Source organism: Azolla caroliniana, unplaced genomic scaffold (assembly GCF_043228905.1).
Source record: "Azolla caroliniana isolate FFs.n. ecotype wild unplaced genomic scaffold, voAzoCaro1.0.p SCAF_9, whole genome shotgun sequence".
Classification (NCBI taxonomy): domain Eukaryota; kingdom Viridiplantae; phylum Streptophyta; class Polypodiopsida; order Salviniales; family Salviniaceae; genus Azolla; species Azolla caroliniana.
The window spans coordinates 832143-892978 of record NW_028230444.1 but is presented as its reverse complement, the minus strand read 5'-3'; the positions used below and the strand labels follow the sequence as shown (position 1 = coordinate 892978).

At 36.9% G+C, this 60836-nt stretch overlaps 8 protein-coding genes across 12 annotated transcripts in view; 5 read left to right on the top strand and 3 right to left on the bottom strand.

Moving 5' to 3' along the window:
* The first annotated feature begins 14393 nt into the window (after positions 1-14393).
* LOC147859721 (elongation factor P (EF-P) family protein) lies at positions 14394-18138 on the top strand. Its single transcript, XM_087324067.1, has 7 exons — positions 14394-14613; positions 15404-15481; positions 15593-15699; positions 16039-16116; positions 17436-17537; positions 17685-17766; positions 17864-18138. The coding sequence occupies exons 1-7, from the start codon at positions 14400-14402 to the stop codon at positions 17983-17985; spliced, it is 783 nt and encodes a 260-aa protein (XP_087180193.1). The 5' UTR covers positions 14394-14399; the 3' UTR covers positions 17986-18138.
* Positions 18139-19718: 1580 nt separating this feature from the next.
* LOC147859720 (SKP1-like protein 20) lies at positions 19719-25482 on the bottom strand. Of its 2 annotated transcripts, none has more exons than XM_087324425.1 (10): positions 25109-25482; positions 23448-23726; positions 23170-23361; positions 22987-23097; positions 22828-22903; positions 21627-21739; positions 21443-21537; positions 21119-21305; positions 20898-21002; positions 19719-20107 (listed from the first exon to the last, which is right to left on the bottom strand). In XM_087324425.1, exons 1-8 carry the CDS (start codon positions 25127-25129, stop codon positions 21119-21121), a joined length of 1074 nt encoding a protein of 357 aa, XP_087180551.1. In that variant the 5' UTR covers positions 25130-25482; the 3' UTR covers positions 19719-20107; positions 20898-21002. The 2 variants fall into 2 exon arrangements, with proteins under 2 accessions (XP_087180551.1, XP_087180552.1); XM_087324426.1 differs by having other exon boundaries at positions 21443-21525.
* Positions 25483-28741: 3259 nt separating this feature from the next.
* LOC147859719 (DEAD-box ATP-dependent RNA helicase 8-like) lies at positions 28742-36834 on the top strand. Its single transcript, XM_087324414.1, has 11 exons — positions 28742-28883; positions 30072-30173; positions 32590-32692; positions 32778-33012; positions 33132-33370; positions 33467-33718; positions 33799-33979; positions 34093-34181; positions 34265-34338; positions 36067-36368; positions 36448-36834. Exons 2-10 carry the CDS (start codon positions 30094-30096, stop codon positions 36143-36145), a joined length of 1332 nt encoding a protein of 443 aa, XP_087180540.1. The 5' UTR covers positions 28742-28883; positions 30072-30093; the 3' UTR covers positions 36146-36368; positions 36448-36834.
* Positions 36835-38698: 1864 nt separating this feature from the next.
* On the bottom strand, positions 38699-40428 carry LOC147859718 (hypersensitive-induced reaction 1 protein-like). Of its 2 annotated transcripts, XM_087324949.1 has the most exons (6): positions 40338-40428; positions 40217-40272; positions 39975-40095; positions 39507-39598; positions 39288-39384; positions 38699-39078 (listed from the first exon to the last, which is right to left on the bottom strand). In XM_087324949.1, the coding sequence occupies exons 2-6, from the start codon at positions 40244-40246 to the stop codon at positions 38714-38716; spliced, it is 705 nt and encodes a 234-aa protein (XP_087181075.1). In that variant the 5' UTR covers positions 40247-40272; positions 40338-40428; the 3' UTR covers positions 38699-38713. The 2 variants fall into 2 exon arrangements, with proteins under 2 accessions (XP_087181075.1, XP_087181074.1); XM_087324948.1 differs by having other exon boundaries at positions 40217-40427.
* A 3830-nt stretch (positions 40429-44258) lies between these two features.
* LOC147859717 (hypersensitive-induced reaction 1 protein-like) lies at positions 44259-47495 on the top strand. Of its 2 annotated transcripts, none has more exons than XM_087324629.1 (6): positions 44259-44318; positions 45001-45221; positions 45787-45907; positions 46191-46282; positions 46412-46508; positions 46998-47495. In XM_087324629.1, exons 2-6 carry the CDS (start codon positions 45033-45035, stop codon positions 47369-47371), a joined length of 873 nt encoding a protein of 290 aa, XP_087180755.1. In that variant the 5' UTR covers positions 44259-44318; positions 45001-45032; the 3' UTR covers positions 47372-47495. The 2 variants fall into 2 exon arrangements, with proteins under 2 accessions (XP_087180755.1, XP_087180754.1); XM_087324628.1 differs by lacking the exon at positions 44259-44318 and adding an exon at positions 44363-44735.
* A 3142-nt stretch (positions 47496-50637) lies between these two features.
* HGO (homogentisate 1,2-dioxygenase) lies at positions 50638-55808 on the top strand. Its single transcript, XM_087324458.1, has 9 exons — positions 50638-50946; positions 51689-51922; positions 52041-52120; positions 52212-52379; positions 54206-54381; positions 54483-54552; positions 54653-54807; positions 54898-54981; positions 55491-55808. The coding sequence occupies exons 1-9, from the start codon at positions 50723-50725 to the stop codon at positions 55668-55670; spliced, it is 1371 nt and encodes a 456-aa protein (XP_087180584.1). The 5' UTR covers positions 50638-50722; the 3' UTR covers positions 55671-55808.
* A 1078-nt stretch (positions 55809-56886) lies between these two features.
* LOC147859715 (reticulon-like protein B23) lies at positions 56887-59379 on the bottom strand. Of its 2 annotated transcripts, none has more exons than XM_087325181.1 (4): positions 59080-59379; positions 58830-58971; positions 57344-57413; positions 56887-57273 (listed from the first exon to the last, which is right to left on the bottom strand). In XM_087325181.1, the coding sequence occupies exons 1-4, from the start codon at positions 59268-59270 to the stop codon at positions 57173-57175; spliced, it is 504 nt and encodes a 167-aa protein (XP_087181307.1). In that variant the 5' UTR covers positions 59271-59379; the 3' UTR covers positions 56887-57172. The 2 variants fall into 2 exon arrangements, with proteins under 2 accessions (XP_087181307.1, XP_087181308.1); XM_087325182.1 differs by having other exon boundaries at positions 56887-57258; positions 59080-59373.
* A 1097-nt stretch (positions 59380-60476) lies between these two features.
* LOC147859714 (pentatricopeptide repeat-containing protein At1g15510, chloroplastic-like) overlaps positions 60477-60836 on the top strand; it is a 1944-nt gene continuing 1584 nt past the window's right edge. Inside the window, exon 1 of the mRNA XM_087324568.1 lies at positions 60477-60836. This exon is cut by the window's right edge and continues 1584 nt beyond it. Within this exon, the coding sequence (XP_087180694.1) occupies positions 60477-60836 (360 nt within the window).

Sequence of the window (60836 nt, the reverse complement as noted above, 5' to 3'; positions counted from 1 at the left end):
TTTTTCCATCTCCTGTTTTAATGATATTTTACATGCAAACTTTTGAGCAAATTATAGGCACCTCACTACTTGAAGCCAACAGCAACCAAACCACATTTGTCACCTCAATAATATAGTTTAGCACATTGTAGTTTGTACTATTCCCATCAAATCATTTTAGGATCACAACTAAGAATTTTAGGTATGTCCAAAGGGAAACATCATTTTGTTTTTAGATAATTGGGTTTATCCTTTTTAAACCTTGGGCTTGTGGTTAGTATATAAATGTTGATGTTCTAGAGATAACCTAACATTAGAAAGTATAATCTTTACCACTACAAAGTCACACATATGCATTCAATTTTTGTGATCTCTAGTATGTAACATCTTGTTTGGAAAGTAAAGAAATACATGTATTAATCCATGTTTATTTGACCATTTACGATACAATCTGCATTTTCTCCATCAAGAGACATGCATATGGGTTTTAACCACATAGTTTTCCATAATTATATATTTCCATGCAATAAACCACATGTTTACACTACTTCTTTCCACCTCCATTGGTGTGAGAATTAAGTTATGACTCTAGTGTGTTGTGTAAATCTATCAAACTACTCATTCATTGTTCATTTGTATCACCACCATAGTCTATCTTATAAATAATACAATTGAGAAACTAAGCATCTGCACAAGAGTAACATCTTGACCATAAAGATGCCAAATAAAATTAGTTAATGAGCATATGAAGATGAATGAGCTATGGATATGTAAGAAAACTTATTACTATGGCATATACCCTTGAATCTTTTCTCTAGATAGACACACAGAGTTCTCGTTGGCAATGCACATTTGTTTGTTGTGTTGTTGAAGACTGTGTTTAAGCAAACTTTCTAGAGTTCAATGTTTGCCATGATATAGTCACTTTTTGATAACATGTTATTGTGTCACATGTCATCTTCACAAAACAATTTGTCCTTAATTTGTTAAATGTGGTCCAAGTTGGTATCATAACTAGAAGCTTACATTGTAGTTTTGCCATGTATGTCAAACACTTATGTTACCTTTGTCAATTGAAATGCATGTGCAAGCTATGGGCCTTTGAAATTTGTAGTGATTACATAGGCTCTAACTTGTCGATTCCAAATGATTAATAAAACGATATATTTTGGCAATAAAATATGGTTGGTTTTTTAGTTCTCAAATAGAAATCGTGATCCTAAAATGGAACAACTATTCACATTGCATATGATTAAAGATGAAGTGAACATGACAAACAAAAACTTGATTATGACTTTGATCATGTGATCCTTTAAAAAGAATGGAAAGAGTACATTATTCTCATGTCAACCAAAAATTATTTTGAGCCTCATGGTGTCATGCATGTTACTTGTCTAGACGAATCATAATAGAATATAAGCACACAAGTATGTGCCTTTGTATGGATATCTTGAAAAGGTTAACATGTTTGTAAATTATATGGCCACTAATGAATTATGTTTCAAAACGAATAACAACTCTACCTTTCCACTATTCTAGAGTAAGACATTTCCAACATAAGCAAAAACAAAAAGAAGGGATGTATCCTAAAGTTCATGGTACATGTTTGATCATTAATGTAATGCGATGGAGAGAACTAGGAGGGAGTGGCATGCTAGATTAAGAGGGATTGGAAATTTATGTTTTTCACATAAAAAATGATGGAGGTAAATGTTACACATGATTGAAAAATAATACCACCAAATGACATTCCTACTTGTATAGTTGGATGCAATGTTTTTTTTTGTTAAAATAAAGATGCACCTTAGTATAGTTGGATGCAATGTTGCCAATTGTGCTGATCTTTAGTTGTGTATGACACATTCATCAATTATACAATTTAATGATATTGTCGAAAACCTAATTTCGACCATATTGCCTCTTCTCGGCTTGCATCTTCTGCCCAACTCCTACATCTTGCTCTCGGCTTGCAAACTCAAGAAATAATGAAATATTAACGTCTTCTAGGACCAAAATTGGTCCATGAGACAATTGGTTTACAATAAAAATGGGGTATTTACCCATTCATCGAAAATAAGAAAAAAGAATGTAAGCTAAAGAGTTCTAGCAAAAAACACATGCTCTACAAGGAAATGACTTTATACTAGGCCTAGTTTCATTTCCATCCAAGTCTCTCGAAAAGAAGCGGGAGGTCAAAGGGTTTCGATGTGGAGGTGGCCCGTGGTCCCAATGTAAATGATATTGCATCCATAGCTGCTAGGCGATGCAACTCACATTCCCTTATCTTCTTAAATGCTTCTACTCCACGTCGAGTTGCTTTGAAGCCCGACATCCGGGGGCATTTGGTTTTTCTTTGCATTTCCGCTTCCTCAAGAGAGAGGCCGAGTGGTGTAGGCGTGTCCACATTCATTGTCTCCCCTTGTTCCTGAAAAATTGTATTAGTTACATGTTGGTGAATATTAAAATGATTATGGTTAACATTTTGTAGTTTTCCACCCTATGTTGTTTTAGCTCTAAGATATACCTACCTAGTCTCTTTATATCCGGGGTATCTAATAGTTTGGAGAGGGTGGGAGAGGGTCCTAGTATGTCTTGATATTTCACCTTTATCTCAGCATAAGTTGGACACTGGCATGTAAAGTGGTACTCATCCTCTATCTCTATGTGACATAACGTACATAGCCTTTCCTCTCTAGGGACTCCATTAGTATGACCATTCTCAATCTCAAGTTGGTGAGATGATATCCTAAGTTGTCCAATGGCTACCCTTAGTGCATTTGTCAAGAATGTATCTAGATATTTTGGTCATGTAATAAAACCTAGCTTAGAGAAGTGCATGAAGTGTTCCTTATAGTACAACATTTTAGATGGGAGTGGCTCTCGTGGGGTGATCTATTTATATCGTGTATAAATTTGCCATATTTCTTGGCGTATTACTTTATTGCGGTCCTCATGAGAGATTAAAGTTTAATCAGTCTTATGGTTGTACTTAAGGGGAGGTAAGTTATTAATGTCTATGTTATTTGCAAGTAACCAACTCACTACAATGTTATACCAAGAGCTACTATCTCCGGACTCATATAGGGATCGTGATGCCTCAAAACCTTGACGGGGTATCCTATCTTATGGTTGGCTATGTATCCTATGAATAAAAACTACCAATTGGAAGAGTGCTTCTACTAACATTGGGGGCTAACTGAACTCTGCTCTAATAATGTCATGTGGTACTGTCGATTTGCTTCGGAGTTGATGTGATAACATCATCACTAAAGGTCTCTCTAATTGTGTTCACATGAAGGACGGTAGACTTGGAGCCCATACTACTGATGCATACATGAGTGACGGGGTCACTAATGAATCAAATTAAATAATTAACTGAATTAATTAATTATTAGTGAATTAATTATTTTTTTTAGTGAATATAATACTTTTAAGGGAAAAGTACCAAGATACCGTTGGAAGTTCCTCTATTTGAAGTTCCAAATTTACCAAACTACCCCTATGTCCAAAGAAATACATTTTATAAAGTAATTATACACTCAAATCTACAAGCCATATATATTGTGTGTGTGTGTATGTTATAAACTTATATATATATATATATATATACATACACTCTGCTCCCCTATCCCTGCTTTTTAATCTTCGCTTTTTCCCCCTTGCTCTGTCCTGGTGAGAAGGAGACATGGTATTTTTTTATCTTTCATGTAGACAAGAAAGAATAGAGCTAACTGAAGATTTCTTGATTTATGCACATTCACATACATATATTTCCTTTCAAGCAAAAACAATTCAGTAGGAGGAATAGCTTTTACTTGAAGGCCAAAGCTTCAATGGGCCTCTCTCTATCAACAAGCCTTCTTATCATAAAAGGATTCTCGCTTCTTTGCTATTAGCCAAGAAAAAACTACCTTTTTGGGTATGCTTAACTATGTTGATACCAATCTCAGCAACCCATGGCTTCTCGAATGATGATCTTGAAGAAGAAGCAAGCAATTGGATTAGAAGAAGAAGGGAAAGCAGAAGAAGAGTTTAAGATCATGCAAAGATATTGTGGATTAAGTAATCTTCTAAGCTCTTTAATGGAAGGTCCAACCCCACAGAGATTTGAGAATGTGGGTGTTATGAGAAGAGGTCAAGGGTGGGGATGGCTGAGATTGGGGCAATTGCTTGGACCTACTAATCAACTTCTCTGAGAGGCTTATCAATAAGCTCGAGAGGGATATTATCGATCCAAGGCACAACTCCCGACCGATCTGATCTATGCCTTCCATGGTAAGGAACCCATTATCTTCATTTACATACATTCAATGGACTCAATTATCAATTATAACCATGATATCATGTATGCATGTTTAATGGACTTCCCTCATGCATTTTAAATTGACATTAATTTCATTTCAATTGGCACCCATTTCATGCTTATTAAGATCCTTTTGTACACTTAGATTGGTTGGATTACCAAGAAAAGCCCCACACATTGATTTGGTGTTACGGATCCCCCTCCCCTTAGGCGCCCTCATCGGCACAATACATTATCCAACAATACATTTGTGCAATAGGTGTTTCAAAGCTCGGTAATGTGAAAAATTTGTATGCCATGGGAAGAGTGAAGATGTTGGCATCAGAGTTCGAGGTTGCGGCAACAACAACCATACACATGACCAAAACCATACACAACAGTAGCTACCCTATTTCGGTTTGACGAGGTTGCGATGAGTCATACCAAGACACGGCTTGAGCAGGAGTGGGTCATCGATGAGGTGGCTATTGGTGTGCCTAGCTTGTCGTCCAACCTTTTCATCCCACCTGTTGATATCGTTCACATTGATCCACGTGGTGACACCAGGTCCGATGCAACAAGCAATGGTAGACGGGCTCGTGGTGACAACAGGCCCGATTGTCCATCTCGTGTTTCGGCTTTCTAGATTTCTCGGCTCTATGGCCAGATGGTCGGTCGACTTCGATTGATTCGACTCCTTGTTCGATTTGTGTAGCTTGTCTTCGACTCCCCTTGGTCGGCTTGTGTCCATTGATCAACTGATCAGCTGCTGCGTTGTACTCCCCCTGATGCTTAACAATGTAAATATCGTTAGACCTATGTCTGATGTAAATTTCCTAAGCTTGTCGACTCCTAAGGCTTTCGTGAAGATGTTGGCATTGAAGATTCGTGCTAATGTGTTGCAGGTTGACATCTCTAACCCGCACACACTCTCGAATTAAGTGATAGTGCACGTCTTCGATATGCTTTGTGCGCGTGTGGAACACCGTATTCCAAGCCAGATGAATATCGCTCATTTTGTTGTAGTAAAGGAGAATCAGATCCTTGATGGGAATGCCCAGATCCTTGAATATCCTTTTTAGCGAAACGGCTTCACATGTAGTGATAGCAACGCCCCTGTATTCGGCCTCTATGCTCGACAATGCGATTGTCGGATGCTTTTTGCTATTGCAGGAGATTGCTCGGTTGCCAATGGAGAAGAAGAACCCTCAGGTCTATCGTCTTTCGGCCTTATAGCTGGCCTAGTTTGCATTTGTGTACTCGAGTCGAACGAGTGTGTCCGACTTATAGAGAATGTCGTAATCCATCATGCCACTGATGTACCTAAGTACTCTCTTAGTGCAATCGAGATGAACATTTCGAGGGTTCTGCATGAATTGGCTAAGTAGGCCGACTGAATAATTGAGGTCGGCTCGTGTGATGGTTAGATAGATTAAGCTACTGATTAACTGACGATACTGAGTCGGCTCACACTCTTCTATTCCTGAGTCAACATCGAGCTTGAGGTTTGAATCGAGAGGGGTTGCCACAGTTTTGCACTCAGTCATCCCAAACTTGTAGAGCAAGTTGAGGACGTAGTGTCGCCGAGAGATTAGAATCTTGACTGGTGTCGTAATTACTTATATACCGAGGAAGTAATGGAGCTCGTGCATATCTTTCATTTTGAATCAGCCGGATAGGACTGATTTGACCTTACTAATGTCTGGTAGATTCTTTCTTCCAATGACAATATCATCCACATACATGATGATGACTATTGGGTTGTCCGACTCGCTTCTAAGTTCTAATGTAGAGGGAGTTATCCAATTTCGACATTTGGAAGCCAATTTGGTGAAGATACTGAGTGATCTTCGAGTGCCAAGCATTGGTGCTTGCTTGAGTCAATACAATGGCTTCTTTAGTTGGCAAACTGCGGTCGGATGCTTGGTCGATTCGAAACCAGGTGGTTGAATCATGAAGACCTCCTCTTCTAATTCGCAATGTAGGAAGGCGTTCTTTACATCCATTTGATGGAGTTGCCACCCTTTAGCAGCTGCGACCGCAATGATTGTCCGAACAGTCATCATCTTTGCCACTGGGGCAAAGGTCTCCTCATAGTCGACTCTGTGCATTTGAGTATATCCCTTAGCTACGAGTCCTGCCTCAAAGCGATTCACTGAGCTTCTGACATTATATTTTATTTTACATATCCACCTACAATCGATCGCTTTCTTGTGTGGTGAATGGGGGACAACATCCCATGTCTCGTTCTTCCATGGCGCCTACATCTCCTCGTTCATGGCATCGATCCATCGTGGATCCTTGGTTGCCTCAGAAAAGGTTTCCAGTTCTCAAACTATCGCCACCTTGATCATGAAGGCATAGTGATATGCCATATAATCGTCGTAGCCGAATCAGTTGACCAGGTTTCTGTCTTGGGTGGAGCGACGGATTTTCTCGTTTGTAGCAATAATAGCTTTGCTTGTTCCATTAGTCGAGATCATGGGAGTATCGAGGCCTAAGAGCTCACTATAGAGTGAGTGTGTCGATTAAGCTCGATTAGAAAACCACACGCTCTTATACCATGTAAAGAATCGTCAGGGTAGGTGATGTTGTGTAGCGGAAGTGAGTTGTGTCACGTGTGTACACGTAAGACACTCAGAGAGAGAGAGAAAGCTTAGAACAAGAAGTTATATTAGTGAAAAGAAATAAATTACATACAACAGTAACTAAGTTACAGAAGGTTGGTTTAAATACTAACTAGTCTAAGGCAATTGCCCTTTCTACTATTTACAAAACTAACCTAGTATGTCCATTGGCTAGTATGAAGGTTATTTTGAGGAAATTGAGTTCGATTCTCAAAGTGAGTACCCTACGAGGATACATTTCTCAGACTTCGGATCAAGCTTTTGTCACTTCTCGTCAGGAATGTGTACATATGCGATCGAACCGAATATTCGTATATGTGATAGATCTGTCTTCTTTCCGAAAAACTTCTCGTGAGTGTTTACATTGTGTACCCCAGAGGTTGTAAATTTGTTCATGAGATAGACGATTGTGTTAGCCGCTTCTACCCAGTACGAATTCAGCAAGTTTTTCTCGTTCATCATGGCCCTTGCCAGCTCTACTATGTGCCGATTCTTTCGTTCGGCTACTCCGTTTTGCTGAGGTGTGTGTCAGCACGAGAATTCCTGTCAAAATCCTTCCTTTCGGAGATAAGCTGTAAATTCATCCAAGAAATATTCCTTGCCTCCATCCGATCGAAGGCATCGGACATGCCAACTTGTGGCTTTTTCGATGTTGTTTTGAAACCTTTGGAAGTGTCTGAACACTTCACTCTTCTGCCGCATAGGATAGATCCAGGTATGCCTCGAGAAGTGGTCGATGAACGTGACATAATATTGGCAATCACCGAATGTTGTCGTCTGGGCTGGTCCCCACACATATGAGTGTACTACATTCAATATTCCTTTGCTCACGTTCCTCTCTTTTGGGAATGGTTGTTGGTGTTGTTTGTCGAATTGATTGGCTTCACACACACCTACTATCTCCTTTTCACTAAATGTTGGGAGTCCGATTACGACTCCTTTTAACTACATTCCTTTAAGCTTTTGGAAATTGATTTGGTCAATTCGCTTGTGCCACAGATTCAAGTCAGTTTTGACTTTGAGGCCTTTTGCAAACATGGCCGATTTCACCTCGTTTGATTCAAGGATAAACATTCAGCCTTCTCTTCGACCGCAAACTATGAGACGATCATCTTTTTCAATGAAGCACCTATCATTATTGAATCATATTTGCATACCTTGTTCGACAATCTGCCCGACCGAGACCAGGTTTTTCATGATGGCCGACGTTCTTGAGGTAGGTTTGTTTGTCGTCATTCCTGAATGGGACATTTCCAATATGCCGAATCGAGTGAGTTGTGTCATCTCCGGTTTCGACATAACCGGGTCGATTGGGTTTTCTCAACCCTCGGAACCAATCTTCATGAGATGTCATGTGATTGGAAGCTTCTGAGTTGACAAACCATACATCGTTTGAGGAAGAGGTGCTTGTCGGACCCTATGCCGACATTGAATGTGCTTTATGCCTCATTACGAACTCTATCCCTCCATGATCATCATGGTCGGAATTCGTGGCATAATTCGTGAGTTGTCGACTGATCGAAGCCGACTCTCGTTGCTTCTTTCGGCACTCCACTTCATGGTGGCCAAGTTTCCCATAGTATCCACATTCGATCAGGTTGTTGCAATGGCTCGGTTTGGTAGGATGGGTCCCCCTTTATGCCGAACTCCCTAGTATTGTTCCTATCGTCTTGCCATTGGTTGGAGTGACGTTCTCAGGTTGGCCAACCCTGTCGCCCTCAGCTGAATTGGCCTCTGTTCCTCGACCAAATCCTCTTCCATCATCGGACTGGGAGTAGAGCATCTGACCATCGAATGCATTGCTCCTTTGTTGGGCATGATTTTCTTCAACCAATAGTATTGATTGAAGGTCGAAAAAGGAAGGAGGGTTCTCCCTTCCGAGAATGGCCGATATAATCGTGCCGAATCGAGGTGTTAAGCCACCGAGGCATATTTGCACCATTTCATCATCGTTGATAATGACATTGATCGAGATGAGGGCATCACACAGTTCCTTGATCTTCAAGGCATAGCTAATGATCGGCATGTGTTGGGTTGGGTTGCATTTCATGAGCTCCCTCAATATAGCTCTAATAACCTTGTCTGACAAGGTATTGATGCATCTTGTATTCCCAAGATGCAAAGTTTGTCATATGGAGCTTCTCCATAGGAAGAGCGCTTCCCATCTGAGTATTCATGATGTCGATTTCTTCTCTGTTGTTGAACCGGTTCTGTTGATCGTCGGTGTGTATCACAGCACAATCAATTAAGCTCAATCAGAAAACCACAAGGTCTGATACCATGTAAAGAATTGTGAGTGTAGTTGATGTTGTGCAACGGAAGTGAACTGTGTGTACACATAAGACACTCAGAGAGAGAGAGAGAGCGAGAGAGAGCTTAGAACAATAAGCTATATTAGTGGAAAGAAATAAATTACATCCAACAATAACTAAGTTACATAAGGTTGGTTTAAATACCAACTAGTCTAATGCAACTATCCTTTCCACTATTTATAAAACTAGCCTAGTATGTCCATTGGCTAGTGTGAAGGCTATTTTGAGGAAGTTGAATTTGATTCTCAACAATCGGCATCCGCCAAATGTGTTTGTTTGTGCCGGTCCCCAAACATCAGAGTGGACTACGTCCAAGAATCCTTTGCTTACATTCCTGTCTGTCGAGAATGGAAGTCGGTGTTGTTTGTCGAACTAGCACACCTCACATATGTCAGTGCTCTCTCTTCCTATAGTATTCGAGAGTCCGATGACAACCCCTTTCTATTGCATGCTTTGATCTAGCTTCTGGAGATTGATGTGGCCGATTCTCTTGTGCCACAGTTTCAAGTCAGTTTCAACTTTGAAGCCTTTTGCAAACAAGACCCGACTTCACCTCATTCGACTCAAGGATGAACATTCAGCTTTCTCATCGACCATCTTTTTCAATGAAGCACCCTTCATTGTTGAATCACATTTGCATGCCTTGTTCTACTAGCTGGCCGCCTGAGACCAGATTTTTCGTGATGGTTGGGACATGCAAAACGTTCTTGAGGTAGGTTTATTTGCCATCATTCTCGAATGGGACATTTCCGACATGCCGAATGGGATGAGTTGTGTCATCCCCAATTTCGACATAGTCGAGTCGATTGGGCTTCCTCAACTCTCAGAACCAATCTTCGTGAAACGTCATGTGATTGGACTACGAACATTCTGCCATGGTCATCATAATCGAAATTCGTGGCATAGTTTATGAGTTTTCGGTTGGTTGAAGCCGATTCTCATTTCTTCTTTCGGCACTCCTCGTCGTAGTGGCCGAGTTTTCCACAGTACCCGCATTCGATCGGGTTGTTTTGGTGGCTTGATCAGGCAGGATGGCTCCCTCCCCCTTTTGGTGAACTCCCTAGGGGTGTTCCTGGCCTCGTGCCAATGGTGGGAATTGTGTTCTCGAGTAGGCTGACCTTGTTAGCCTCGGCCGAATCAGCCTCTGTTTCCTTGGCTGAATCCTCTTCCCTCATTCGATTGGGAGTAGAGCATCGGAGCATCGGGCACATTACTCCTTTTTTGGACGTGATTTTCTTCGACCAACAGGATCAACTGAAGGTTGAAAAAGGAAGGAGGATTCTCCCTTGCAAGAATAGCCGATCTGATCGTGCCAAATCATGGTGTTATGCCGCCAAGGCATATTTGCACCATTTCATCATCAACGATGATGACATTAATCGATCTGAGGGCATCGCATAGCTCCTTGATCTTCAAGGTATAACTCCTTGTTGTATATTGTTCAACGACTGTCAAAGTTGAAGTTTGTGTGCAGCCGTATTGGCCGCAAAAAACTTCTTGAGATTGGCCTAAGCTTATTTTGGCATTTTTGTCTCTTGAATATAACCAAGTATGTGATCATGAACGCATGATGCTAGATAGTACAACACACAGTCGGTCGCTTGCTCCCATGCTGGGTAATCGGCATGTGTTGGGTTGGGTTGGTTTTCATGAGCTCCTTTGATGTAGCTCCAATAACCTTGGCCGACAAGGTATTGGTGCATCTTGTATTCCGAAGATGCAAAATTGCTATGGAAGATTTTCCCTCCTGATGGGGGAGACGGCCGAAAAGCCGAAATCGGTCAAGAGGCCAAACGAGAGTTGGTTGGCCGAAATCAGCTAAGAGGCTTAATGGAGTCAGCCGAATAGAGTCAGTCGAACCAGAGTCGGTCGAATAAGAGACAGCGGAATGGATTTGGCCGAACTAGAGTCGACCGAATGATCGAATATATATATACATATAATTTGTTCTATCAAGTTTCTCGATGGGTAGAGTGGGTCCCATCTGAGTATTCAATGTGTAGTTTTCTTCTCTGTTGTTGAACCAGTTCTATTGATCATCGGTTTGTCGTACACCACAATTGAGCAAGTTTGATCAGACAACCACATGCTCTGATACCATGTAAAGAAGCGTGAGTGTAGGTGATCTTGTGTAGCGGAAGGAACTCTGTGTGTGTGTGTGTGTGTGTGTGTGTAAAACCAAAAGAGAGAGAGAACTTAGAGATAGAGAACAAGAAGCTATATTAGACAAAAAATGTATTACATCCAACTAACTAAGTTACAAACTGTTGGTTTAAATACCAACTAACCTAGGGCAACTGCCCTTTTTGCTATTTACAAAACTAGCCTAGTGTATCCACTGCTAGTGTGAAAGCCATTTCATTGGTGAAGTTGAGTTTGATTCTCAACATGTATCATGTATGAGAATGTATTTATGTGTTTGGAAAGATAAGGAGTGTGAAAGGGAAAAACGAAATCATAAAAAAAACCATCAGCTTCGTAAAAAAAAATCTACTTTTTGTTGCAAATTTTGGATCTGAAATGCCCTTCTGTGAAAATTTGGACAACTTTTCGCTCTAAAATGAGATTTTTGGGCCAAGAAAGTCATCACAATCCTTATTTACCTAGATGATCATAAAGATGGTTCACAAATCATTCAAAAATGGTTGTAGAATTTGGTCTACAAGGTTATGCACATAACATAAGGGGACACTAGATCCTTTCCATGGGTTTCAGGCAAGCAAAAGTGAGAAAGATGTGAAACAATGACCAAGAAATTGAGATAACTTCAATAGTCAAAGTGCTTGGCATTAATGGTTTACTCTTCATCAGAGTATCTTAAACGTAAATGAAATATTTGAGGCATATTGTTTCTCGTGGCCCATAGGAATGCATAGAACTAAGGGAACAAAATCTAGGAGCAATAATTAAACCATGCAATTTCCTTAGCCTAATAAAAAAAATAACTGTAAAATTGAGAAGCTCCATGCTAGCGATTGAGAAATAACAACATGCCCTTAGTATTGGTGTTTTTGATTTGGCAATTAGTAGTGGTGTTTTCAAAGTTATCATACAAAGTCCTGTTTTGTTTTATGATAGCTTTTGTTGCTTGTCTATAGATGAGTACTTAGTGAAGAAGAGATTATTGTGTTCAATTTAGGGTTTAGGTTTAGTGTTTAGATACGTGCATATAGTAAACAATTCAAAGGTTGCATAAGAGAAGACAATGATAGTTTAGGGTTTAGATATTTTAGGAGAGATACCTAAAGTTTTAAAGGTGGCTATGGTTTGTGATATGCGAGAGGTTAGGCCAATGCTTGCAAGAACGCCTTTTAAAAGCATATACATAAAACCTATGGGAATTTTTCTTAGACCAGTCTTCAACACCTTTGGGAGGCCTAAATGCCATTTGAGAGAATCATGTTACCAAGTTGACTATCAGTTTGCTATATGACTAAAGGGGTTGAAAAGAAAATTGAAACATGACCGACCAAATTTGGAAAAGGTATTTTTGGCGCAAAGACAAGATAAATTACATGCAAAAAATTAAAAAAATAGCTCGCATTGTTATCGCGCAAGAATCAAACTTATGGCATAATAGTTACAAGTTGAATATCTTTACCAATAAGAACAAGATCTGCCTCATCATCATACAAATTGATTTTGTTGATCCCTAGGGCTAGTGCTTGGTTCTAACACCAACCTTGAGCACTCTAAGCGTTTATTTTATGTGTCCCCAAGCGTTTTTCTTGTGTTTTGTCCAACAATTATTACTTTGTCATCTCAAATTCTCATCATATAATGAATTATCTCTTAATATTATACGTATTTTCTTACATGTGAAGTAAAGGATGGTTGGTATTGACATTGAGTACTTATGGATTCATAATGAATCAATTAAGGGAACATGAAATTTCATTCGACAAATTATTTGCTAAATTTATGTTTTTTATTGTTGACATCCACCATTATTAAGTATATATTTCAAACATCTCAACTATTCATATTGGATACATTGAAAACGCCTTATGGAAGTAGAGAGAGAGAGAGAGAGAGAGAGAGAGAGAGAGAGAGAGAGAGATTGTCTATGATCTCAACAAATGTTGTTTATCACAAGTTGATTGTCAAACATAAGTGGATGGAAGAATGGGTTATAAAGATATGGGGTTTTCATACGCCCATTACCTGGTGGCTGCATGTGATCAAGGCAAGTTGGTGTTCTCGATTGATGCTACAAACTAAGGTATTCATTTGGAGAGTTATGGATGGAGCGTTACCATTGGGGGATGCATTAAAAAAAAGAAACATTGCTAAAGGATTGTGTTTCTTTTGTTCGGTGGAATTGGAACATAGAAGTCATCGATTTATTTCATGCCCAATGGCAACGATGGTTTGGGGGTGTATCAGTTTAGTGTGGATGTCTGTAACTGGAGTAAGCCTATCTTCCTTCGATTGGGTTTTTGCACATATGGAGAACAATGAACCAATGCCTCATTTTCAAACTATTTTTGAGTTCTTGAGGTATTGGGGGCAATGGTTCAATCAGAATATGCAGAATGCCTTCACTTTTGATTCGCAAGTTGGGGTGAGAAACTATGTTGTAAAGTTAAAAGGACGTCTTTTGTGGCAAAAATGGCAGTGCTAGAGAAGTCACGAAATCTCAACCATGAAGAGAGAGAGAGAGAGAGAGAGAGAGAGAGAGAGAGAGAGATTATATTATCGTCTTCGGAGGTCAAATATGAGAATACATGTTACATGCATAGGGCAAGATTTGAACCTTGTACCTCCATGTTAATAATTTGTAGCTTTACCATTATGAGAGAGAGAGAGCTATGCAAGGTCATATATCATCATATTCGCCATTTGAATTGGTCTATAGGGCCGCATTGAGTTTGTTAATAATTTATAGCTTTACCATTATGAGAGAGAGAGAGCTATGCAAGGTCATATATCATCATATTCGCCATTCGAATTGGTATGTAGGGCCGCATTGAGTTTGGAGTCGTAGTAGGCTTTAGATCCCCCGATAGATAGATAGAAGGGTTTTATACTTTGTAGTAAGTTAGTCATGGGTGGTGTTTTTTCTTTCGTAACGAAGGCCATTATTTATTTACTGGAAAAAAAAAGAGACCTTTTGTTCCTTCATCATCTCTTGAAGATTGATTGAAGAAGAGGAGGAGAAGGCAGAAGAAGAAGAAGAAGAAGAAGAAGAAAGGATAGATGATGATGATGATGATGACGACGACGACGACGACAGACTTCATCGTTACCTCCTCACACCTCACATGGCCTCCTCCTTCTCTTTCTTCTTCTTCTGCCCTTTCTTCCTCGTCTTCTCTTCGCAACGCCTACCATCTTCACCTCTGCAGATCGCCATGGCCAGGAACTGGAGCTGGAACTTCCACTCACACTGGACGCAATTATCACCCTCTTTGTACGTTTCTCTACTCCCTATCACTCCCCCTCTCTGTCGTTCCGTTTCTTCATGACAAAGCAACCGGGAAATGTCGTATAACAAACAGATAAAACATCATTAAGGCCAGAAATTTGTCTGTTGGAAACATATATACGCATGTAGGAAATTCATGAATTAAATTTTAAATAGAATCTCTCTGAATGTAATGTGAGAATTTTTTATTCTTGTTTCTTCATAGTTGGCCAGGAAAAATCGTCGAGATATATGAGGAAAGCAATTATACTCATCTAATTGTAAGCTCTGTAAGGAGTGGCTTCTTGTTTCAATGCTTTCCTTCTTCATTAGTAAACACGAAATGTGAGAGATATTATCAGTTTCTCAATACATTATCAAACCGAGAAAAAATGTTGCAAAGAGTATCCACTGTGAGAATGCACAGTTCTTTATTATATGTCTTTTATGGTTTCTTTTCCTTGTATCATGGAATATGTAGCATGTAGAAAAGCTCAATGATCCTAATTCATGAACATGCAGATAACCGAAATCTAATATTCATTGGATGATGTGATAACAATGCAGCATTTATCTTTGTATTGAATAAAATCTATCTTCTGATGATGTGATAACAATGCAGCATTTATCTTTGTATTGAATAAAATCTATCTTCTGATGATTTCAACCATAAACAACAAACTCCCAAAAAAGATGCTATGTTCTAGATTTTCCTTAACATTTTAGTGCATTGCTATTCCTTGATCTTTCGAGGGTAAATTGCTTACAGTTTTTCTTCTTTCACATTTGTGGACAGCTATTTGTGCAATATCAAGTAACGATTTCAAGACAGGAGCAAGCATTGAATTTGATGGATCTCCATGGAAGATACTAGGTGCATCATTGGATTGCTTATGTATATATATCTTGATAATATATTGGTTTCTTGAAGCCTCAATTCCAAATTATGTTAAGGTGTGTAAATGTTCTTCTTCACTCATTGCAGAGTTTCTCCATGTCAAGCCTGGAAAAGGTGCTGCCTTTGTTAGAACAAAATTAAAGAATTACATCACTGGAAATACAATGGAGAAGACATTCCGTGCAGGTGAATCGGTAAGTTTGATTTGAGCATAAACATGTCTACTTGGATTTATCTTGTAAGAGTAATTGCGATGGAATTAATAATCTTTGGTATTCACAATGGAATTGATAATCGTTTATATTCACTATAGCTGGCTTGTAAGGGTACCATTTCTGTAAAACTATCTTTGTGTTTGTCTGCATTCTTTTAACTCAATCATTGACGAGATAAGTATGTTTTCCTCAAAAGCCATAAATAAGAGACATCTCTGGTATCTTGCAGAGAAAAATGCAGTCATATTTCAACTATTGATGAATTGAAACTAATGCTGAAACTTAGTTGATTAATGGTTTCCATCCCTGGGATTACAGGTTGACGAAGCTAGGGTGGAGAAGGATGTGAAGCAATTCACTTATAAAGAAGGCGATCAATATGTTTTTATGGATATGGTATGTATACTTTGCAAACCATATTATAAAAGGGAACTAGCAAAGATAATGTCAAAATATAGAATGTAAAACATGCATATTTCTGAAATTGGGTAATGATGGTATGAAAATTTTGTGTAAGTGCTAAACCTGAAGGAAAATGAGGCTTATGAACCAGAGGAAGGGTGCACTTCGTAGGAAAGAACAGGGAATAGCATGCACTGTGACACTTGGGAAACAGACATTTGAAAGGAAAGAGACCCATACTGAAGGATGTATTTTGCAGGACAGCGCAAAAAAAAAAAATAGAAGCTTGAGAAAAACTAATATCAATTATTGGCTTGATCCTACTAGGCACCCATGCTTATGGTAGTTCTCTTTGGAAAAAGTAGGCACTGTTCTCCAGAAGCATTCTTGTCACCGAATGATCAGCTCCAAACATTATTGACATTAGAGGCTAGATTATTATATGGAACAATCTAATCAAATGTTAAGAAACTGCATGTTAATTTATTGATAGCTGATGGGTTTCAAGGGCATTTTGTGTTATTTTGCTCTGATGAGATTTCACATTTAGCTCCCAAGCGTTTGGATGAAAGTTACTTCTCTATTGCTGAAGGGTGAGGGTGAATAGGAAATGGCAATGATAATGCAAATTTCAGAAAAGAGAGGTCAATTAAATCAATCTAAACTCCCTAAAGTAGAAAACCCAAACCCACAGTAGAATAAGCTTTTAACATAAAGAAGTATCCATTATTGTCTGTGTAACTCTCATTACAATGAGGATGAGGAAATATGAGAAGCCACTAACTTACTGATGCAAGATATGTAGTATAGTTGCGAAGGTGGAAAAACAGACAAATTCAAGCCCCAATGCAGACAACTAAGGAATAATGAGGAAATGATCTACAATGGTATTATTTTAGGAAAAAACCCAAAATACCCACAAGTTTTCTCAATTTCCCCAAATTCCCTGGTCAACTTTGTTCTCAGGGCAATTCTATCTGCTATTCATCCGAATTCATTTGATTATATGTGATAGTTTTTTTTTTTTGCTTGATTTTGTCAACCTATTGTCCTTGGGAGGCTGACCAGCTATTTGGGCAAATAACAAAAAATGAGGGATGTTTGGGGAAATAAAGAAATGCAGTAATTTCAGAGTTTTTTCCTGTTATCTTTCTAGTACTTTTTGACAGAGGTAAGAAAAGGAAGCAAACTTAAAAAGAGAACCAATAATAAATATGAAGCAATGTCATCTTGAAGAGGTCTTCATGGTAGACGTCTATTGTTGGCCATATATTTTATTGAAGAGTAAATCAGAACGTTCATACATATTATAGGTAACATATGAAGAATCAAGGCTGAACGAATCAGATATAGGAGATAAGAATAAGTGGCTCAAGGAGGGAATGGACTGCAATGTTCTAGCATGGAATGGACGGGTAAGTATAAAAAGGGTTGAGGTTTTGTAAGTCAAGTTCTCAGTCACTTCTGTTAGCCCTCTTTATTATAGATAGATAGATAGATAGATATGTTTTACACATCCATCTTGTCACTAATATTTTTCTAGTTAATGGTGGCTTTTTCAGGTAATAGATGTAGAGGTACCGATTAATGTCAAGCTGAAGATAGTTGAGACTGATCCTGGTGTGAAAGGGGACACTGCTCAAGGCTAGTCAAAACTCTTATTTCAACAATATTTAATATTCTCTCTATTATAATATCTAATATTCAAGTTATTCACTTCAATTCTCGTTTGCTTTTTCAGGAGGAGGTTCGAAGCCAGCTACTCTTGAAACAGGAGCTGTGGTTAATGTTCCTTTATTTGTTAATTCCGATGATACAATCATTGTGGACACAAGAACTGGGTCTTACATAAGTCGTGCGTAGGTTAATTTGATATTTGTTTATTCAATGTATTTTTATATATCTGGGAATCTCCACAAATGAGCAACGAACATGACTCCTCTTTTTTGTAGTATGAGTTATTTGAGGATTATACATGTATAATTTTTCTTGCCAAAATTGCAAACCCTTTCAATATCTGACAATGTATAAAAAAAGAAATGCTTAAATGTGGCATCCGCGCAAGGCATTTACAATTCAACATTACACCATGCTCATCATTTTAAAGTTTTTTCATTCTTTCCCTTTATTTATGGTTTTGTATGGATATGTATGTTTTTTTTCGTGCTTCCAAGCTGGACTCTCAGCAATGGACTTCAACATTATGCCATGCTCATCATTTTAAAGTTTTTTCATTCTTTCCCTTTATTTAAGTTTTTTTCATATTTGCAAGTTGGACTCTCGGCAATGGACTTGTCCAAAGATATACCAATATATGAATTTGTAAGTGCACTTGCACACGTGAGAATTGTCTAACCTCTTCTGCAAGTCACTTTTAACATCAGTTCATTAATTCATGTGCATGTAGATATGTTCTCCTAAAATATATACACTGTAATTGACTTGGATGTTTTAGCTTGGAAATAAATAAGTAAACTCCTAAAATATATACACTGTAACTGACTTGGATGTTTTAGCTTTGAAATAAATAAGTAAACTCCTAAAATATATACACTGTAATTGACTTGGATGATTTAGCTTGGAAATATATAAGTAAACTACATACTGTTCATTTTGTCCCATGATCATCTACAGGTAAATCTCATGTGCGCTTAACCATTCTCTAATCAAATATACATCAAATGAGCTACGCCATATTATTAAGAATCTAGTCACAACACATGATTTTGTACTGCTCATCAGTCACTGTTTTCATTTATATACTTCATTCCCTGTCAATAATTCTACAATACCCATACAATTTACTTTTATAAAGTCCCTCAATATTTACACACTGCCTGATACGCGAGATTTGGAGGTTGTGTCTACAAAATGGTTACCAATACTGCGTTGCTAGGATCTCATGTGCCTGCTTATGCTACTTGAATGAGTCCAGATATATTGCTATCCTTCAAACGATGGGACTTCCAACCAATCAGAATGAGCAATTGAAAGTGGTATGATCTTCACTTCTCTTCAAACCTAGTTTTCAAAACTTCATCGTAATATTTATCTACACATCACAACTAACCAAATACCTATCGAAAGACCATTTGAATTGCATGACCTATTAATACCTATACATTTAAGTCAATCATGCATTCCAAGATTTCGTACAGTCAAATATACCCATCTGGGAACTCAGGTGAATCAAAGGGTGAGCTTTATTCAACTGTATGTTTGATCCTAAAGTATATAAAGAAACTAATACCAATGAGAAATCCAGAATATTACATCCACTCAAATGAGGTTATCACAGGCCTATGTAATAAGTATATTGACATCAACATTTTCTATACATCACCCTGCCTCAATAACCCACCTGAAAGTGTGACAGATCATCTGCCATGCCAACCTATAGAGGTCAAGATTATAATATCCTGGGCCATTTTTGATTCAGCACCACAAATGGGCAGGCCACATACAATACAAATCTTGAAGTGAAAAGATACCTTCAGACATATCATGGCTGCATCACAAACTGCAGTCATGCATGTTCAGGATTTATGCTACAGAGTTTTCCCCAAACACAATCCTTTCTAGAGACAGCTGGAAAATACTGAATTTGATCTTTCCGCTAACATAGAATTGATCAAGGGTAAATGTCCCCTAATATGCCCTCTTATACAAAGTTTTGACATTCTCCCTGTCATCTTATGAAAAATGGCTATGTCCCCTGCGCTGATTGATTATGCAGAAAGCCCAAGTTGTAAATTCAAAACTTCTCAATGTTGGAATCAAATTACAAAGGCTTAAATGCTGTGACTAGAATGGCCAGCCAGCCAGCACACCAAAAATTTCAGGGGGCAAATCTACAGATCTCAGCACAAAATTTGCCTGAGAAATAAAGAATTAGAAATCTACAGATCTCAGCACAAAGTTAGTTCTATGGATCAACAGCAAATCTTCGATCAGAATAAGCTCCCTGTTTGACCGCCTCGAGCATCTGCATAAAAATAAATTGATTATCATTCAATTTTGGCATTAAAAATAGGTGAAAGCTATAAATATACACTTTAATTCTTGAAACCCTAAATTATTTTCAAACTTTTTCTTAAACTTGGATTTACCATCCATGAACTCTTCATTCAAGGATATCTATTCTTTGTCCTATTTTATTAGATATTATATCACAGTCGATAGAAATTTTGACAATTGAAAAATGAGATCATAATAGATTATACCATTATCAATAGAATTCTCTCTAATCAGCCAGTGATTTGATGAGATTATATCACGGTTTAAATCTATTACATTCTCTTGTAATAAACAACAATGACTAACAAATCTATTTATAAATTGTACAATCATAGCACTTATCGTTTATTCTCTCTAATTGACTGACAATTTGATGACATGATACCATTGATTATAGCTAGCCACTCTCTCAGTATGATAATCAGTCATAAATATATATTCAACAATGAGGGATGGAAATCTACTTGTTATAAAATCCATTATTTAAGTTTTTAGCTGTGATAATTATTCTTTGATTAAATACTTCTAAGTCCTTCCAATTAGACTAATTTGCAGATTGTATTGATATATCTTTGAGTAAATTATTTGGCAGAAAATGGAGAGAGAGAGAGGGATATAGGGAGAGGAATTACTTTTTATATCTACGATTTTGGAGAATATTTCTATGATTTTCACTTTAAAATATTGATTACAATAGTTTTTGTCATTTAGAGAGATACCCTGACACAAATTAATAAAATAATAAATGAGATGAAAACCTGCTGGGATAGAATGAATTTACACTTTAAACCCTTGCAGACAATATTTGATCCCTTCGAAAAACTAAAACAAAAGCTCTACAAGATGACTCTAGCATTTTCCATCTGTCAAACAATTGTGATTTTCAATTAGAATAAGTCGTGGCGATTATCAAAATATGACATTGTGTTGTGCATTCATGTACAAATAGTTCTTAAAACAAATTATTTGTCATCATTACCTAACTTTTTAATATCCTGCCATTCCCTCCATCCCAAGAACCAATTTGAGGTCGAGATGCAACCCTCAGTGAGATTTGACCTAGTTGGTGTGGTCTTTGCTCATGAGAGTTTAGAGTCAGATAATCTGGCATTAGTCTTCGTTCTGGCCAATCAGAATTTAATCGCCTAGCGAAATCTTCAACCTCCCTGATTTTATAATCATGCACGAAAATAAAAAACAATGCATATAAAAAGGATATTCTATTTGTACCCTTCAGGCAGAGTGTATCACTTCTTCCCTGAAGTTATATTTTTCTTTTCTTGTATGATTGCCACTTTTGTACCTGTCAAGTTTCTCTTTCATGACAGGATCCAAACCATCATCTCCATCAAGCTCATTCTCAAAGGCTAAACTAATATCAGCACCCTGAAGGCCCACCTTTTTGTGAAAACAGGGATAACCAACAGGTTAAGTGTCATCGCACATAGATCTATGTTCTTAAACAGTACAATATAGATAGGACTGACCAATTCAAGCCTACTACTCGAGGCACTTTCAGTTACTTGAACCTTGGGAGGTTCATTCTTCCTACGATGATGACGCTTCTTTTTACACTTTCCACCCTTGCCAGTTTTGCAATCTAGAACAATGGACAACAAATTCTTTATAGAGTCCAGGATATTTTCATTGAAAATTCAATCAAAAAGTTCACATTGGCAGTTTAGACAAATAGTTTACCAGAGGAGGAAATAAGCAATTAAACATGGATTGCAAAGATATTTCATGCAATATGAATATTAAATCAAACAGCTCTATGTTGGCAGTTTAGAAGAATAAATTATATATCATAGGAGGAACCTAGACACATAAAAATCCATGCAAACAATATTTCACATAATATGAAGATTCAATCATAAAGCTTTACATTGTCAGTCTAGAACAGTAAATAAACCATCACTGGAGGAACATAAACAATTAAAAGTTCTATGAAAATTAGGAATTGCAATTAGTAAAATACATTCTGAAATTTGAAGGTATTTTTCCTATACACTATGAAACAGCTTAGAACCACAGTTCATGATCCCAATGAGTTAGCTGTCATTTACACCATTTCATGGTCAGAATTTTTTATGGCACATGGATCCAACTAAGAGACAGGCCAGGTTTCACCATGATGAGGTCAGCATCAGGTCAGCACATTGTCAGATATGATCATAAAGTTATTTTATCTAGCAGTTAACTATGTAGAGTCAGAAGACTGCATTGGATCCCTAACTTCTGGATTTCATATAGTTCTATTCCTTGGCCTCCTATCCTCATACAAGCTGTTACCTGTCTGCATACTTTGTCCATTTAGTCATCGTGATTTGTACATCTCAAGAATTTCTCTAAACCTATCTATCATGATGCCATATTGCCAAAAAATTAAGCCATCCATCTCTTTGAGCATGACATTAACTCAGAAAATTATAACGTGAATAAATATACCTGACTCTCAAGAGTTTATAGGCAATCCCCCAATATAAGACATTTGATTATAGAAGATTCCGACCTTCTCTATTATAAGTAAACAATACCTAACTCTGAAACTGTCGAGTCTAGTTAACATTCGATCCGTTAAATGTAATCCTGACATGATTAGTCATTAACCACCCTATCCTTCTAAATTAACCAGTGAAAACAATAAACACAATGGGCAGCAATATCGTAGTTCCATCTGTTAGTCACCTTTTCCATCACCGTTGATAAAAGACAGCAAGTCCTCCAATGGCCGATCATCCTGTGATGCTCCTTGATCTACGCTCTACAAAAAAAACAAAAAAATTCAGGGCATGTCATAGATTAAATGCCAGAGGTTCTAGGCCAATTCAGTTAACAACATTGTACCTTAAGCTTCTCCTTCTCCTGAAGTTCTTTACGCTTTTTGGCATAAAGTCGATTCAGTAACCTGATTCGCGGATCATCTGTTGTATTCTTCAGGGGCTCAAGTTTCTCTTCCTGCAAATTCATCACTATCGATGAGGCCACATGTTTTTATGAAAGAAATATGTGCCTTCAGAAGATAGCTACCTCAGTCAAATCATCTGGTAAATGGAATGTTTCACGAATTTCCTCAGGTGTTTTTCCTTCTATCATCCTTGCCAGGGCTCTGCTTGTTAAGTCAACCAATGCCTTCATTTCAAGGGTATCAGCTGCAGCAGTTAATTCACAAAGTTTCTTTGTATCAAGCCTTATGAACCTTTCATCAAATAATTTCCTCTCCTACAAGATAGGAAAGAGATAGATTGTGTTACGTTAGCAAATGCATTACAAGAAACAAATAACCACAATCAGATAGAGGCTTCAACCTTGTTAGATCTCCCTGGTTGTTGATGGAATCTGCAATACTCTAAGATAGGTGTCAGAACACTGAGGGTGACCTGTGAAGGTAGAACAACTGGAGTTTTCCTGGATGTTCCACTCCCATTCTGATAGATAGCCCTCCATATGAAGGGGCATAACATGGCTACCTCCTGTTCTACTTCTTCTTGGTGGCCATCGGCACTTTCCAACCATATGAACGATTTGGGAGCTTGCAATAAACTTTCTGGCACCATGCTTTTGGTAGCCATATTATGACTTTCATTCTGCACAAAACATATGAAAGTAAGTTGCACTGGTCGAATTATGTATCCTTTTAACATATGCATAAAAAGCTAACTATGTGTTCCTGGTAGGATAGCTTCGAATGTTTTTATGAAACCGAATGTTAAAATTAATTTTCACCTCATTACTTGTTAAGAGTATTTCAAGGGAAAACTAATTTTCTCAGGAAAATAGAAAGTAGGGATTATTAGAGAGATAAATTGCTTCTCTAAAATAAACTCTTCAACCTAGCCTTCTCTTCAGTTTGTTTTAGGAGTACATTGACAGAAAGAAAAATGTTGTCCATAGATATAAAAGGTAGCACAAGATGAAGATGCACGCAATTGAAGACAGTACATTTGCATCGATCTTCCCTTCTAGTGAGCATGTTTCAGGAAAGTTATCAGAGCAAAGCACCCTTCTAGTGAACACGTTCCAGGAAAGTTATCAGAGGGAAAGCAAAATCATATGTAGTGTAGGCAATCAAAAGTCAGTCAAAAATTTGCATGGAGATTGCGTCCTATTAAGGAGGAGTATTTCAAGGGGAAAATAAATAATAGTCATAGATAAAAGACAACAGAAAATGCCAGTGATCAAGAACAATTACAATCGCATTAACGTTAACCTACGTTTGAAAGTATTCAATGGAAAGCAAAATGATGTCGATATAGGAAAAAGACATCACAAGATGCAAACAGTCAAAAACATATTTCAATATTGTCATCAAAATGCATTACAATCATGGGAGTTAAATTCTTCACTAAAATAAACTATTCTAGGTTGCATTCCACTCATCATTTTCTAGAATTATTTCAAGGTAAAACCAAATTCAGCACATGTAGATCAGTACACAGCAGAGTATAAATAGATCAAAATAGCAATGGATTTTGTATCTAGCTTAAGTTCAAATATCTGCTCAAAATTCAGCACGAGTGTTTCAAAGGAAAGAAAACAGCGAGCATATAGATAATGACACCGCACAGGTATGCAAAAATTCATAAAATCAGGACATTCCATTATCAAGTTTTCCTTCTCTGAGTGTTTGAAAGCAAAGAAAGAGTAGCAAAGTGTAGGAAAGAGTCTAGTTTTAAAGTAATTTGGCATCAGGATTTTAAAGGTAAAGAGAAAGTTTTCTCGTGACAAGGAAACATATAGTACAGAAATGATCAAGAAAACAGTAAATTGTTGCATCAAAAAGAAGAGCAACCCTGCTCATAGAAGATGGATCGCTTTATAAAATAAACTCGTAGATCTTCTCCTCGGCAGTTTCCAGGGTTATTTGAAGGGGGGGACGACGGCGTGCAGAGACATAGAAAAATCACAGGGGGGGAAGAGAACAAGAAAACATCTTCTTCTTTTTTTGCAATGACAACCCGTTGCAAACCTGGTGCTTGTCAGCAGCCATGGGAATCGAAGATGAAGAAAAGCGAGCTGTTGCAGAATCCAGAGCTCGGACGTGGAGATGATTATGAGAATCGACAAAAGGTGGAGGGCTAGCGGATTCGAAACGGATCAAGGGATACGACGATATCTCTGGCTGCTCTCTGAAGAAGGCAGGAAAGAAAACAGGTTTAAAGGTGGAGGTGGAGGTGGAGGTGCTGGTGATGGCGATGGCGATGGCGATGGTGATGGTGATGGTTATGGTTATGGTGATGGTGATGGTGATGGTGATGGTGATGGTGATGGTGATGGTGATGGTGATGGTGATGGTGGAGCGACGAGAGGAATGCAGATGAAGGAGCAGAAGCCAGACGAAGAAAAACAGAAGACGAAGACGAAGAGGGCGAGAGGCGCCTGCGGTCTGATGTGTGTGCGTCCACGATAAGATTTTTTTGAGGTCCTAACCCAAACCCGAACCTTAATCTCTTGGAGCCCTTTTAATTTCTATATATTAATTAAAGGAGGAAGTTTTTGGTGATTTTTTAATTTAATATCCCTTCACTTAAATGTCATTAGATATGTTTAAGTCCCCCTAATGTATTGTGTTAAGCATTAATCCATGTGACCATGTGGTTCAAAGAGAGCCATTATAGTAACCTTTTGGGAACGTGTTAGTGCCCAAGTCTTACGGACAGATGTTGGGATTCCGAGATCAAGTGTTGGAATGATCTCGCACGACAACCTCACGATGATTCGTGCAAATAATTCCACAAGTAATTCATGAACTCAATAACCCATTGAAAGTTGCCACATTCCTCTTCTCCCTTCTATGTGTATCTATACATATATGCACATATGCCATGCATGCATGTATCATTGCTCAAAAATCTTAAAACAAGCATTTTTAAATAGACTAAGCGTCCAAATGTTTTAATTATGTGTAACCTATTGTAGACATTATCCCAAGAAAGAATTACAAATGGCTTGTGATAGTGTCGCTTTCAAATGTAGAACAATTTTAAGAGATCTTGAATTATTGATGAAGCAAAACTATTATAATGGCATTGTAGCCCTAGTTTGTTGACATTTTATTGTGTGTAGGTTTTAATAACATTCGTAATGAGGAATTGAGCTTTTAAAAGATTTATTCAAATTAATAGTGTGTGTTATCTAGTTGCATTTTTATAAGCAACCAAATCATTGTGATGGAATTCTAAACTTTTTGTTTAAAAATGTGAATCCACATGTTGTAATAGAATGAGCAAGTTTGTAAGTTCAAAATTAAGTGAATACAAATAAATGTATTCAAAGAGTGTTGCAATAATTGAGCTTCAGTGCTTCTTAAATAATTTTGGCTAGTTGGGCTAGTTAAATTCCGCGTGAATAATAATTTCTAATCAATGGAGAACATCAAGGGAGATGTTGTGATGCATGGGGCATAAGTCTTTCTCTAGATTGAAGTTCTACCTCAACATCCTATCCTATCATGCTATTAGAAATAGGTGCTCCACCCATAGAGATATTAGCCATGCAAAAAGTATCAAATACATCAAAAAAGTCAAGAATGTGCACTATCATAGATTGCCCAAACAAGATCGAAAAGCGGGATGCAAAGTACAAATAATTAATAAGAGCAAAATCCCCTCATCTTGTTGGATGCTTGACATTATGAAATGATTTAAGAGATGAGGAGTAAACTATTGGTTGGACTCTTGACTCTTGAGCTCTCATGTGATGCTATGAAGTGCGTGATTATTGAGGACAAAGTATTAGAAGCATTAAGTATGGAGTGGCAAAATGCTAAAATGTCAAAATTAGAATATTGCATTGCAAACGTTAACCCCCAAAATTGGCCCCGATACAAGGAAAAAATGCCAAAGTGTATCCAATTGCATCTCAATGCCCCACAAAGCATTGGCTCTCAACGAACCACTTATTCGAAGTTGCTCACACTAGTTAGGTGTTGAGGTAGCATCACCACCTGATCATGCAAATATGAAGATATGCAATGAAAACCTGGAGGAGGACGAATATCACTTGCTTATTACATGCTCAAATTTGTATAAGGTAAATTTGTGGAAAATATGATGACTTATTAAATGACCATGATAACGTGAATGTCATACTCAAATCTCCATTGACAAGGGTGAGCACATATGTGTGAGCATTAGTTTCAAATCGAGTGTTCTTACTACAAAGTAATAAAGCCCCTCCTCAGGAAGGAGCCACGTACAAGACAATATGTTAATTTGGTTCCATAGGTCACATTGGTCTTAATGATTGATTGATTGATAGTAGCTAAACAATGATCAATGTCTCTTCCTACTTGCGAGAAGACAATAGATGGCCTCATATGTGGACTCGATGAGGAGACATGACTTTGACTATGATTAGGACATGCACTTGGTTGTTTGCACATTGTTGGAGTTGTTCATGAGATGATCGTGGCTTGAAGCTTTTAGGGCAAGCCATTCCCAAGCTCTCGAGGAAAGTGGTCATAAAAATAGAAAGGGAAGAGATACATGCGAAAGTAAAGAAGGGATCAATGTCATCTCAAGAGCACTAAACCAATAGGTTAGGTTATCCAATCACTATGGACATTGGTTAGTTAATTTTCTTAAGTTCTTGTTTTCTTTATACATTCACTGAATTATCATTATTTCTCTAATCTCCTTTGAACCTTCCAGTAAGTATGATACGTACTTGACAATATTTGAGGATCTCAATGCTTCTCGGGGGAATATAATTAATTGTTTGTTAGAGCACAAAACTTGAGGTACCACCCCTAACATTTACGACTCCACCTACGAGTCGATGCTAGTGACAAAGTCACGATAGAGATCCCACACCATCACAAAAGAGAGGCCATGCCATGATAGATTGTAAAGTCATTGAAAACTTACTTGGAGTCACCATAAATATAAATTGCGCATGATAGGCAATCAAGCATAGAAAGATATCTCATGATGCACTTATATAAAAAATAGGTCGAGAAAATGTTGGAAGGGAAAGCACCATATGAATATGTTTCAATTCAAACCTATGCCATAGAAAAGGACATAAAATAACAAAAAAAGGTGGTTGATCATAGGGGAACATTATTATTGGAGATCATGTGGCACAACTATGAGAGATTTAGGTTGAATTCTCTCAACATTCATGCAATGCTTAGGTCTCACAAAAGTCAATTGCAAATCGTCGTTGTGTCGACTCTTCACCCAAGAAACATATGTTTCACATTGGGGAGCATGTGTGGCTATTGGAATATAATGCGAATATTGCTTAGATCATGAGGGATATTTGTGCATATAAACGATAGTGGATAATTGGAGAAGACGACGGGATAACTAGAGAAGACAACTTAGCACAACCAAAAAGTTTCTACCTAGAAGTTTAAGTCACTTTTGACATGGATGGATATGGTATACAAAAGATATTAAAGATGCAGGAACCTACCATATCAACCATTTTTCCTGCCAACGAGAGCGAGGGTAGGGGCAGTCGTAAATGAATAACAATTATTCTGATCATAAAGAACGAGGACCTGTTTCATACTATTATTATTATTATTGTTGGAACTTAGTACATATGGAATGGAACGAGGACCTGTTTCCTACCTCATAATTGCCGTCTTAGATTATTATTATAGATAGAAATCACAATGTTCATCGCTTACCTATAAAAAACAAAGGAAATACATATCTCGGGCATCTCCATCCCCCCTCCCTCCTCCTTTCCCTCGCAAAATCATCGTCGATTCCCTCGCAGCGCATTCACAGGTACGCTCCCTTCTCCTTCGATCCCTGTGCACAGAGACTTTGCTTGCTTCAAATTAACTACTTCCTCTCTTCGCGTTTCTGTGTCTTTTCGACGCAAGTGATCGGAAGCTTCCTTCTGCTTGGTTTCTTTTATTTTTCTCGTAATTTTAAAGGAAAGATAGAACTTTTCTCTCTCTGATATCAGAGTCTCCACCTTTTTCTCAGGTCGGTTAAACAAATTCCGAGTGAGTTTATTTTCATAGATCTGAAGCATTTTTGTCTTAGAGTTTAGAGATCTGCAACAGACAGTAAGATCTGGAAGATTAGATTTATTAGTTATTTCCGAAATTTTTACATACAAGCTTCAATTCAAGTCTCTACAAGATAGCCTAATTTCCAATCTTGAACGAATTGTTTTTCATGTGTATACTTTTGGCGTCGATCATCAGAAATACTAATCTCCAAGCTATAGGTTGGCCTTCATCAACAGAAATACTTATTTCCAAGATCGAACAAAATTTTCTACGCACATATATTTAGCTTGATATCTATAGAAGGTTTTTCCATTTCGTTTCATGTATTAAACCACTCATGCCTTAGCTGATTTTCACGGTTCGTCATAAATCCTTGAGAGGATAACTTTAAAGCTTCAAATGGATGTGATGCTTTTAAAGTCCCGAATTCCTTTACATGACAGTATCGAAGCCACATCGTGAAGATGATATTGTGGCATTCTATTATGATGAATGGAAACATTTCAGAATAGTTTTTCATCTTCTAGTAAATAGTTCTATATATGTATACAAAACTTCCAATGCATATTATGATGTTGTTAGGAAGAAATGCTGTTCCTGTTAGCTGTTTTTTCAGTTATGTTCAAGGACCAAAATGCTCTTGGTATTCAATTTTATCATTGTTCTTGCTCAGCTACTTTTAAAAAAAGGATTTGAGGTTATAACTTTTGAAGCTTGCAAGTAGCATTGAGTTGATTGGATATGAAATTTTATTATTGTTCTTGATTAGGTGCTATTAGAAAAAGGACTAGAGATGAAACTTTTGAAGCTTTCAAATGACAATTTGAGTTGATTGGCTGATATTATGCTTTGACTTCCTGAAATTCCTCTTATATGCTGAAATAAAAGATACAATGCCAAGAGCATGTTGCTGAATGTTGTTCTGCTGATTCACTAATTTCAAAACGCATTCCAGGGTATTACTAGCTTCATCTTGGATGTCATCCACACGCAATTATCAGGTGGTTAACAGGCGACCAAACTTTGCCTCAGCTTCAAATGAACCAAGCAGCTCAAGGTAAGAAAAGCTTCACCTCATTGTCAAATATGTTTGAGGAAAGTACAATGAAACAATATATTGATGAAGTTGAGGTGAGAGAGAGGATATGGAAATAATCAGAAGTAGAATTCAGCACTGCTATTTACTTTTTGAGAGTTTAGTGGTGGAAGAAAGGGAGGTATAATCCTCAATATGTTTCCCCAGCTGATCATTAGTGAAAAATGAAACTCAGATACATGAATACAAACACATAAAACTGGGGAAGTATTAATGCTAAGATAGCAATGTATTGTCCCTGAGTTGAATGCCTAAAAATGCAAATGGGAAAATCTTGCCTCCAAGGAGACCAAAATATTAGAACAAATTTGAATTGTGCAGAGACAATGTGTTTCCTTGGATACCTTATGGACTAGTGTATCTCTCAGAGGTATGTTTTCCAACACAACTTATAATGCAGATGCTGACAAAAGGTTAGCATCATGAAAGACAATACACTTTTACATGATCCAGAGGCTTGCTATACATGAAATCTGGTCATAGTTGGTTTCCTTGGATATCTTAGCAATTAGTATATCTCTCAGAGGTATGTTTTCCAACACATTCAATGATTCAAAATCTGACCAAAGGTTACCACAGTGAAAGGCAATAGACGTTTACATGATTCAGAGGCTTGATATACCTGGAACCTGGAGTGATCTTAGAGAACACAAGTGGTTCTAACCACTGTTTCCCTTGATAATATTTACCTCTTAATGTTGGCTTTGAAAAGAGGTGTGCCAGAAATCGATAGGGCACAATACCCAACCTTTGTCGCCATCAGTAGGAAGTATGTCTGCTCGAGTAATTTGAGGCCCCTTGAGTTCTACTGCTTTGAACGAGCATTTTTTTGTCTGTTGCATTGGTGTAGTATTTATGCGTCAAAGTCCTCACCTTGCTGCCCCTAATTTAGCAAGATACCCATTATTTCTTCATGGAATATTCGTATTGTGCTTGTATTTCAAGTAGAACTTTCCTTTTTATTATCTAGTGTGCTTTGAAGAATATTATACATATTGTTCTTCAGAACATATAGATGCTGTTGAGAGTGCCAGATGTATTAAAATCACTGTACAAAGTTGCAGTTTTAGAAATAACTTTTGGTTTCGATATTACTGGGTAATGTTATTCTACACTCCCTTGTCTGTTTTGGTGAGATTGAGGTGATATACTAATTAGTAGCGAGTGTAAGGTCATTGCAAGGTATGTCATTGATGCACCGCTAATCTGCATGCAGTTTTGTATTCATGCTAACGTCTTTTGGCTCATTGGTTAAAACCACTTCTTGCATGAGAAGAAGATAGTTTTTGACACGTAGCTATGTAAAGAAGGTGATCTTAGCTCAATAACTCTAGGAGTTAGGTGGCAACATTGCAATATCAAGTGATGGAGCAGCAATTTGGATGGTAACAATAGCTGAATCAAGTTGAAAGGAAGGTAGTGAATGAATACTAAATGGTAAAGTTACTTTTGAGCTGGAAAGGGAGATAGTCCTCATAAAGTGAGAGAAAAGTGTGGTCACTTATTTTATAGTGAGAGAAAAGTTACCACAAATGCAACATTTGAATATAATCTATGGTCGAAGTGAACCTTTCCCATAGCCCATATTACATCAGTATATCTACGTAATGTCTTAATTAATGTAATGATATCATCAGTGATCGAAATAATTAAATGAGTGGCTTTCTTAATTGGTGATAATGTGAGCGTGTTGATTCAACTCATGTTACCGAGTGCCGTTTTAACCACACTGTGAGATATATTCATGCTAGCTTAAAAGAATCAGATTTAGAGAGCCATGCTATCTGTCATCAACTAGTCTAAACAAGTAGAAATTGTTCAGAGCTTAGAAAAATCTAATCAGGAGTTTTACTAGCTGTAGTCTTCCATGAAAATGTTTCCCTTGGATAATGCTTAAGGCAATATGCCATCCTCATTCTTTGCTAAAGCCTGAAACCTATAATCTAAATGCTCATCTTATAAGATATTTGTATGTGATGGAACCTGGAGCAGTATAATCTATTTTGTGTACAAGATATGAAGCTCAAACTCAAATTGTGATAGGATGGATTGAGCATATCCTCTAGAGGTTGTGCTATATGAAAAAACACATCTTTTGTAATTTGTCGCCGAATGGATTGTATCATTCAGATTCATGATGGTTTCCATAGATCCAAGGGATTTTTAGCTATGTTGAATCTAGGTGCATCCTCTTTATGACATATGCTGATGTGATGGATTATAACATCTAAAATCATCATTATCTTTTAAAATTTTTCACATAATGGATTATGTCATTCATATTCATGATTTTTTATCCTTGATCCTTGGTTATGATGATTTATATCCTCTTTACCTGTGGCAATAGTTGTTGATTCTTATTAGTCTTCATGATTAGAGTGAATATTATGGTAGATTCATCGCCTGCATCTCTTGGCACTATGCAAGATTGGAAATCACAAATTAAGCGTCCTCCAGTTGATACTCGATATAGGACAGAGGTATGCCTTTGTCATATACATTCATGTACCTCCACACTGCTGATTTAATTCTAAACATTAAGATTGCTCTTTTGTTTATTGATAGGATGTAACTGCTACAAAAGGAAATGAGTTTGAAGATTATTTTCTGAAGAAGGAGTTGCTAATGGGTATATTTGAGAAAGGTTTTGAGAAGCCATCACCAATTCAGGAAGAAAGTATACCGATTGCATTGACAGGAAGTGATATTTTAGCAAGGGCCAAGAATGGGACTGGGAAAACAGCAGCATTTTGTATCCCTGTCATTGAAAAGGTGGATCCTAACAAAAATTTTATTCAAGGTTTGTGTTTGTGATTATTTTTGTTTTAATCTTACATTTTTCCTATGGATAGCTGAGTCTATCTATTTGTGATGCTTTAATTGCGTGTTTTAATGAGGAAGTTCACAATTTTTTTATAGCTCTTATACTGGTTCCAACAAGGGAGTTGGCTTTACAGACTGCACAAGTCTGCAAAGAGCTTGCCAAGTATTTGAAAATAGAGATCATGTCTACAACTGGCGGCACTAGTTTGAAGGATGATATTATGAGATTGTATGAGCCAGTACATATTCTTGTTGGTACTACAGGAAGGGTTTTGGATTTGGCCAACAAGGGTGTTTGTAATCTAAGTGGATGTGGAATGCTGGTTATGGATGAGGTATCCATGCTTTTAAAGGCTTTTGTAGTAGCCTGTGATAGATTATTTTGCAACTGACATGTTCGCTTCTTCTGTTTTGGTTGTGCTACTTGACAGGCTGACAAACTTCTGTCACCAGAGTCTCTTCCTTCTATTATTCAAGCGTTATCATATTTACCCCAGAATAGACAGATTTTACTTTTCTCTGCAACATTCCCTGTGACGATAAAATCTTTCAAGGACAGGTTTCTCAATAAGACTTATGTAATTAACTTGATGGATGAGCTGACCCTAAAGGGTATAACCCAGTACTATGCATTTGTTGAAGAGAAGCAAAAAGTCCATTGCCTAAATACACTGTTTTCAAAAGTAAGCCTGTATGATCAGATGGTGTAGCATTTTCTTACTAATAAAAATAGTTGCATTCTGATCAATAGCTGTGTTTTCAGCTGCAAATCAACCAATCAATAATATTCTGCAATTCGGTAAATCGGGTGGAGCTCCTTGCAAAGAAAATAACTGAATTAGGATACTCCTGCTTCTACATTCATGCCAAGATGGTGCAATCACATAGAAACAAAGTATTCCATGATTTCAGAAATGGTGCTTGCAGAAACCTTGTCTGCTCAGGTAGTTATTATTATAACACTGCCTCCTTGCAACATTGATAACCCCGGCCTACTTCTGAGGGAATAAAAAACACTTGAATTAACTTGTTTTCTTTTTTGAGTTGTATTTTCCAGATGTATTTACAAGAGGCATTGATGTTCAAGCCGTTAATGTTGTCATCAATTTTGATTTTCCAAAAACTTCTGAAACCTACTTGCATAGGGTAAGTTTTAACCTTCCTATTTTTAGTGATCGGATTATAGATTCGTTTCCTATTGCTGTATTAAGTTTCATATATTGATGCAGGTAGGGCGGTCTGGAAGATTTGGGCACCTTGGATTAGCTGTAAACCTCATAAAATACGAAGATAGATTTCAGTTGTAAGTTCCTATCCTTCGTTATATTTGTTGAATTCTGTTTGAGCTACAGTGTCTTTGAAAGCATCTTCACAGACCAGGAAGGTTTGTAATCATATACCTCTGTAAGTAAAACAAAAGCTATAGTTGTATTTTCGATTCCATATAATGTTCTCCTCAAATATACGCTATGCAGAAAAGGCCATTCAAGGGTCTTATGCCATGTATACCTATGTGTCTCTTCAAACTGAATTTTTGAGGAGGTTCTCTTTTCCTGTCTGGTGCACCTTGTCATGCAATCCTTCCATGTTGTACATAGTCTACTGATTAGACTTTGCATAAATGATTCCTGAGCCCTTATGGGCCTCTCAATCACGTTTCCTGTCTGGTGCACCTTGCCATGCAATCCTTCCATGTTGTACATAGTCTACTGATTAGACTTTGCATAAAAGATTCCTGAGCCCTTATGGGCCTCTCAAGCACGTTTCATGTCTGGTGCACCATGTCATGCAATCCTTCCATGTTGTACATAGTCTACTGATTAGACTTTGCATAAAAGATTCCTGAACCCTTATGGGCCTCTCAAGCACGTTTCCTGTCTGATGCACCTTGCTTGTCATACAATCCTTCCATGTTGTACATAGTCTACTGATTAGACTTTGCATAAAAGATATCTGAGCCCTTATGGGCCTCTCAAACACGTTCAATGTGAAAGCAAATTGTGCATGACAATTCAATTTCCAGTATGCATCTCCAGTCTTCTGGTGAAAAATAGACAGCACCACCTAGTTGTGAACAATATGGATACCAGTCTAATCTTATCCATATCTTCAATGAGACAATAAATGGTGTGTGCTACACTAAATGTCGCATTTTCTAGAATATTTTCTGATTGGAAAGTGTGGAGTTTGTTTGGGACCCATCGCCAGTCTGAGGGTACTTGTTTTCCTTCTCAAAGGAACATTTTATTTCAAAGACACTGTGACATGCTATCCTCATACAGATTTCTTCCAACAAAATTGCCTTTTAGACATTTCACTATTATCTCCATAACAAATTGGTGCATAAGAAAGTGTTTGCGCTCACGTATTCTTGGTGGAGCTGTTTACTCAGGGCCTCTTTTCTCCAAATATAGTTTGTTTCACTGTATGAGGTTTGAGATGCTTCATATAACACATCTCAGATTGATTGCTCAGAGTTAACAAAGACGCTTTCTCCAAACTTGAGATTTACTATTTTTGTCTCATTTTAGGTGACCTCTGTACAGTGGCATTATTATCGTCCACATCCTTCACTACCATCTCCGTGCATCTCAGTAAAGAATCCTTTGTAGATACACTACTGTTGTACATGCTTGTAGCCCTTTTGTACTTGCCATAGGCTCTTGACATATGCAGACATTGTGCCACATATGGTTTCAGTAATATAGAGAGGGAGGGCAGAAGATAGGAACAAGTATTAATGTCCTACAAGATGCATTGAGGTATTGCGACTGATAATATAATGTCATTCAAATGAGAAGAGTTAAAGAAATGATACTGAAAAGGAAGCATTGAAAGCCTTCATCAAGAGTCTTTAGACTGTTATCGGAAATTTTTATTGATGTGATAGCACAAATCATAAAAATTTAAACGGGCAGCTACATTCTTACCCTGTTCCCTCAAAGTTGGAATGTTAATGTGTTCTCATAGTCAAATTGAATGATCCAATTATGTGGTTATCTATTCTCAACCATGTTGTTTTGTCGTGCAGCTACAAAATTGAACAAGAGTTGGGTACAGAGATCAAACCCATACCAGCAGAAATAGATCAGGGCCTATACTGTAAATAATCGCACAGTAAAATTTGCAGATGCTGAATGGTTTTTCATCACTTAACATTCTTTTGTCTGAAGTTGTTGAAGACTGTGATAAGATTGTATTTTGGAGACAATGCCTGCTAGATTGTGGCATCATTTTGTATCATAGATGCTGCTATATTTCAGGTTACATTAGTTTGTTAAAGCAGATGCAGCATGCGAGTGCGTATTTGAGTTCCTTCATTTACGTGTACAGGTAAAGAGAGTTTTTCTCATTTGTTAATTTAGATGATTTTATCGTTGGAAGTTGATTTATACTTTGTTTTCTTTATCAGCTCCAGAAAATTACAGAACGCTTTGTTCCCCACGTTGGAGAATTTCATAAAGACAGTAGTAAAATTGTGACTAAATAGTAGTCTTTTTAAGAGGAGTCACAACAGTCTATACAATTTTTTTTTCCGAACAATTTGGTCATCTCAGGAACTTTTAAGACTAAAAAATTGAAGCAGCAGGAAAAAAACAAAGAAGGAGAAGAAAAGAAAACTTGTTTGACTGGAAGTCCACATCATAAAGAAGGAATTACTCTATTATGATTAGAGTTTTCTGGTTTGTTCTACAAAACCTTGGCTCCAATCAAAACTCAACTGAAAAGTTTTCAGAGAAGAATCATCACTTACAAATTTGGAGAGGTAGATTATCGGATTAATCAATGCATTCCTATGCCTAGTTCAAGGTCTCCTACCGTTCCATTATGATAAAATAATGGAAAAATAAGTAAACTATGCAAATAGGGATTAGAATGTTATGCTTAATTATTTTCAAATCTATCTGCATGCTTTGTCATTCTTAAGCACATAAATAAAAGTATAATCACTTGAAAATTAGTGGCAATTAACAGGATCAAAAGTGACAAATTACTTTTTACAATAAAGCTTTATAATTATCCAACTAGAAACATGCTTGTTGATTAAACAAGAATAAATAATTAAATAATCTAATTAACAGTCTTCGTAATCTAATATTTATAATCTCAAATATATATTTTTGAAGGTTTAACTTTTGAAGCGAAAAATGATTAGGAGCCACAACTTTGACAAGTATTCTTAGGTCAGTATGAAAAACTAATTAACGTACCTTTGAACTTTATCAATTGTGACTGTATTTTGTTGATTTTCTCTAAAATCATGTAAACACAATTCTTCCTTGCATCTTTAACAAACTGTGAGTTGGTATGTTTTCGCACAAAAATAGTTCATTATTTTGGAGAGGATTATGAAATCCAAAGCATTATTTCTTGTTCTTGCTTGCTATTTATCATTACACATTACATCAAAAGCCAAGAGCACTTGTATTTGCAGTATAACTCCTTATTTGCAACAGTACCCAGTGCCCACATTAAATCATTTTCCTTTTAAGATCACTTGCTTGTAGTTATAGTCAATGTGTAGAACTTGGATTATTTGATTGTCTTTGGTCGATGCAAAAGTATCCACAGCTAGAGCTTCAGAGAACATATCATTCTCATTCTTTCTTTTAAAAGTTATTATATAGCTTTGATTTATGCTGTTCTTTCAGTTGGTCTTGAAGTATTGGAGATGTAGCCTTTTTCTACGTAAGTCAACATTTGTCTACAAATAAATATTTGTATAATTGAAGTTTAATTAGATGTGCATGGAGTTGGAATTCATAATACTTGTTTATCTGCTAATAGAAAGTAGGCCAATTGAAGTCTGAATGTTCACTCTACGTGAGGTCTTATATATTACTTTGGATATCTTATATATATGTTAGGAGTGATTATATGTATGTTGAGGTTTTACCAAATTTTCCTCTATCCTTGATTTTGTAGAATCTTGAATAGTACATAAGCACGTACTAAGCATTGTAAAATCTCTCATCATATGTATTGTTGTGATTAAATTTTGTGGCAGCTATTTATTTTGTAGTCATTGCCAATTGATCAGGTGTTTGCAAGGGTCATTAAACCCTAAACCCCTTAATGGGTCTTCGTAATTGTGTGGATGCTAGTGTTTGGAATATATTTAAATACCATACTGTATATATTTTTTGTTTTTCACCTCCAAATATCATATTTGTACTCCCAAAAAACAAAGTGTATTGATAGAAGGAAAAGATACAAGTTATGACTACCGAATAGTAATGACTAGTGTTGTACCTCTAGCATAAAATTTTCATTGTATGGGAATCGGTATGAATGATACTAGATGCAACAATGAATGATAGTCATAACAATCACATTGATTCATGAACAGCTGGATGCAAAAGCTTAGATTATATCAGTGTTGCTTGTTGAGTCTGAAAAGGAATGTTTATAAATGGAACCTCAGTAGTTCCTTTCCTGATACCACATCATTATATTGGAGTATACATCATCTTAAATCATGATTAAAGAAACTAAGAATTTTTATGTTCACTCATAAATTTACTGTTAACATCAATACAAATAATTATGTATGCTATACACTGTAGTATACGTTTGTTTGCCAAATAATTAATCCATATGCACAAACCAAATTCCATAATACATGTTTGCTGGTATATTTTACTTAACATACAACATTGAACATCTACTTAAGATTGTTAAACTTTGAGGCGACCATGAAGGTGATGCATACCATTCTGAATTTGTTCACTAATGTTTTGGACAAACCCCGGACCATGTGGCATAAACACAGTGGAAGTCTTGGATTGTGCCCCTATCTCTCTCATTGTGTCAAAATATTGCGTTAATAATACCATATCCAACACATCTTTTGGAGATGACCTTGGAACATTATTTGAGAAACCAATAACACTCTCTCTTAGACCATCTACAATGGCTTGTCTTTGGCGTGCAATGCCTTCTCCATTAAGGAATTTTGACTCGGCTTCGGCTTCGGCTCGCTTTACTTGGAGAATTTTCTCAGTCTCAGCTCTCTCCCTTGCTGCCTCTCTTAACCTTGCAGCTTATTTGAAAAAAAAACCCAGAGAAATTTAGCCAGTATAGCATATTTGAGCCTTTCTATGCAAACATTTTGGCATAATCAATAAAATCCCTACCCTGAGTGAACATACTTTTGTTCATTAGAAATAGGCAAGCATACATCAGTAACATGGCAAACATTATTTGCCCTACAATTATTTTCAAAGTTCAAAAAATAAAGAAAAAGCAAACCTGCATTGATTTCATTCATTGCCCTTTTCACTGTCTCGTGTGGGATAACATCTACAATCAGTGTTTGGACTATTTCATAGCCGTAGGTGGTCATAGCCTACAAAACCATTTACAAAATGAGCTAAAGGGGGTCTTCAGATCTCCAACCGTCACATTTTTATCGAAAACACCTGTCCAAAATGGAGAGGTCAACATGTGATTCTCTATTTTGGAATTTACCTTTTGTAGCTCATTTTCCACGGATTTTGCAATCGATTTCTTTTGTTCGAAAACCTCATCTAGATTCATCCTCGGAACACTTGATCGTATCACTGAGTAAATGATAATCATGTCAAAGGGCAACCAGTAATTTGAATTCTTCATCTAGCATATGAGTAATGGGAAAGCTACTAACATCTTTACCAGGTATCCAAGAGAATGTCCCTAGTTTTCTGAAAGTTGCTAGAATAATCCTTGGTTTTTAAGAGTGTGCTACACCTACATATGAGTATTCTCGTATTTTTTTAAAATCTAGAGGTATTTTGAACAATCCGCAAGAAGTTATGGGTGTTTTGGTGGTTTCTCCTATAGCTGTGATTACAGATGATACGTATATGCAAGCCAAGATATTGAACACTTCAAATTTGAGACAAAGATGGAACATGTAACTGCAAAAAACATTGTAAATGTGTGCAAAGAAATGTATACCGTCAAAAACATAAGCTTGAATTTGTGCCTGGGGTCTTGAAAGTTGATAGAATGCCTCCTTCGCACTCTCATTGGCCACTCTATATAGAATGCACGCAACAATGTTCACAAACACATTGTCCTAGCAAAATACATACACGATTGTTAGATTAATGTGGTGATTTGGCCTGATGAATTATACAAGAGCAACAGGATAGCTAGTGGTAATGAGCAAAAAGAAGTCGAATGAAGACAGAACTTACCCGGGTTTTGGTTTCACACCTGATGTCCATCTGTCGTACACGCAATGTCAGATAACCTGCGATTCGGCTTCCTGAGAAACAGTTCAGGACATGGAAACCTGGGCGAAGGACCTCATCATACCTCCCCCACTTCTCTTTCACTCCAACGCTCGCTTCCCTTACTTGAACACAACACAACACCTGACCCATCTCTCTTCACACATCTACACTTTCAAATAATAAAAACAAAATCTCTGGGGCATTCTATCATTTCTCACACACCTATGCTAAACGTTTATTGCTTCACTTTGGTTTTCTTTTAAGGTTAGCATATAAAAGAGTAAAAGCAAAGCAATGAAAAATATGTATGTGTGCTAGAAATAAAGAAGAAGAAGATGATGATGAAGAAGGATGTTACCAGTTTTTTCAAGTGATTCTAAACTAAAACTTTGAAAAGATGAAAGAAAGCTATTAATATATATATATATATATTTAGCTGCTTAGCTTTGTGAAAGGAAAAGTATCTCCATTTTCCAATTGTAGACTTAACGAAATGAGCTAAAAATAGGTACTGTGCCCTCTTTATTTTTCTTTTCAATCCGCAAATTTACACGATCATTTCCATAGTCCAGAATTGGTAAATCAAAAGGCAAAAAAGCCAAAGAAAAGCCTCTTTGCTTTTCATTCCAGCCGCATATAGCTTGCCTTTAATTTTTTTTTCTTTCACCTAAATGCAATCTCGATGACCTCCACAGATGAGAGAAAGATCCAACATAGACAAATAAACACCATCTCTTTGATGTCAACATAGACAAATCAATTCAGAGACACAAAATTCGTATCCACTTGTTTTCTTATACAGTCTAGGCTGTCCGGTGCTGTCCATTTGCTAGCCCTTTTTAGCATTTGGAAGCAAAGTAGAGGAAAAGATAGTGTATTTATAAATTGATTTTCAACTTTGAACGTGTTCAATTCAGAAAGGAGTTTTATAAATCCCATCGAACTGTCATGTGGTCTATGAAAATAAATAAATAAATAAGCATAAAGCGACAGCTAATTGCATCCAAACATCAAAAGTTCCAAGAATCGCTGCTTGAAATTAGTAATCGAAAGGGGCTAATAGCATCTGATTCTCAAATGTTGTATGAATAGCTGGTTGTGGCCTCACACATTTTTCATGTTGCACACATTATATATATATATATATATATATATATATATACACACACACATGTATATATATATATATATATCTTTATCTTTAAAAGACCAATGGTAAAGGCAATTTTTTTTATGAATTTAAGGGTAAGATAAGTGGAACTTAACAATCGGCAAGGGTTCGGTTCAATCCGCTTCAGTTCAAACCAACCATTGTCGATTGCTAGTGGAACTTGTAAAGTATGAGGAACTCGTTACACGCATATATATATCCTTAAAAGACCAAATTTACAGGATTTAAGGGTAGGATAAGTGGGACATGGAGGACCGACTACATGGTGGTTTGGGAGACTAAGCAATTTAGTTCTTATATATAACAGGGTCTAACTATCCCCTTAAACCCAAACATCTTGACAGATGTTGAGGTTGTAGGAACATTGCTAGTGAGGCACCGCACTTTTATTTTGGATTTGTGGTTGATTGGATTTTCAATCTATAACACAAGGTCATATTAGATGGCATATGATGTGACGATGATGGGGTTTTGTATTCGCCCACGTGGGTTAACACTCTTAATCTATTATTTCCTTTACTCTTTTAATTAAGCTATATTATCATTAGTATTATCCATAGTAGAGCTACTCATATCCGATCGTCAAAATATATTACAAATATCATTAGTATTACCCATAGTAGAGCTACTCATATCCGATCGTCAAAATATATTACAAATAACTTGAAAATGATTGTGGCCTTTGGGACATGCTCTCTATGGCGAGAATTGTTCCACCATTGCAATTGAAAATGTTCAACGAGCAACAAAAGGGGGGGAAATGAAACTAAGACATTTGTTGATTTTCTTTGCTTTATGTTGCATGGACAAAATTTAATGGTTGTTTTAAGTCTCTCTCTCTAAGTCCACTTGTAAAAAGTTTGAAATGTCAAAAAGCACATTCTTTTGTAGTTTATTCAAGTAAATCAACAAAATGCCATGCATGTCCTCCTTGAGACCAGACATTCCCCGTTGAGGTCATGGCTATGGAAAGGGTTGTTGAGTAGATGCTTAAGTTGAAAAGAGTTCCTCACAACTCAAAAGATACACATAATCAAATATTTAAGTTCAAATGTATGAAATGGTTTAGGAGATGGAATGCATGCAAATAGATTCCTTCATGAATGAGGTGTTTTTGCAATGCCAATGTATCATGGAAAAGATGTGAAGCCTCACATTTGACACAATATGCTATATGTGTTGTAACAAACTACTCAACCATTTTCTTTTGTGAATGTGGAAACACACATTCATCGAGACGTGCAATACCCCATCCTTTTGTTCACCGTCCACACAATTGCTTCCATATGATTTGGCTCACATTTTGTTTGATACGAGATGGGACATTGAAGCATAGGTGAGAAGTCTCATTGGCTCTAAATATTTTTCCTTGAACAAGTTCGTGAGTTTAATACATACCACACTTTGATGTCAGCTATATTTTTTGCCACATTTTCACCTAGACACAAATGACACCTCTCTTTCATTACCAATCACGAAGCCTAGTCAATGTTTCTAGTAAATGGTTGTATAACAATTACTTTTGACTAAATATGTTTGCGAGGAGGATCCAAATCGTGACTTATTGTTGGTTCTTGAAGGCTTAACACATGGCCATCCACATTGACCACATCATACATAAATTTAAAGCCTCGTTCGGTTATGAAGAATTCCCTATGTGGCTCTCCACCTAGGTGAATGGAGTAACAAAAAGAGAAATTCAATAGAGACTCTCATGGAGTTACCAACATGCAGGCCCCTACAATTCCGACGAAGATAGATTTTGTAGAAGAATGAAGTTCCAATCTGTGACTAATTTGGCACCAAAGGGGCACCTTTTGATAATCATTACATGTTAAAAGCACGTAATCCCAATAAACGATTTCCCAAATTTCGAAAGTTGGAGATCAAGGACATAACAACACATGAGCCAACATCTTAGTCCATGGGAGTTTTTGTCGGCCTAATGTAAGTTGCAACATAACTTTCCTCGCCCAACATGAGCACCCAAATCGCTCAGAAAGTGTGTCAAAATCTCTCAGAAAGTGTATCATTGTGCATAACTTTGCGGTGTAGCTAACACAACCAACATCACTTATAAAAGCATGTTTAGAGCCACCGAATCAACCCATGGTTGCAGAAGTTCTCGTTTGCAACAAGTGTTTTTTTGGTAGGAGTAGTACAAATTCAGTGAGTGGTGTTGGTGGAGAAGCTAGACACGACATCACTGGCACATGTGGAATGGCAACAATGGACAAATAATGCCCCCTCCCCATTACATACGTACATACATTATTACATACATCCTCCTCATATTATTACTACTTACTAATAATAACTAATAGTGGAGCTTTTTTGCTTTTTTAGCTCTCCCCGTTTATTGCTTTACATACATACATCCATACATATATGATATACATACATCCATACATACATATATGATATACATACATCTATTAATCCATCCATCCATCCTTTTATATACATACATACATACATACATACACACATACACACACATACATATATACATACACACATACACATGTATACACTTACACACACACATAAACACATACACAGGTACACACTTACACACACACACATACACACACACACACACACATACATACATACATACATACATACATACACACTCACATACATACATGCACACACAGACATACATACATACATACATACATATACACATACATACATACACACACACATACACACACACACATACACACACACACACACACACATACATACATACATACATTATTAACATACATACATACATACATACATACATACATACATACATATGCGTATGTATGTTTGGAAATTGGAAACGAAAGGTATCTGATTCTTAGTCTGGGACCTGGGTTTCCATCCGTAACACGAGAGGTATCCATCAATACATCTTCAGCAATCTGATTAGGGAAATCAGATTGCTGAAGATTTTCACACACACACACACACACACACACACATATGCATATAGGCAGACAGAGGTTTGCAGTTTCTTTTCCCTTCATAGTTGCATCACCTTGTTCACACTGTTTCTAAGTACAGAAACGGAATAGAGCGAAGAGATAAGAGTAATGGCTTGTTTCCCCACGTATTTTTTCCTTAGCCTTAATTCCAAGACATGTTTAGGTCAAATTGAAGAAATTTTCCGTAGTTTCCCAATTGTATTCCTGTCTTAATCTCGACCCATTCCTTGTTCAGGAACGGAAAGATCAAGAAAATTTACATTTCCCCCTCAACGTTAAGTTAGGAAAACACCATGCTGATAATATAATTACAAGAAAATTTTAACAGGTGAATTTCTCTCTTTTTCCTTTTCTATTCAATTCTATATTTAGAAACTGCACTAATCATAATAGGGAAACAGCGTAAGACGTAAAATTTCTCTTTTGGTGGTTCGAATCATATGATAACAATTGAATAGCACATGATGTATTGAATCAATTGGATTTTCAAAACATGCTCGGAATGATTTTGTCTTGTCATCATTGAGTATATCAAGATTGTTTGGAGACTTCCATTCGTTGATTAGATCTGATCATGATAATAATGTGAATAGGTATATCATTAAGAGCTTTTTGGAAGGTTGAGATGGGGCTGGTATGCTGTTGCTTGCAAGTGAATCAATCAACCTTAGCTGTTAAAGAACAATGGGGTAGATTCGATGGGATTCTTGAACCAGGATGTCACTGTGTGAACTGGGGCTTTGGGAGCAGTATTTCCGGATACTTGACCATTCGAGTTCAACAAATGGACGTGCAGTGTGAAACCAAAACCAAGGTGCTGTACTCATACCATCATCAAATCTCAGTTTGTTTATAAAATACTCTATGTATATATATACTGTATCTGTGTGTGTGTTTGAGATTTTTACTGCAAGTTCAGAAGATGCACCTCATAACATCATATGTCTGAATCTGAATTATCTCTCGTCAGGCTTCATGGTAACATGGAATACTCCTCTAGGTTCAATGCAGCCTTATAACATCTTCCAATGATTTTTTTGATGGGGCATCTATGTTAATATACTCTTTATATATAATATAAGTCCGAATTCTCCATCAGATTCAGTTATGCCTTATAGATAATATCCAATAAGTTGTTTTCATGCAAATATTACTTATTCTAATTGTTTGTCGACAATTTCAAATATGGTCTTACAACCTCACATTATGTAACTTGAACCATTATAATTTCTCATGAGCACTCATCTTCATATTACTTTTTATATACACGAGAATAATGCTGTAATGTTCATTCTGTCATGGACTTGTAACGTTGCGCAACTGGAATCCAATATGTTTTCATGAGACTTTTTTCATTTGTCTTCTTTTTTTGTATTCAGGATAATGTGTTTGTGAATGTGGTCGCATCTGTCCAGTACCGAGTTGTGAATGAACATGCCAAGGATGCTTTCTATAAACTTTCAAGGCCACAAGCACAGATCCAAGCTTATGTCTTTGATGGTATGATTTTATCTTTGGAAATTTGAAAATATGCCCTTCTTGTTTCTTGGTAGTAATAAAAGTGTGGGTACATATGTAAAAGATACATTTCTTACCCTGGGTAAGAAAAGTATGATTAACGAAAAGGGTTTACATAGGAGGGTGTAAAGAAGCTTTTCTTTATTAATTTTTGCTAATTAATTGAGGACTTTTTTTTTAAAAATTTTCCATCTAAAGCAGATATAATCTTTTCCAATCTGCTTGATTGACATGAATCATCATTTTCTTTATCATTTATTTGCAGTGGTTAGAGCCACCGTCCCACGGTTGAACCTTGACGATGTCTTTGAACAGAAGTTTGACATTGCGAAAGCTGTGGAGAATGAGCTGGAAAAGGTGAATTCTTCAATTTTTCTTATCAACAGTTTATGATCTTTGTCCATCCCTTTGATCGATAAATAATTTGGATCTTTGAAGTACTATTAAATGCTATTAAAATTCTTGATGTACTTGCATAAATTTCAGGCAATGATTACTTATGGTTATGAAATAGTCCAAACGTTGATTGTGGATATCATACCTGATTCGACAGTGAAGAAAGCGATGAATGAAATCAATGCAGGTATGCCTAATGAGTTTTGATTGAGAAATGGCGTTCAAATAGATAAATATGTCAACTTGCATTTTTATCTAAATGTATTTAAATGTCATTCAAATAGTAGTATGTAAATGTCATTTAAATAGAAGAAGTTGGCTTGCAATCTTTAGCCTGCTGAGTTAAATGGACCATGTAAATGTCATTTAAATGTAAGATGCTGGCTTGCTTGATTTAGCATTTTGAATCAATAAAATATGTAAACGTCATTCAAATATAAGGCGGTGACTTACATCTTTATGCTTTTGAGCCAATGGATTATGTGTACTCATAGTCCAATACATAAATGGATTCCCGTGAAATATTCCATTTGTAGAGATTCATACACCCTGGCCTCTTTCCTCTAGTTACTTCTTTAATTGCTTATAAGACAGTGTTAATGATAAATTAGTATTGGTTAGAGATCCTTACCGAACAAACAACAGGCATAAAACAAAATCTTCCTTCATTGCACAGCCTCCCGGCTAAGAGTTGCGGCGCAAGAGAAAGCTGAGGCCGAAAAGATACTTCAAGTGAAGAGAGCAGAGGCGGATGCCGAGTCGAAATTCCTGTCGGGACAAGGTATTGCTCGCCAGAGACAAGCCATAGTTGATGGATTGAGGGAAAGTGTGCTGGGCTTTGCTCATGGTGTTCCTGGAACTTCTCCAAAAGATGTGATGGATATGGTCATGCTAACACAATATTTCGATACCATGAGAGATATAGGCAGTCAATCAAAATCTAACGCTATCTTCATCCCTCATGGACCTGGAGCTGTTGGGGATATAGCTGAGCAAATCAGGAATGGCTGGCTCCAGGGTAATGTTGCTGCCTCTAATAATACAATCTAGAAGATGACTTATTTTCTTGCTATATATTTTAGTAGAATCGAAATTGCAAATGACTTCACAAATCATCTATCTGTACTTATTGTTTATGTTTTCTTTGTCCGTTTTATGATTGTTTATTCTTCTTCAGGAGGTGTTTTATCTCATCATAGCCTCCTTGATAAATAAACCTTTGAAGTTGAAATGCTGTTTTCATACAAAGCTGAAATTTAGTGTTTGCGTTTCCCAAATCAACCTTTAAAGAGGTCTCCATTGTATTATTGCTTGGGGTTTTTATCGTTTTCATGTTTACAACACACACATATTGTATGTTCTCACAATAGATGAAGTTAATGTTTTATTCCCAATTGAAATTAGTAAAATATGATGTATGAACATTGCAGCATATTTTTTATGGGAATGGCATACAAAAGGCACATGTGACATTAATTTAGGATGCACAAACTTGTCTATCCTATTGACCAATTCCTATGAAGCAATCAATCTCTATAATGCATCATGTCTTAGATCGAGTGTGTTAGTTTTGGATTATGGTTTCTTGCCAATTGCAAGGATATATTGTGTGGATTGTGATGTTGATTTTGTGATTAGTGTAGTTTCCCGAGTGTGAGAAGGTGAACTAGAATATATTGAAGGCCAGGAAAATTGATGGCTAAAAAGTTTAATTGGTAATAGAATTTTGTCTACATGAATATCATACACGTAACTTTTACAATAGAACTTTGATGTAGAGAAGAGACACGCAAGTCTTGTGTATGCACGAACAAGGTGAAGGGGGAAATGTTGATTCAGGATTAGCCTCGCACTAATTGAGGTCATAGAGTAATATCTTAATACGATAACACCTTTAGATGACTTGGAGACCTTATAAAAGAGGCCAATTGAAGGAGAGAGATAAGAAAGATAGATTAACGTCTATTGGAGGCTATAATCACTTAAATGTGATAAATTATGTTTATGAAGTGCATATTTAATATGTATGGGATGAGTGATGATGAGAGGACATAATATCAGAGGTTGATTGGTGCAAAAGAGTGAGGCTATGAAGAAGTATGATCAAGTGCATTTGGGTGCCATCGAGCAACTCAAATATGGCAAAGCAATGATGACAATGGTGTGGTCTAGGTGTCTTATATACATTTGCCAAAATTAGGATATACATTGGTCCAATCCCATTGGTCACTTGGGCACATTTACTGAGTTTATCTTGGAAAACGTCATTAATCGCTTGTTATTTGAATGTTCTCGAAGCATTCGGGCATGATTAAAAACTCATAATGACTATAGTGTATATGAAAAGTGAATTTAGGAATATCTATCATCAACAATGCAAATATGATGATAGTGTGTTCGTAAGTCAATTTTCGTCTCTTATGAGATAAAAATCGAACATCCTCTTTCAATATGCACCACAACATTTTCTATTACCATGTTGCATACACCTATTATTATCTTTACATTCACCCTCTCATTGTTGCTTGCCTTTTGTAAATTCATCCTTTTTCTCTGGCCATCTTTAATGGCTAATGGCTAGTGGGTATTAAACCATCGAAGGGGTAATGGGTAGTGAGAATAGACCCTTGACCCCTTCATCAATAATCGTTAGAAGTTAGAACTTAGGCCTTGCCATTTGAGCTATTTTTTGTTATTATTTTAATCTTTTTCCTTTTAATTTCTTATAGTGACCACCACTTTCATCAAAATCCTACTGTTGGAAAACTTGCCTTTACCTCGTATATCTCACTTCACACACACCACATCATGACAATTTGCCAAAATAACTTTTTCCAAGTAAGATGTTAGTTCAGTATAATGGCTTGAGAAGCTATGCAAACGAGAAAGCTAATTAATGCCAAACTTTTTGCAAACCTAATTACTAATTTTTTTTGATGTAGTTAGTAACAATCTAGGCACTAATATTCTTGCTCAATCTAATTAAATAATCAAATTAGCATTTTGTCACTCTCATAAATGCACTAGTTGTTTCCTTCGAAACATAATTAAGAACATCATGCGTGCTAAATCATCAGAATGTTTCGTTCACGATTTAGCACACATTCGCTAACCATTTAACTATGCCCTATTTGATCAAATTAGCTTCATGAAAAAGGAATTGCGTTTTTATACATTTTTTAATTTTTGGATGATTTGCAATATCCAAATTGATTTCAAGTGCGGATATCAAAATAATGAAATGTGTATACTCAAAAGTGGATATGAGCTTGAATTATTTTCTATTTGGGATTGCTTTCCAAAGTGTTCAGGTTTGGGAAGAGTGCGGATCATATGCTTTGAATGAATCTTGCCTTAATAATTTCGTGATAGTCCGTAAAAGAGATAAAATGCTAGATCATTTTCTGACATGCTCATATTATGCACGTGTCGTTATAACATCTCAAAAATTAAAACGTGGCATAATTCAATCATGAGAACATGTTTATTAAATCAAGAAACTCAATATACATTCACAATGTCTACACTTTTTATATAGTTGCCACGTTTTGGATTTTTGGGGTGACTGGTCTCACTCTAAAGTGATAGAAAAGGATATATACATAGTGGTCAACCATGCGAGTATCCATGTCACCTTTTTTTAATGAGGTATGTATGTATAGGGTGCTCTTTTGTCTCGTAGTTTTTGTTTGCATAGTCTCTATAATTTGCTATTCTGTGCAACATGCACACCTTTGACACCACCACAAGGATGATCGCCCTAACTCTCTCTAGGAACGATTTGGGCACTCATCTTTATTTTCTCACAATTTAAGCGTCGGCAGAGGTTTTTCATTATGTTAATCTCTTCATAGATATACCCCACATTTTTTCGTTAAGGGTCAGGAGCAAAGAGTGTGGTAGTCGATCAGGGATTTAGGGGTAGGAGAAAAACATCGGAAGAACGAGGGAAGAGTGAGAGACAAGAAGAGAACAGATTCTCCTCATCCTCATCCTCATCCTCATAATCATACTCATCATCACATCATCATAATCAACCTCATCATTAGACTCATCATCACATCATCATAATCATTCTCATCATCCTCATCATCACATCATCATCATACACATTGACATGCTCCTCCTCCTCAATGATGATCACCATGACCATGACCATCATCAACCCCATGCCATGGCCATGGCCATCATACGTAGTTTGTACATATCTTAAAGAGTCATAGAGCATATATGTACATACTCATTTATTTGTGTAAAATGTGTTTGTATGTGTTTCTTTGTTTCCTTCAACGTTCTTTATAGAGAAACTCCGTCATCGGCTGCTTACTACAAACAAACAAAAGGATCTCTCATCCCAGACATACAGACAGACAGATAGACAGACCGCGGAATCTGCTAGCTATGGCGGACTCGACCTTACAATCCTGCGGAGAAAAGGAAGAGGAAGAGTTGGACCTCGCCTCGATTTCTTATCAGAGTGGGTTTGGGAACCATTTCTCTTCGGAGGCTATAGCTGGAGCTCTTCCCACATCGCAGAACAATCCTTTAGTCTGTCCTTTCGGTCTCTATGCAGAACAAATCTCCGGTTCCGCTTTCACTGCTCCTCGTAATACCAACCTCAGAAGGTTTGTGAATTTCTTCCTCCATCTTTCCAGTGTTTCAAATGTGCACTTAGTTATTGATTCTTCTTGTTTTCTTTATGTTTCTGTGAATATGCATAGATTACTGATTTTCATTTGTAATTATTTCTAAATTCAATGTTTCTGTAAATATGCATAAGTTAAAGCTTTTACATCTGGAATTCTTTCTATTTTTATGTTTCTTTAGTATATTCATTGAGTAAACATTTCCATTACCGCTTTTTTCTACTTTTTTGTGTGCCTTGATTAAAGCTTTTCATGTGTCTCAATTTCTCTCTCTGATTAGAAATCATTTTGAACTAACAAGGTATCATGCATGTGTGGCACTAGATGTTATGTATCATTTAATTTATTTATCATCATCTTGGTTGTATTTCGGTATGCACAAATGCCTGAGATTAAAACTCAAGTTTCTAAGCATGCTTAGTTTCCACAGATGGAGAGAATCTGAAAAGTAAGATGAAGGTCCCCAGTTGTGCTGTCGACACTATCGTTTTTATCCTAGTTCTATTTAGATACATTTTTCCATATGAAAATATTGCCAATGGCTGGGGGTAAGCTATTGCATTTATCCTCATTTCCTCTAGAAGAACTTGGTTTTGCGATTTCCTTGCATCTCTTTGATGTAATCTGTACCTCTTTCTATAGTAAATAGCTAATGTTTTCATGTTGAACGAAGTTCTAGGTTTTTCAATTGATTGGTTTTTATCCTTTTTGTGTTTTTTAGTTGGTTATATCGAATCAAGCCCTCAGTTACTCACGAACCTTTCACTCCGTGGTTTCGTGAGCACAAGTTCTTGGTCAGCGATTTCACTAGTAGTGGGAATGTTGTGACGACACCAACACAGTTGCGCTGGGCACCCATGAAGTTCCCAGAGACCCCTACAGATTTCTTGGATGGGTTGTTCACCATGTGTGGAGCAGGGAGTCCGTTCTTACGTCATGGATATGCTGTGCATCTGTATGATTTGTTTAAAAATAAAGAAAGAAAACACCTTTCAATCGACACATTTAAAGGATGGTGAGGCGGATTTACATATATGTGTTTATAAAGAATTTGATTGGACTTGGTTTGATAGGTATGCTGCTAATCAGTCTATGGATAATTATGCTTTTGCTAATGCGGATGGGGACTTCTTAATTATTCCACAAGAAGGAAGTATGTGTCATATTTGACCATAAGAGCAGGATGCAAAAAGCCAAAATTGTACATGAATATAGGGTTTGTAAAAAACCAATTGTGGTTGCAGGATTGTTGATCAAGACAGAATTCGGCAAGTTGCTAGTTTCTCCTGGTGAGATAGCGGTGCTTCAGCAGGGTATTCGTTTCAGTGTAAGCTTACCTGATGGCCTTTCCCGAGGATACATTGCAGAGGTGTTTGATGGGCATTTCCGTCTTCCAGAACTTGGTGTAATTGGTGCGAACTTTTTCTGTACATGCATGCATGTTGCAAACAGAATCAAAAGAGATCTTATGGAAAATGTAGAGCCATGTATCAATGCTGTTATTTGCATCCATGATTTTGTTTTTAGGCAGGTTATAGTTTTTTCTTTTGGTGTTATGGGAAGATGCAGTGAGTTCTACTTACGAGGTGGACATTATGTCTGAATGTACAAATACAATATGTATTATGTACGTATACATCAGGTACAATTGATTTCGGGTCTGTTTGCAACTCGCAATCTTGAGAGATCAAAAAGACCTTACCAAATAACACAATATGGCATGATAGCCTGATGGACAGCCAAAGTGATGAAAACATATGCAGCAAAAAGGGAGTGTACGATAGCATTCTATCTGCCAAGAGTTCTAGAAAAGTCCATTCAGTTGGCTATTTGATTGGATAATATCAAGAGTTGCACATGTGTTGAAATAGAGTGTTAGCTTAGTCGCTAGTGTGCAGACACCTCAACTGCTACATGTCAAATTCAACTTGTCTCATGTTACACGTAGCTCACATTTGCTGCGTATTCATCAAATTTTAGATAAATCGAGAAGGTAATTTTTGTGGTAATTCATGGTACATGCTGTGGTTTGATCTAAGCTGAGTGATAGACTTGCACTGAACTGAAGGCCCTGGCTAAAGAACAATTCACATGTAAATGTAGGTTTTTCTTTCATCTGCGAGATGAACCACACATTTAGGGCTCCCAAATCCCTCAAGGATGCTAAAGAAGCCTGTACAGGATTCCATGTGCATTCTTGGCTTACTATGCAAAGCGAAACTATGTCTATTGGTACTTTGATTATGAATTGGGTGAGAAAACTTCTAAAGATGCAGAGCGATGCTTTGTTTGTCTTTCAAAAAAAATTCACATGCTAGCAAAAATGCAACTGAGTGCATTTCATCAGAAAGCTTATTCTAGACAGGTTGAAAAATGTATGGATTATGGAAGAATGCAGCTGTTGCTTTTTGAAAGATCTGTTATGCTCTTGGAAAATGTTAAGTCTTTCTTTTGCTAGCAGTGAAGGCAAGAATACCTCTTTCTCTATGTCTATTATCAATGGAATCTTCCTCATTGAAGAATGGAAGTGTGTCTTTACATTCATAGAAAATGAAAGACAAGAAATAATGCATGTAATCGTGCTTGGTGCACCTCAGAGCTGGATGATGAGCTGAAATGCATTGAATATGAGATTATGGGATTGGGATGGAAAATATTTGGCTGCACCATTGTTTATGATAGATAGTATGAGATTATATCCAGATCGAACATAAAGTTTTTGGCATGCTTCATTTATGGTAGTTTATTGCTCAATTCTGTGGAGACATCTAGAAAAGAGTTCGCATTTTCAGATGATTTCATGCTCCTGATGTATGGTATGCATTCACTCTATTACTTCAATTTCTAGCTTTCATACCCAATATATTTCATGGAGAGCAGCATGCTGCATGGCATAGACATAGTATCCATTTATTTTATGAGGGAATTTTATCTTACTTCTAAGATTTGGTCTGTATGCTAACAACTCCAGGATACTCTAGATGGAACTCTGCAATGCTACTTCGTAATGAGTCAGATGACCCCTAAACATATTTTCTCCAGAACAGTTTCTAGTGTTACATTATGGTGTATCTAGAGGAATATGTTGCCCTCCTTTTTCTTTTTCTTTTTTGTAGCAACTGTCTTTATAGTTGTTTAAAATTATACTGTGACCATTTGGATGTATAATATATATCTTTGTATCTTGCATCTGGCTATAATTTCTGATGCATGTTTTTGGAATTATTTGTAATGTTAGGTGCAAATGGTCTTGCTGCCCCTCGAGATTTTGTGGTACCAACTGCATCGTTCGACAACAAACAATACATTGATTTTAGAATTGTCCACAAGTTTGGAGGGGAGCTATTTGAAGCCAAACAAGAATTTTCTCCTTTTAATGTAGTGGCATGGCATGGAAACTACGCACCCTACAAGGTATGGTAAATGACAACAAATTATATCAATTTTCTTTGAAAACACTGCAATAGCATGGTAAAGTGTTCTTACATATATTTGTTTTTGTGGGTTCTGTTTAGTATGATCTGAAGAAATTCTGCCCTGTTAACAATGTGCTGTTTGATCATGCGGACCCATCAATCAATACAGGTAAAGCTTTTTGACTGGATTATATGATCTGTCATGTTTTATTGGTTTAAGGTTGTGTTTGGTATTATACTAAAAAATGGATTCATATTCATTTCTCCAGTGTTGAGTGTACCTTCAGAGAGACCAGGTGTAGCTATTCTTGATTTGGTAGTGTTTCCTCCACGTTGGTTGACAGCAGAACATACCTTTCGCCCTCCATACTTCCACCGAAATTGCATGAGCGAGTTTATGGGCCTTATTTATGGTGTATATGAGGTCAGATTTCCTTCTTTTATTCGGTGCTATACTTAGGTTCAGGATGCTGTTTTCATGTTATGAATGTGTGCAACAAATTTATTGACTCAGGGCAAGGCTGAAGGCTTTCTTCCAGGTGCATGCAGTCTCCATAACTGCATGACTCCTCATGGTGTTGATACTATCACATATGAGGTAATTGAACTTTACAATGTCATTTAGCATATTAAGTTTATTTCTCTTATAATTTTGTTAAGCAATAGAGGTAGTTGTAGATCGATGACACAAACGGGAATTCCCATGAGCCCAACCTCAGCCTCGGGCAAAAAACTAAGTTCCTGTGTCCTCTTTTTATTGGGAAATGCAGAGTATAGATGAGATGGTGGGAGACTGCCTTCTGGATCAATTCAGTTGTGTTAAAAGGAACTATTTGATTTAGCATATTAAGAAGTTCCAGAGTCTTTAGATTGGAAATAGCATGAGCTTAGTCCTTAAACCAAGTGTAGATGTTAATCCCCCATGAGGCTCATAAGAGATCTGCCTTTGAGGAATACTATGAAGTTGATCATCTCAGAATGGTAACTTTGTGTATCCATTATTCAGTTAATGTGATATGATTGATATAGTGAATTTAACAATAGGGTAATGTATTTGTGTTTTACTTAGGCTTAACAACTGATTTATGGACTTTTTGCTTGTGCTAGAATACCATTGCCAATGGTTGTGAAGCACCAACCAAGCTTCCAGAAACTACATTGGCATTCATGTTTGAGTCCTGTCTTATCCCAAAAGTCACAAAGTGGGCACTGGACAGTCCTTATCTTGATAAGGATTACTACAAAATCTGGGTTGGCTTAAAATCACATTTTTGCAGCAGACAGTGATCTTTACATTCGCAAATGTATATATATGATTGTCATGTAAGAACCTAAACTGATGGTACTCAGTATGCTGCTAAATATTCAAAGATTTACGAAATACTGTGTATACAAGGAATATACAAATGAATTATGTTTGTACAACTGTTGTACTTTTTTTCTCTTGTGAAGTGGAGATGCAATCTAATCCATACATGATATGGTCATGATAATAGTAACTAGTTACCTAAGCATGCTGGTGCATATCTATGGTAATGAAAGCATTCATGGAAGCATTCATGTATATTAAAGCTAAACCCATCAACTTTATTTGCGACCCACCAGAATACTTTGAGCATTAAGAAGGGGCCAGTGCCATGCAAGAATTAGAAGAGTTTCATCTGTTTGTATGATGATATTTGGGAGGTTTTCTTCACCGATGAAACATTGGATAAGCAAATGCAAAACAAATTGTGGTTTAGATTGCCATGTTTCTCAAGCACATGATAGTATATATATGTGTGTTTTCAAGCAGTGGTGCAAATTGGATATGGGTCAATGTGACCACCAATCATGCCACTAGTTTCTTATTTTTCATCTCTCAAACAAACAATGAAATGTAGCATCTTGGTTTTTAAAAGCTTCATAGAATCTTTGGAGATGTTCTAGTGTCCAAGCTGCCCCATGAGTGCATCTCATGTCAAAACAAGTTCTCAATCTCCTAGGAAATATGAAAATTTCTAAGCACTAGCAACAGGTGAGTGGAACTTCCTAGTTTCCAGCAAGTGGCACCTTAAGTTGTGAACATGGCATTGGAAATAAGAACTATAGGCACTCGCAACACATAAGTAAGACTTATAAGCACTGGCAACCTATCAGTGAGAACTCCAACCTTAGGAGTAGCACCTTGAAACTGCCAACATTGGCTTCCATACCTCAAACTTTTTGCATGCTTAATGTGCATATCATCTCTTATTATAATACAAAACAAAAACCATGTGCATTTAACTTGCATTGTTCTCAAAGGAATGAAGCCTGTTGTCATAAATATTTGAGCTCACACACAACCAAGTAGAAGAGAGGTACATAAAAATTCACAGCATTTGAGTGTTGTATTGTATCTACATGAAGGCTACTATACAGTGGAAAAGAGTGTTTTTTTTTTGTGTTCACCATTTTCAATGGTTACATCCCATCGAAGAACATCTGAGTTATTATAAAAACCTGAAGTGCAAGAAGCCCATAGAAAACCAAATACTACAAGGAAATCAAAGAACTATGCTACAAATAAAAGAACAGGAGAATTGTTACATTCGTGCTTCTGACTGTAAGCTCCTTGCTCCTTGCATCGATAACGGTGTGATGTATTGTTTAGATGAATTGATAGCATTTCCAATTTATCATGCAATGCTGATTATACCTGTTCCAATGCAATATAACTTTATTGCATTTGAAACAACACCATATTGAACCTACATATTCAATCATTTCTTCATGGTGTGCAAATATCTGCACACTATTGTGTTGTCCTATTTCCTCTTGTTACACACAGAAGTCTCAGCTGCATCTCGCCCAAATTTAGTGATGCAGAAAAGAAGCAATGCAAAACAAAAGGCTGCAAACACAAGATCTTATACAGGAAGTTAGAAAACTAATCACGTATATAACATTGCATTTTAAGCCTACACATAAATACTCACTTAAGTATGCAACTGTTGCACCAGATGTTGCTCTCCCACAAGCTGATAACACGTACAACGATGCAACAACCTACAATGCCATATTAACTATTACAGATTCTTCACTTGCATGTTAGTTTGTTGACCAACTGTTTTGACTCAGGTTGCCCTATGGATATAGTTAGTGAACCAGAGTCGTTTATGTTCACAAGTCAATTTAGGCCGGATGTTTTCTCCAAACTTCAGACTATATTAAGTGTCCCAGTTTTTTGGATCATACTCCATCTAATGGGCAAACTGAGGTGTAAATGAAGTTTTCCATGCACACGTGAATAAGACATCATCCAAAGACTCTAGACATACTTGTAAAGACTCTAGACTTCACTTTGTCAATTTGTGTTGATATATGATGTTCAAATGTGACCACAGCTTGATGTCTCTGTTCATCAGAATGGCCTTAGCGGCACTTTCATTACATTTACGAAATTTTCGGCATGGTGCACATAGCTAAGAAAAATGTATGCATGGGTCAGGATCATAAATGCTTTAACATAGATCCCCATCATGAACCTCGAGTTTTCAAGACTTATGAATGATTTTTTTGCAACTTTCTAAGGACCTGCAAGAGTGCTAAATCATCTGGGACTTTCTGGCCACTTTTTTTAATCAGTCTACTCAAGGTGCTTATACTATTGAACTTCTTCACCTATTATCTTGTTTAAACTTTCAAGTTTCTTCCAGTTTTGCTTGAACTCATCTTCATTAACCTGGTTTACCTTGAGGGTTGTTTGTATACCCCATATGACTGCAAAAAAATTGCAGTAGTGTGCAGTTTACTACTCTATTATGCACAAATACTCTATTCAATCAGTCTACTCAAGGTGCTTATACTCTTGAGCTTCTTCACCTATTGTCTTGTTTAAACTTTCAAGTTTCTTCCAGTTTTGCTTGAACTCATCTTCATTAACCTGCTTTACCTCGAGGGTTGTTTGTATACTCCATATGACTCCTCTATTATGCACAAATACAGTCTCAAACAAGTATCTTTTTTTTTCAAAAATTTAACATGCACAAATACACTCTAGAACACATAAAGTTCTTTCAAAAAAATTTAATAATAATCTTAAGATGTGTCATGACAACAAAGAAAATTTTGCTTCAGCAAACAGAAGTCAGTTGTACTCTTTGCTATCTTTCAGTAAATTTGAATTGTCAATAAGGAAAAGAAAAGAAATTATCTAACATTGACTTCTTTGATGATTTATTTATTTTTATCATAGAGAAACCATTATTTCATGATGACATGTATGAATACAACTCACGAATGAAACATTTCAAAAATACATCAAGCTTATTTATAAGGTTTGAAATTTTATATCCCTTCAATTGCATTTTGACATACTTCTCCAAGGTCAGATTCTTGAGTTATCCAATGCTAAATCTACTTTCATGTTGAATTTCTTTATACATATGATGCATACTGCAAGTCGGAGATTTAGAGACAAACCTTCAAGAAAAGCTTCTTGTCTTCACCTTTGGCAGCAATACGAAGAACTGATTCAGCTGCACCAAAAACATTTGCAATGCAAGCTGCAACGCGATTTGCCGTGTCTTGTGACACCTCCCATTCTAGTGGATCGATAGGCACACTGAAAAAGAAGAAACGTCCAATCCAAAGGTAAAAAGGAAAAAAGTAAGAGGTTAAGGAAGAAAGAGTTGATTTTCGAAAGAAGAAGAAGATGAAGAAAGGGACTTACGAGATGTTAGCGTGGCGAAAGAGAAGGCCAAGGATGGCGAGTGAGCAAAGGAGGACGATGAGGACGTCTGCTCCGAGAGAAACCAGCGAGTAACTCCGAATCGTGCAATGGAAATAGACGAGGGAACCACAGATCAACAGAACAGAGGCCATCGCCACCCTGCTCAGACTGAGCTCGCATCCGATCGCCATGGCAATCTCTCTCTCTCTCTCTCTCTCTCGCCACGGACAAGAAGAAAGAAGAATAAGATAGTGACGGTGACGGTGACGGTGACGGTGAAGAAGAAGACGGAAACGAATAAACGCCAAAGAAACGTTCAATCCAAACCAATCTCAACTCTTAAGAATTTCACATCATTTGGTTGTTTTGGTACATGAAAACCTTTGTACAGAACAGAATATGTGGGCTTTCTTGTTAGTAGCATTACTATCATACTCTACTCACTGTGAATGACCCCCCCACCCATTTGTAATAATATGCAAGGGTGGACATGAATGAAAATCACTCTGTAACGGAAGGTACAAAGACTAAGTCATATAGTGGACATTGGTGTTGGATCACACGATGCTAAAAGACAAGATTTGTGTTGGGAGTATGTTAGATTGGATACCCATGTGAGTATAGCAAGGATAAGCGTTACAACCCTCGATCATAACATCTCAGAACATTTGCCATAAGATGCATGATTGGAAGCAAGAATCGCCATAAACAGAGGATCTAGATTTGGTATTGCTTCGATAATATGTGACACATTGTGGCCCCGTAAATAAAATGCAAACTATCTTGACACATATGGTTGGTTTTATCAATAAATGTGGGAGCAATACATATATTTGGGGGATCGAAAAACGATGGTAATTTGCCATTTTTATATGTGTCCTCCTATCCTATCGAAGCTTAAATAATCACAACCATTTCCACTACCAGAGGAAGAAAACTAGTCACTTCAAATCAAAGGTGTTACGTAAAAGAAATAATATACCGGCCACATTATGGTATGGCGTGATCGATGATATTGTGTCGGATTTTCCATTGAGGCGCTTGATATTGAGAGAACCTATCCATGAGACCGTGGCGAACAAAAAAAATTTATTTCCTAAGGTTGAGGGTTTAGAGTTTATATGCAGAGAGGGACACATATGTATGATCTTCTGAAAAAAGGCTTGTCAAGTACGGTACTTCTTCCATTTTTTCCTGAATGTGTCACATGCTGGTCAGTGGTAGGGTAAGCAAATTTGTAAAAATCTAAATGTATTCTCGTAAAATATCCAGATTGGCCAATTTAAGGAACAGAGTAAAGCAAAGAGTAACAGAGGAGTGTGCTAAGCTCAGAGGGTTTATTGAGCTTTCCCTCAGTTTGAAAGGCAAGAGTTTTAGAGACCTTTTCCTTTCTTTGCATGGTCCATGGATGTAGTAGATCTGAAGCTTCAAAGGTCTTCAAACTGCGTGCAGAAGGGAAGATACGTGATGCTCTCGTTGCAGCTAACTTGCATTATCTGCATAATGGGAAAACTATTCCTACAGAGTATGCTCTTTTCCTCTTGAAGACTTGCGCAAAGAAGAAAGACTTGGAATCATGTAGAGAAATCCACTCGCTTATGTTGAATCAAGGCTTATTAGCTTCTGATACCTTCTGGGCTGACCACTTAATTCGCTCTTTTGCACATTGTGGTAACTTCGTACAAGCAAATGAGGTGTTTTGGAATGTACAAAATCCGAGTATATATACATGGAATTCGGTTATTTCTGCAAATTCT

Coding starts and splice junctions, on each gene's coding strand:
- LOC147859721 (XM_087324067.1), top strand. CDS start 14,400: ATGATGATGATGATGATGACGACGACGACGACGACAGACTTCATCGTT. Junction 16,117..17,435: donor AATATGTTTTTATGGATATG/GTATGTATACTT, acceptor TACATATTATAG/GTAACATATGAAGAATCAAG. Junction 17,538..17,684: donor TTCTAGCATGGAATGGACGG/GTAAGTATAAAA, acceptor TGGCTTTTTCAG/GTAATAGATGTAGAGGTACC.
- LOC147859719 (XM_087324414.1), top strand. CDS start 30,094: ATGTCATCCACACGCAATTATCAGGTGGTTAACAGGCGACCAAACTTT. Junction 32,693..32,777: donor ATACTCGATATAGGACAGAG/GTATGCCTTTGT, acceptor GTTTATTGATAG/GATGTAACTGCTACAAAAGG. Junction 34,339..36,066: donor TACGAAGATAGATTTCAGTT/GTAAGTTCCTAT, acceptor TTTGTCGTGCAG/CTACAAAATTGAACAAGAGT.
- LOC147859718 (XM_087324948.1), bottom strand. CDS start 40,405: ATGGGTCAGGTGTTGTGTTGTGTTCAAGTAAGGGAAGCGAGCGTTGGA. Junction 40,096..40,216: donor GGTGTGAAACCAAAACCCGG/GTAAGTTCTGTC, acceptor GTATTTTGCTAG/GACAATGTGTTTGTGAACAT. Junction 39,079..39,287: donor AATGAATGAAATCAATGCAG/GTTTGCTTTTTC, acceptor TTTTCAAATAAG/CTGCAAGGTTAAGAGAGGCA.
- LOC147859715 (XM_087325181.1), bottom strand. CDS start 59,270: ATGGCGATCGGATGCGAGCTCAGTCTGAGCAGGGTGGCGATGGCCTCT. Junction 58,972..59,079: donor TTTCGCCACGCTAACATCTC/GTAAGTCCCTTT, acceptor CTTCTTTTTCAG/TGTGCCTATCGATCCACTAG. Junction 57,414..58,829: donor ACAAGAAGCTTTTCTTGAAG/GTTTGTCTCTAA, acceptor ATGGCATTGTAG/GTTGTTGCATCGTTGTACGT.
- HGO (XM_087324458.1), top strand. CDS start 50,723: ATGGCGGACTCGACCTTACAATCCTGCGGAGAAAAGGAAGAGGAAGAG. Junction 50,947..51,688: donor CGTAATACCAACCTCAGAAG/GTTTGTGAATTT, acceptor TGTGTTTTTTAG/TTGGTTATATCGAATCAAGC. Junction 52,380..54,205: donor TCCAGAACTTGGTGTAATTG/GTGCGAACTTTT, acceptor TTGTAATGTTAG/GTGCAAATGGTCTTGCTGCC.
- LOC147859720 (XM_087324425.1), bottom strand. CDS start 25,129: ATGGCTGCTGACAAGCACCAG. Junction 23,362..23,447: donor AACCAGGGAGATCTAACAAG/GTTGAAGCCTCT, acceptor CCTATCTTGTAG/GAGAGGAAATTATTTGATGA. Junction 21,306..21,442: donor ATGAAAGAGAAACTTGACAG/GTACAAAAGTGG, acceptor TTATAAAATCAG/GGAGGTTGAAGATTTCGCTA.
- LOC147859717 (XM_087324629.1), top strand. CDS start 45,033: ATGGGGCTGGTATGCTGTTGCTTGCAAGTGAATCAATCAACCTTAGCT. Junction 45,222..45,786: donor AGTGTGAAACCAAAACCAAG/GTGCTGTACTCA, acceptor TTTTGTATTCAG/GATAATGTGTTTGTGAATGT. Junction 46,509..46,997: donor GATGAATGAAATCAATGCAG/GTATGCCTAATG, acceptor TTCATTGCACAG/CCTCCCGGCTAAGAGTTGCG.